At 36.0% G+C, this 72,089-nt stretch overlaps 1 protein-coding gene across 1 annotated transcript in view; it reads left to right on the top strand.

The window, feature by feature from the left end:
- Positions 1-71,135: 71,135 nt before the first annotated feature.
- The window catches only part of LOC143614175 (putative xyloglucan endotransglucosylase/hydrolase protein 30), a 2,348-nt gene continuing 1,394 nt past the window's right edge, over positions 71,136-72,089 (top strand). Inside the window, exons 1-3 of the mRNA XM_077087686.1 lie at positions 71,136-71,531; positions 71,646-71,746; positions 72,031-72,089. The exon at positions 72,031-72,089 is cut by the window's right edge and continues 150 nt beyond it. Coding sequence (XP_076943801.1) covers positions 71,321-71,531; positions 71,646-71,746; positions 72,031-72,089 — 371 coding nt within the window. The 5' untranslated portion in view covers positions 71,136-71,320. The remainder of the gene's footprint in view (positions 71,532-71,645; positions 71,747-72,030) is intronic.

The following is a 72,089-nucleotide window of genomic DNA, read 5'->3' as shown; positions in this document are numbered from 1 at the left end:
AAAGGACAAAAAGAGTTCAATGATGAAGTGATGGACCATCAAGCTTAGATGGAATGGAGGAAGGCCGGCGGAGAAAGCAATCTTCCACCAACATATTCTTACCACTTCGACTTCCTTAATTATGTTTTTTTGGACAAAACTTATTATTTTTATTTTATATGTTATTTTTGACCAATTAGATAATATTAAAAAGTTGCTAAATACATGTGACTGATGACCCTCGAGAAAGAAAGTGACGTCTATTCTTATCTCCTCAACACCTTTTTGAGTTTTGTCTTCGTTAAATTTAATAATAATACAAGACATTGGGAGCCTATGATTATTAGTGTTGTGGGTGTGGCTAATCATAGTGGCATTTACCTAGTGGGTGCAACCACCTTACTCTAAAATTTTAAATCACGTATACAACATACATACATTAGTATATGAAGTCAGATAAGATAGAATGAATTAGTTATTGGTTATCACAATTTTTTTTATTGTAATAATAAATATATAATTTAATTATGTTTCAAAAACTATTTACTTTTGTATTAATGTATGTAATTAATTTTATTTAACTAAAATTACAAAATGATTATGGGTTCTTGTCACATTATACATATTAATATATTATACACTAGTTTGAGGCTCGTGTATTACATGAATAATTGATAAAAATTTTATACTTTAACCATTAAGTGAAATATAGTTAACAAAATGATCATATATTTTATGCAGTTACAGTTTACATTAAAATTACATAACTAAGATTACACAAATATGTTACAAATAAGTAAAACAGTCCTTGTACACTACATTTGTGATTGTATTGGTTGGTATACATTGTTTATCACAAATCAAAATATTTAATGCATCCCTGCTTGTAACTCTTGATAAGGTAACATATAGGTATGCTTATAAATTTTGGTATAGCCACGTATAATTGTCCGTGTGATAAATAAGATCCTTCAAATACATACAACCCTAGATAAATGATAATATATCTATGAAACTAACAAAGAAAATATTCATACACATAAAATATCATACTTTTTAATCAATTAATATATATATATATATGTGTGTGTGTGTGTGTGTGTGTGTGTGTGTGTGTAATGTCATTTGAGATTATGTGCTTATTTTTATCCCAAAAACATGATTATCCAAAAAACCAAATTAACTGAACTTTGATGATATAGTCATCCTTATAATTTTTAGAATTTGAAATTGATTGATCATGATAAATATGGTGTTATTAATATTCTGTGTATGACAAAAATTTTACTTGATTTTATATCAATTAACAATTGTACAATCAAGCAACATATAAAACTATAAATTAAAATATAACAAATTAATTTTTTCATTTCATATTAATGGAAAATGACAAAGACATACTAACCTTAAAGCCATGCTCGAATAAAAGTGATTATTCTGAGTTAGCAGAATAATAGAAGATTTAAAGTTGCATAAAGTGAATGTAGTGATTCTTATTTATAATAGTTGAAAGTATTGGATAATGAATGTTTAAATTTTGAATATTAATCACATGTTATTAGTTGATATTATGGGAGTTGTCGGAATATTTAATTAATCGAAATATATAATTTAAAAACTTACAGAAAAAAAGCAAAGATTTCGGATTTGTTGGAAGCAAGGTAAATGACTTTTAACCGGATTAACTATTTTTTAAAAAATTAATGTGAAAATATATGTTCCAAAGCATTTTGGTCTGAATTATAAAAGAAAATATTGATTTTCTTATTGATAAAACCCTTTATACTACACAAAAAATCATATAAGTAAATGACATATACTTCATATAGTAAATTGGTATACATATAGATTATAATTATAATATTCAACTTCAATAATTTAATGCTAAACATCAAGATATATATAATATGTATTCTCTATGTTTGCAATATTTATACAAAACGTTAGGAGAAAATTAAGAAAATACACATTTTCTCGAGTTCAAATGCATATGAGAAGATTTAAAATCCAAATTTGAAACCAATCTTATATATAAATTATGCATTGTTGCTCGAATCCTAGTTTAAAAAATAATTTGTAGTTTACCATACAAATCCAAATTCTTCGACAATGATGCACCTTTATTTGCTTTAATTTGCAATTGCATGTGACTTTAAAATTACATTCTAACAAACCTGTAACGTCAAATTTAATATTCCTTATTTTCTTATTTCACCATTAATGTTAATAAATAAATCGATTAGGATTTACATATAATAAAAACAAACTTGAATTCATATATTGACATGGCTAAAAAGATAATGACCATATCTACCTATTCTAATAAAGTAAATAATTGTAGACACTTATCATGTTATGATTAATTCCCACAATGTTTTTTCCTACAAAACTAATATCTTAATTAACCCTAATATATGTAATAAATCATTAGCTATTCACTTTCCTTTTACACTATATTTATATTATATGTATACATTTTTATAAAAATAAATATTAACATATTATGTTACTGTATATTCCAAAATACTTGGTGAAATCCAAAATTCAACAACAAATTATGTTTGTCAAAGATTGTTATCATTAACGTATTGTATTATGTATATTGTAGAAGATTGTAAAGAAAGACAAAACTCGAATATGTTTTCACTTTACAAAGTAATTTTTTTAATCATTAGATTATAAGTATATGATTAAAAGTCGATTCATTTTTTAAATCAATTCATGTATCTATGATTATTATTATTAGTATTATTGTTAATTGTCATTTAAATTTATAAAATATAAATATATGATTTGATTTATCCATTTATTTTTCTATTAATTTAATAAACTATATATATATTAAAATATAATGATAGTATATACCAATCACTTTCATAATTAACAACGTTTATCATATTTAATTTTTTAGTTTCTTTTTATCAATGATTGTTTCGGGTTTTTGTGAAACTTAAATTTGATATTTATAGGTCAAAAGTTGGTAAATAGATTGTTTGCTACAAGTTAGCTACATTTAGGTCAAAATTTGTCACGGGTCAAAAAATGGGAAATCTGAGTATCTTTAAAAGTTTGAGAATGCAAATATGCTTATCGTCCAATTTGTTACGGGTTCAAAGTGTTGACTTGAAAAATTCAGACGGATGAAATTTAGAATTTTAAACATGATTCGGGTTTTAAATTTATTTTCAAGGGAATTGTTGAAAATAATTAAAAAGTTCGGGATTTGACAAATTGACTATTTTTCATTTGAATATTAAAATTTAAGAAAAAATTGTGAACACTTTCAACATGTCACCCTAGGCCTATCTATGTTTTTAACTTTCATCAAATTTGAAATATTTGTGTCAGCATTAACTTTTCTTTTAATTGTGATCAGAACGTTGTATGAGAAACATGTCATGCAAACTTATGCTCAAATTAAGCAAAATATTCACAAAATTGAATGGGTTAACATGTTGTTTTTATTGTCATTACAACAAAGTCGAGAAGCCCCCTATAACTTAGCAAAATCTTTTTCATGGTTTAGCTTAAAATAACATAATTCTTGAAATACATCTATCGTTACAATTTAATGTTCTCATTTTCTTCGATTGGTGGTAAATTGATGAATATATCAATAAAGGTATCCTAAATTGGTTCATAGCCAAAATTCTTTCAATTATACATATATGACACTAAGAATGCAATTTTCAATAGAAAGAGCGTTCTCGGGTACGTTTTTGCACATGTATTTTTTTTATTAAATTCATTTAGAAAAATCATTTTGTGATATAACTAAAATCAATTTATATACACATAATATATATATATATATATACAAGAATAGACATAATAAAGTTTTTTCACATACATTACATAATTATTTGTCTTACTTGTAATTTTATAATTTAGATTATCCCGTGTTTAACACAAGCTCTAAAACTAGTATTGAAATAAGTGAAAAAAATGTAAGGAGAGCTATGAGAATAACAAGTGACAAAAATAAATAGTCTTTTATTAGAATAGATAGAAGATATATGGTGTTAAAGTTATTGTATTATTCATTTATCTTACTTCCAATTTTATCCATTGTTTTTAAAGCCAAACTTTTGTTGGTGTTGCCACTTTTTCCTATCTTATATGACGACCTTTTTCTCTTCTTCTCTTTCTTGTCTCCGATAACACATTATACATTTTAATCTAGTGGATACTTTTATTTCCTCGTAGTCATAGCTCCTAGCCTCCTATCACAACACTCTTGTTGTGCCTCTTGTCACCACGCTATGGCCTTGACCCATCTTAGCCGTTTGATGCAACAAAGTTTATTTAATGTAAACATTATTCTTTAAAATTCCAAGTTATTTTTATACCAACACATTACTTGTTTTTTGTCCCCAAACTGAACATATAATTTTCTCATATTAAACAAGAAAGAGTATTAGATAAATATATTATATATATAGGTAACTCTAAGGCTGAGTGTAGTGGGGCGAAGTTTGGGGCAAAATGGGGCGAGAAGAAGGGGGAACACCCCCCCCCCCCGACGATACGTGGGCAAAAAGGGGCGGGGCCGGGGGGTTGTTGTCGCCATACTTGTTTTGAAAATAATAATATTTTATTATTTTGATCATTACAACGGTCAAAAATAAAAAAATTAATTAATTAAAACTATATATATATATATATATATATATATATATATATATATATATATATATATATATAGGATGAGTATCATTTAAGAACTATTATTTTTATGAGAACTTTGAGAACTCATCTTAACCATTAACATTTTGATCAATGGTTAAAAATAGTAATGACATTTGGGTAATTAAATAAAAGGCTATGGGTAATAACTAAATAAGTAAAAGGGCATATTAGAGATTAAAATTATTCTCTTTCTTAAGTGTTACTATAATCTCTTCAATCTCTCTCCTAAACCACGTTTAATCCATTTACGGTTTCTGACTTCTCTTCCCAGTTTAAATTAAACAATTAAACAATAGAATTTTGGTTCATGTTTTTTTTGTTTTTTCGTCAATTGATATTTGTTAGTTTTATTGAAAATCAGCACTACGTTCGTCAACGGTTAGTAGCGATTCACCTTTTTATATTTTATCTTCAACGAAGATAGTGCAGTTAATTAATTTTTTGAAAAACAATTGATATTGCAAAAAGTCATACGTACTGGGAAATCATAAAACCAAAGTTTTTGTTTTATCTTTTATATAATGACTTCATGATTTAATATCAATCCATATACAGTATGTAAATAGATAACCAGTTTCTTTAGAAACCAAATTGGAAAATGATATTTAAGATGAACATTTACATATATGAAATTAGATGATCAGCTTGAAATTTGAATGGTTAATATAAAGATTCATATGTACAAATAAATGGATATGTAAAAATGATGAACAATATGTAAGTTTACATATATGTAAATAGTATACTACGTAAATTTACATGCATGGATATTTGCATATCATCTTGAATTAGTTTAAACGTTAGTTAGTTTGAAAAAATAGATGTAACCATATATCAATTTGATCTTAACACGTGTGTAAATACGTAGAAAGAAAAAAAAATACAAAGATGAAAGACAAATGAGTAGTTTGTTAATTATTTAGAGAGAGAAATTTAAAGGATTCCAACTATACCCTTTTTATTTAATTTTTGATTTTTAAAATAAATAATTAATAAGTGGTCTAGATTAGTTCTTAAAGTTCTTATGAAAATTGGGGTTCTCAAAGGAAGCTAACCCTATAATATATATATATATATATATATATATAAACATACACATTCTTCTCCATTTTATACACAATTCATACCCAAATTCTTACAAAAATTTAGCAAAAAGAATCCTAGAAACAACCCGAACCAACCGAACCACCCATTCCCCTGCTTTCGGTCAATTACATGGTTCGCAAAACCAACCGAACGTGAACTTACAATGGAACCCGATAAACCAACCGAGCTATCCGTTTCAATCTCCTGACCCGAACGTAAACATGTACGTCAACTATCTCATGCCCCAAAACTTAATGCCGGCGTTCGGGTCTACACCACCGGAGTCGGAGCCGGTGACGGTGCCGGAGACACAAACGATTCAATACGGCGCCCAGTGAAGACGTCGGACAATTAAACGAGTTGGTCGGATGTTTGGAAACAAATGCCGAGGAAATAGGAAACGACCTTAGAGCATCCAACAAACACCAAGAAAAGCTGCCCAGACGTTGGAATTACGTCAAATACAAGAAGACTACGAATTTCTCAAATCGGAGGGGTTTCACGAGGAGGCCGTATTATTGTATCAACGAAGACGTGAAAAAATGCGCGAATATTACGGATATTAGTTTCTTTTTTCTAGTTATATATTTTTTATTTTATTTTTAGTCATGTATTTTTGTTAGTTGTGTATTTTTTTAAATTCTTTTTAATTTTAAGACATTTTTGTGTTATTATTTATTTTTCTTGTTTTTTATTTGTTTAGTTCAATTATAAAAAAAAAATATTAAAAAAAAGATACTGTGGACCCAGTTTGTAGTCCTCTACACCATTACACCCCCAAAACAAATTCTCACTCATTGCTGACTGTGTGTCACGTGTGGCAATTCGTCCCATTTATAACCCCTTCACTACAAATAGCCTAACATATTTTGTTATAGAGAGATGATCTATAATATACATTTATAATTAAATTTATTCAATTAATTAATAATATACAATATCGGTCAAATTTCTCGATATCACTGGCCCATCACTTTTTACTTAAGCATAACATCTACTCACCTAACATTTTTTAAGAATGAAATTAATATAAGTATTAGGATCAACATACATATTTAAAATATTTTAAAGTTATTACTTATTAGCGATTAGATTTAACTGTGAGCGTATGAGTTTTTTTTATTATTGGGTTGTCGTTACTAGTTTAAAATAACAAAAGAAAAGAAAAGAAAAATACTTAGACCACCTGTAGTGGCAACGTTGTAGACGAAAACGCGAGGGGTACACCGCCCCCCCTGCGTTTTGGAATTTTTGATTTTGGCTGCGTTGTATACAAAACGCGGTGAAATGGCACAAAATAAAAGATTGTTCTATCACCGGTGGATTTCATGGTGGCCGGAACTCCGACGGTGGATTTCAAGGTCTCCGTCGGCCATGGTGGCCGGAATAATGAACATGGATCCGACACCATGTTCAATCTCCTCAGCCGGAATTCTTCTTCGTCGGCCGTGTGTGTTTTGTGTATGTGAATCTCCGTCGGAGAATCTCCTCAGCCGGAATAAGAGACTCTGTGTGTTTGTGTGTGTGAAGATTGAGGTGTGTGGGTGTGGGACACTAGCTTGATGTGAAGGGTTTTATGCTTTTTTTAATTTCTATTTTTTTAATTAAACTATGTGTTTTATGGTGGTCGGAATAATTGGATCCGGTGGGTTTTATGGTGGCCGGAAAAAGTGTCTGGGCGCCACGTGGCACATAACGACTAGGGATGGAAAGTTATGACTACATCTTGTTTTTGTAAAAAACCATAACTTTGACTAGACGTCACGTGCCGCATAATATCTAAATGTGAAGAGTTATGACTACACATTGTCTTAAGAGTTTCTTCACAACCTTTAATGAACCTTTCAAATTCAACTATTATTTATTATGTAGTTGGAACAATTTCTAGAGATTTAATAATTTCGAAAAGCATGTTTCTTTTGCTTTTAAGAAACAAACTTTAAAAGCAACAATAATTTGACAAGGAATATTAATAAACTATATATAGTGATAATATGTTGGGAGGTCATGAAAATTTAACTTCTATTATAAGATCACTCGCAAATGCGAATAAGGTTTTGATTAGGCGAATTGGATTTTAATAATCCCTACTTAATAGACCGGTCCTAATTTTCACACAATTTGTTTTTATTGGACTTTTGTTAAAAAAACAAACGTTAAGTTTTTTTCAAAATTTCAAATTAATATTTTAGGGCTTTCGATCGAAATGAGGATACGAATCGATTAATGTAAAACATACCTCGAAACGCTGCTCCAAGAACTTGATTTTTGTTAATTAAAATCTTACACATCGGAATTGAAGCATCCTTTAGTCGTTTAAATCACCGTTTTTAGGTAAGTTTTACATCAATCGACTCGTATCCTCATTCTGAACGAAAGCCCTAAAACATCAAACTGAAATTTGAAAAAAACTTAACGTTGTTAAGTTTTTTATAATGAGGATCCAGTGAAAACAAATAGTTTGAAAGTTGGGACCGGTGTCAACGATTTTCAAAGTTGAGATTATTATCAGCCAACTGCATTAAGTTGAGATTATTAAAATCCAATTTGCTTTTTGATTATATTAATTGCTGGTAAATGTATGACCCAAAAATAATCAAAAACCGATAAAAATACTCGTAAGGTTAGGATTTTAGCGGTATATGGAGACGCATAAATCGATTAGTGGCGAGGGAGATGGAAGAATGAATACATTTTGGCGAATTAGCGTTAGGGTTTGAGCGGTATATGACGCGCACCTTCGAGCCAGATCACCTTAATGACGGCTAGGGTTTTAGTGGTATACGAACCTGCTCTGATACTATTGTTATGGGCAAAATTCTAAGGATCCTAGAATTCAGAACTAGCTAAAGGATCCTTGCAGCTCATCAGAATCCTGACAGACAGAATCATCATAAGGACCCTCGTAGTACATCAAATCTCAGACAGGTGGCAGTATCCTTGGTAATTAATGTTATTAACCATCATAATCCTTCCACCATTGACTTAGTCTTGCAGGAAACAACCACAAATTAATTCTCAGTTGAAGACTTGGTGAAACAATAATATAAGATGTTGGAGCTATTGTAACAACCATTTAATGATGAAGATATGCAAATATGTAACTGCTCTAGGATCCTCACCAGAGCATTTAATGTTCATTATTGCTTGTTATTACTAGTTATAACTCTTGTAACTATATATAGAAGCTGCCTTGATCGCGTAAGACGCGTACACACACCTCCACACACCTCGAACACACTTACTTGTACATATAGCAGCGATCATAGCACTTCCACACTTGTAATAACCGATTTTAATTAATATAATTGAGGTCAGGGATAGTTTTCCTCTTGAGGTTTTTTGCAGGAGTTCCTTAAAGGATCATGAGTTTTTTCCTCGCTAAATCGTTGTGTCTTGTGCAAAATTTACTTACTACAATGATTACATATTCAAGCATCATACCTCACATTCAAAGTTTTGTTACTTGATTATCCTTGTGTAATTTTTGACCAAAACAACTATAAAGATTTGATATCGGTTTTATTTCTTATTTCTAAATGATCAATAACATAGAAATTACAAGATTAAATAGAAACTAGAGAAAGAAAATATGGAATACTTGTTTTGGTAAAAAATCACCGAAGCAATAATTAAACAATTTCGTTAAGTGAGGTAGAGTGTTCTTCAACAATGAGGTGAGTAATATAGTAGACAATTGCGGTAAAAGTAAAGATGAACATAACGATCTAGCGAGGCAAAGCCTAGGATCCTGGTAATAATCTTCGGAAAAAACCTCGGGAGGGGAAAAAAATCCCCTACCTTAATTTATTAATAAGGTAAAATTGGTTACAAGTCGAGAACTGAATGAGAATGAAGACTATAATACAAGTGTCAGTGTTGTGAGTGCAAAAAGATGTGTCTCTAATCGTTCTCAACAGCCCCATTATATAGAAATGAAAAATAACTATATCTCCTACAATTCCAGGAACCCCTAGCCGCCATGAACGTTTGATAACGTGTTCTTCAATCCCAAGTGTGTTTCAACTTGGTCATCCGATCTTTCAGGTAGAATAAGTCACCTAGTTGTTTGATGTGTTTTGTGATCATGTCGTAAAATGATAGATTTAGTTTTCGCACAAGATCGTGTTTTAAATGTATAAAAGTGATTTATACTAAGACTAACCACACACAAAATAGGCAAGTGTACCTATCGTATATGTAGAATAGTATTGGTAAGAACCAAATATCGATCCACGGACACAAATATTTCTAATAATAAATCTTTGTTTTAATTTAATCGGAGAGATAATCATTTTAGGGTAATTTTTAAATTTTTTTAGAATAATATATATATATATATATATATATATAATATAGGTGAACAAGAAGATAAATTCTAAATGAGTAAATCAATTATATGAAGGTTACCATCTAAAATCAATAATCCACTCCATTCTTCCTTGATGATTATAAAGTATATATGTGATAAACTTGTTTTAATAATGTATGACAGAATAGTCCCTTATTTCTAAGTGAACTTACCCTATGACCTAAAAGAAAGTAGCATGCATAACTTCATGTCTACCACGAGAATGCCAATTTAAGTAAGCAAATAGTTTTAGTAAAGTATACAGATTAGGATTGACTTCGATTTATCAAATACCAATTCTATCAACTTCGGGTGGTTATAGTTTAGTCATACAACCTCCTCTTGGTTTATTTAAGTAGATTATAATTACACATTCCTTTAACATATGATTTCTTTAACTAGTATGATAACCTAAGCAATCGTGTTAACAATGTTATCTAAGAATTATCAAAATTAGAAAAATAGATCATAATTTATATCTCATCATTTCTGAGTACAATATAAGGATCCATGTTTTATCTTAGATAAGTTATTAAGATATTCTTTTTACCATTTCTAGTCTCCAAGAACATGAGTGAATCATGAATGATTGTTAATCATCAATCTTTATTTTCTAAGTAAAAGTGACAAAACATTTGTCATCAAAGGATAATTGCAAAATAACCATGTACTTTATTGGAACTAAATCACATATTTAATATAATCATCAAATAAAACAAAGCTTCTTCATAGAAATTAGATGGTAAATGGAGTTTTAGCTCATGATGAGCATAGTTATGAACATCAAAGGAGATGAAGATAACAAACACATGATTAAACTAGAACAATCGAACCAAATATGGATGAATCTTTTTTCTTTAATGGTGATGGATGATGATGATGATGGATGATGACCTCCAAGCCTTTAAACTCTCCACAAGATCTTCAATATGAGTGTAAAGTGGGTGTTTTAATAAGTGAAACCCGTATAGATTTCTCTCCAAGCACACCCTTTGAATGCAATATGCACCTCCATTTATAGGCTGTCTGGGTGATCATGCACGGCCCCGTGTACAGTGAGGCACGCCCCTATGTCCAGTCGCATTAAATGTTCTGTCATATCGCACATGCTAACTCACCATGGGTGTCTGTTATATTTTCTTTCGTCTTTTCTGAAAGGTGATCACGATCCCATGTTCCCTAAAGCATAGACCCGTGTCCAGCTGTCCAGTATTTTGTCTTTTTATGCAGATTTTGGTATTTTCTTGCACAGGAAAGCATGAGGGCGTGTTCCATGAAGCATGGAGGTGTGTTTTGCTGTTTTCTTGGGTTTTCTTTGCATTTTCATTCGTTTCTTCGTTTGAGGCTTGGATACATCTGAAAATATATTTGAACATAATAAGTAGTTATGTGAACTATATTATATGATAGAAGTTGCAGTTTTTAGAGATTGTTTGATGCTAAAAAGATGTATATTTTTATATACATCACTTTTGTAGACCGTTATATCTTTAAGTAGCCTGCAAGTATAAAAAATAAAACAAACATAGTTGGTTAGTTCAGGATCCTGCAGCTAGTTGGGAATCAAAGCTATTAGGATAACCGTCAAGATCACGCTAGGGATAAAATGACCCCTAACAATTGTCCCCAAAAATGTTACAGCCGTAAACCATAAATCCCCAGCTAGTACATTTTTTCAACTTGATAACTAGTTTGAATTTTGAAGGCTTAAGGGGACTTGATAAGACATGGTACAATTTCTAAGATAACCTAACCGTATTTCATTTAATCCCGATGTAACTCCTATAGTTACCCTCGGATCTCTTATAATTCTTATCTCGCTTCCTTCTGCATGTAACTTTTCCCCTTTCTTCTTTCTTAGAGTTTCTTTGCTACTCTTTCTCTTTTCCGACTATGGCCAAGAAAAGGTCCAGAACTTCCACCTCTAGTAGCGCAAAGGTTCACACTAACTTCAAATGTCAACAAATCCTGACAGACATGGACTTCGAAGTCTGTAACTTTTCTGACCTTGATATTTCGTATCTGTTTTGGTCAAAAATCTAAAAAAGGATAATGTAACCAAATTTGTTTGGTGAGTTTTAGTGCTAAGTTGATAAGTACAGTAATGAATCAGTTGCAAACAAAAATACAAAGATTTGTTACAAGGAAAAGCCCTTGATCTTTAGAGGATCACCGACACAAAAACCCCGGGTGATGACAATTGTCTATCACCACTTTGTTAATATAAAAAATGTGGATACAAGGTTTGGAGAATATGATCAGTATTACAATGAAAGCTATGTGTGTGTGTGTACTGTTTTAGCTTGCTCCCTGAATGATTATGAACGTCTAGTATGTATAGGGTGTGTGCCTTAACTGATCATAACTCAATGGAGTTATAAATAATAAAGATAATAACTAATTTTCCTAAAAATCCACCATTGTCTAAATATAAACGTAACAGCCACTTTGACCATGTGCTCCATCACTCAGGCTGCGAAATAGGGGGTAGACCAGGTCTCTTAGCCGTTACATCTGTCAAATATAATGTTATACACAAGAAACAATCGTTAGTAAATAATAAGTACTGAGGATCCTTGATCCTGACAGGATCTGACTAAGGATAACTGATCCAAGAACATATGCCAGGATAACGTATCCAGAGTGTCAAATTTCTGTGCCCTAACAATTGCCCCCAAAATGGCGGTTGTGATAAGATCGCAGCTGTCATTTTGCCTTTAAATTCAAACTTCATGCAAAAACAAATGAGATTTGACAAGCTAGATAGAATTATCATATATCTATAGATTTTCCTTGAGAAATTCCCTTTAAGCTATATATCCAAAACCTCTCATTCTCCCTACAAATCATGAACCGATAATAACACTTGTTTAACCTGGGTGGATGGTCCATCTTTTGAATGGTGAAGTCCGGGTTAAAACTTTTGGTAATCGCAAGTAAGCTTAATAAATAGTATCTTTTAACTATTGGCTGATTTTTTATATATTATGAAAGCATGTCTGTTATAGTTTTAGATTTATTGGTAGTTTTGAAATAAAATTTCAAGGATACATTATCTTTATAAAAACAGATTGAGAATATTGAATCCTTATATCCATAAAGATATAAATTAAAATCAAACAAGTATAAATTGATAAACTAAAATCATACCATAAGGTGTGATTAGACCTAAGTTACCATAGGTGTTGATGTCCATTTGATCCTTGTAGAAACAAATTATGGAACTTGAATCCATAAGTATTGATGTTTCTGTAATCCTCGTAATTGAACTTAGGATACCTGATGCAAATAACTTATGATATTAATTGGGATTAAACCCATAAAACTGGAGACAAGCCCAAATAACTGGGGACAAGCCCCAATAAACTGGGGACAAGCCCAAAAAACTGGGGACAAGCCCAAATAAACTGGGGACAAGCCCAACAAACTGGGGACAAGCCCAAATAAACTGGGGACAAGCCCAACAAACTGGGAACAAGCCCAAATAAACTGGGGACAAGCCCAAATAACCTGGGGACAAGCCAAATAACCTGGACAATCCCATATATACGGATGTTAAACTGGGGACTCGCCCAAACCGGGATTTAGCCCAAACGTAAGTGACGTGAAAACACCAAAACCTTAGCTAGCATGAAAATTCTAGAAACCTTTGTCTTGAGATAACATGAAAATGTTATAAAACGGTGGTATGGTACGTCTACCATAAATCGTAGGATCCTCCATATAGCCGAAGACAACAAAATTGTCAGCCACTAAACGTGTATAGGTCTCACTGCCCCGGACTATACGTTGGATAACGTGCGCTCCAGGCGAGAGTGTAGAAACTCTAATTTATAAGAAATGTGAAAACCTATAAACCTTGGAAGATATGACCATCGGGGGTCATACCTTAATCGTGGGCTAGGTCAAAGGAAACAATAGTGTACCTTAAGTGTGAGGGAGAGGTGGCCAACCTCTTAGTCATTGAACCCTTTATAGAAATCTGCATTGTTACTTAAAGCTTGGAGAAAACAAACGTTAAGAATATATTATCCTTAAATCAATAAGAATTTGAAAGGGAAAAGTGATCAGATAGATATTACCAGTTTTAGGATCCTTGATCCTTTAAGGATACTCGATCCTCTGAGGATACTTGATCCTGATAAGAAAAAGTACTTCTTGAGATGGATAGAATTCCATGCTCTTGGTAACCTGTTGCCTTCCATAGTGAGCAAATGATATGCCCCCTTTCCTGCCTCCGACTCGATCAGATAAGGACCTTCCCACTTAGGTGCCAGCTTTCCATCTGTTGGATTGGTTGTATTTTGGAAGGCTTTCCTCAAGACCAGATCTCCTTCTTGAAATCTTCTGATCCTTATACTCTTGTTGTGTGCCCCAGCTACCCCTTTGTTGATATGCTTCCATTCTGATTTTGGCTAGATTTATTGGCTTCAGGATCACAAATGCTTGTTCTGGCTGTAGGAACCACCATCTCTGTAGGGATTACAGCCTCTGGGCCAAACACCAATGAGAAAGGTGTTTGACATGTTGCATCCTTGGGTGTTGTCCTATCAGCCCAAAGAACATATGGTAGCTCTTCGGCCCACTTGCCTTTCTTGGATCCTAGTTTCTTCTTCATGTTGTTGATGATAATCTTGTTACTTGATTCAGCCTGGCCATTAGCTTGAGGATGAACTGGAGTAGAGGTAATCATCTTAATGCCCCAACTGTCACAAAAGTTAGTGGTTCTTTTTCTGATAAACTGGGAACCATTATCACAAATAATTTCTGAAGGGATACCAAATCTAGTAATAATATTTCTTTTAATGAAAGATATAACCTCTTTTTCGCGGACTTGTACAAAAGTTTCAGCTTTTATCCACTTCGAGAAGTAATTAGTCATTGCAAGCATCAATACTTTTCCTCCTGGCGCTTTTGGTAGCTTACCCACGATATCCATGCCCCACTTCATGAAAGGACATGGTGAGGATATAGGATACATAGGTTCTGCTGGTTGGTGTAGGATGTTTTCATGCCTTTGGAAAGCATCACATTTCTTTGAGTACTCCATTGCATCCTTCTTCATTGTTGGCCAGAAGTATCCAGTCCTAAGTATCCTGGAGAATAATGCTTTTCCCCTGGTGTGGTTTCCGCAATCGCCTTCATGGAAGTCTAGTAGTACCTCTTGTATATCAGGATCCTCAGTGCATCTCAAATAGGGACCTCCAAGAGATTTTCTATATACAATATTATGTAAAATAATGAATTGTGATACCTTCAACCTGAAAGCTTTAGGTTTTTCCCCTGTAGGGATTTCTCCATCTTGGAGGAATTTTTTGATTGGAATGATCCAAGATCCTGCTTTTGGAAAGGACGAAGGATCCTTAAGTTCTTCTGTGCAATCCACTGTTACCTCCACAGCTTCTTGTTCTCCAATTGCCGGAGATAATATATGAATGATAGGTATCTTTACATCGTCCGGGATCTTCAATGATGATGCTAAGTTTGCTAAGGCATATGCCCCGACATTTTCTTCTCTTGTTAGCTGCATGATACTAAACAACTCGAAGGATCTTGATAATTCCTTCACAATTTCAAAATATTTGACCATATTCTCACCTTTTACGGTATAAGAACCGTTAGAGTGGTTAGTTATAAGTAAAAAGTCTATATAAACTTGAAGATACCTGATCCTCATCTGTTTGGCTAAAAGTAAACTTGCGATAAGTGCTTCGTATTCTGCCTCATTGTTGGTGGCTTGGAATGCACATGCAATGGACTGGGGGTATTATGTCCCCATGTGGAGATTTAAGTTGGATACCCAATCCTATTCCTCTTACGTTGGATGCTCCATCAGTAAAGAGGATCCAAGGATCCTTGGTTTCTTCCAGTTGCTGAACTTCCAAATCAGCTTCCTCTTGCTTGTCACTACTGAAATAAGCCACAAAGTCTGCAAGCGCTTGTGATTTAGTGGCTGTTTTGGGCTCATACTGAACATCATATGCACTCAATTTCACAGCCCATTTTGCCATCATTCCTGTCAATTCTGGTTTTCTAAGCACATTCTTAACAGGATAATTAGTGTGTGTTTCAAAATAGTGTCTCAACTTAGTTGAGGCTATAATCAAAGCAAGAATTAATTTTTCAAGGTGATAATACCTGACCTCTGCATCTAACAGGCTTTTACTTACATAATATACTGGGTGTTGTTGTCCTTCATGATCCTTGGCCATAACAACACTGATTTCATCACCTAACACAGCTAAGTACAAGGACAGCGGCTCAACATCTATTGGCTTCATCAAAGCAGGCGCTGAGGATAGATAATACTTAAGAGCCTTTAGTGCATCTTCATGCCTTTGAGTCCATTCAAACTTTTTATTTTTTCTCAAGATGTCATAGAATTCTTTGCACTTCTCTGAGGATTTGGAAATGAATCTATTGAGAGCAGCTATTCTTCCCGTCAGTCTTTGGACATATTTAGCATTCACAGGAGACTTTAAATTAATGATGGCTTCTATATTCTCGGGGCTCGCTTCTATTCCCCTTATGGTCACCATGTATCCTAGAAACTTCCCAGCCTTAACACCAAAATGGCATTTTGACGGGTTCAACTTCATATTATACTGATCCAGGATATTGAATGCTTCTTCAAGATCTCTGAGGTGATCCTCAGCCCTCTTCGACTTCACTACCATATCATCTATGTAGACTTCCATGGTTTTGACTAACTGATCCTTGAACATCATGTTGACCAATCTTTGATATGTTGCCCCTGCATTTCTTAGTCCGAACGGCATAGCAATATAACAGTATATGCCGGTAGGAGTCATGAATGATGTATCCTCCTGATCAGATGGTTCAATATGAATTTGTTGAAATCCAGAGGGAGCATCCATAAAGGTAAGCATCTCATGTCCTGCCGTTGCATCCACCATGGAGTCTATATGTGGTAACGGGAAAGGATCCTTGGGGCATGCCTTGTTTAAATCGGTGAAACCGACACACACCCTCCACTTTCCATTCTTTTTAGAAACAACAACCACATTAGCCAACCATTGAGGATACTTAACCTCTCTGATCATACCGGCTTTAAGAAGTTTTTTTCAACTTCTTCTTGTATGATCACGTTCCTCTTAGGAGCAAATTTCCTTCGCTTCTGATGGACGTGTTTAATAGAATGATCAAGGCTCAATTTATGAGTAATTACCTCCTTCGAAATACCTGTCATGTCTGAATGTTGAAGGCATATGTGGATTTTCGTCGCTTTAGGAAGGATACTATATCTCGGAAAACTTTCACGTCTGGATCCTTAAGATCCAATGATACTTCTTTTATATCTAGCTCTCGAGCCTCCACATGTTCCTAGGATGTTACTGTGGTTGATATGCTATCGTCTGTTTAGCTGTCGGCTTCATGGATGAAGAATAGTAATTCTTGGCTTTCACTTGGTCACCATCTATCCTTACTACCCCCCAAAGAGTTGGTAGTTTGATGCACTGATGGTAAGTAGAGGCTACAACCTTTATCCCATGTAGCCAAGGCCTGCCAATAATATCATTGCAACAAGACAGATTGTCAATAACACAAAATTTTGGTAAGAGTTTAACCCTTCAATGTATATTGGGAGTTTGATGCCTCCATTGTTTTCTTGGTTTCTCCATTGAAACCAACTAGCACCGACGTTCTCAGGATGATTTCCGAGTGTGGGATATTCGTTTTCTGCAGTACATCATGTTGGATGATGTTGACTGAGCTTCCACCATCGACTAGGATCCTGCGTACATAATGGTTAGCAATAAATAAAGTTATAATCAAACTGTCGTGGTGAAGATCCTGGATGCTTGTCTTATCTTCTTCATCAAAGAAGATTCTTTTGTTAGCCATCAAAGTAGGGGATATGATTGGTCATTCCCCGTTCTCCAACTTGGTTTCTTTGGCGTGTCTTTTTTCCGAGGAGAAAGAAGTACCGCATATATCTGAGCCACAGGAGATGAAGTTGATTACTTGTGCGTCTGGTGGGGGCGGAGTTGTTTTTTGTGGGACCTGTTCACGATCCTGGATCATGGACTTATTTTTTCCCAAGAGCTCCTTGAAATGGCCCTTGTTTAGGAGGTATCCAATTTCCCTCCTTAAACCAATACAATCATCAGTCTGATGGCCAAAATCCTCATGGAATGCACACCATTTGGACTTGTCTTCGAAGGAGTTCATTTTCTCATTTTTCCGAGGCCATCTTGCTTTCTCTCCAAGATCCTTCATGGCACAAATTAAACCATGAGTATCCATAGAGAAGCAATATTCGGAAATGCTTGGGTAATCTTCATCATCATCTCCTTCTTCGACTGCTCGGACATTTGATTGCTGAATTTGGAGTAAGGATTCGAGTTGTATTTCCTGAATGAGGATCCTTGTTTCTTGTCAGGAGATTCTTGCTTCGTTTGGGCCCTTAAACGTTCTTGGATCCTCTTGTCATCCTCCAGCCGTATGAATCTTAGTGCCCTGTTCCTTACTTCATCTAAAGTCCCGCAAGGAGTCATCACAAGATCGTCATAAAAAGGGGATCCCCCATTTAGTCCCATCTTGAAAGCTTCCACAGCCGTAGCCATATCAAGATTAAGGATTTCTAGGGCCTCCCTGCCAAACCTCGTAACAAAATCCCTAAGGAATTCATCATAAGGTTGGACAACTCTATATAAGTCACTAGTTAACTTTTCAAATTTCCTATTACAAAAAGATTGGCTGTTGAACAAGTTAACTAAATGTGAAAAGAAGTAACAGAGAAGGGAGGAAGACTTAGCAGCCATTTTAATGCATATCCTGTTAGTGTGGATCCAAAACCCTTGCATAGACAAGCCTCCTTGAGTCTTTCAGGAATTGGATTGATCTCCATCCTCTCCCTGTATTGAGCCACATGCTCTTCGGGATCAGTTGTTCCATCATACACCTTCATGTTGGGGGTCTGAAATCATTTTGGGATTTCAGCATCACGAATAGGTGGAGAAAATCTGGACAACTTGTGGCTTCCTTATGGTATTTCAGGGATCGGTCGGACCACCCCTCGAACGTTGGATATCATATCCTTAAGCTTATGCAGTTCCTTAGCCATAGCTTGGTTGATACCTGCACCCTGCATAGAACCAAGATTAGCATCAAAGGATATAAGATTATAAGTGTTACCTCTTTGTTGTGTGAATGTTGGCATCCCAGAAGAATAACTGAGGTATGAAGCATCTGCTACAGGAGTTGGTCCACTAGAGGCAATGGTTTGCATGGGGATAATATCTCCTTCATGGACCTCTGAAGACCTCTGATGTTGAATTCCCAAGGATCCTTCATTCTGGAAGAAGGATCCTTGAGGTTGGAAGTTATCGGATCCTTGGTGACACAACCCAAAGGATCCTGTTTGAAGGATTGATGATCCTTTCTAGAAGGTCGAGGATCTTTGAGCCTGCTGACCCATCGACCCTGACTGAAGGATAGACGATCCTTGCTGAAAGATCGAGGATCCTTGAATCTATTGACCCATGGACCCTAAATTAAGGATGTATGATCCTTGTTGGAAAACTGAGGATCCCTGAGTTTGCTGACTCACGGATCCTAGTTGAAGGATAGATGATCGTTGAGTAAGTTGAGCCAAGGATCCAGGAGTGGTAAAATCCAGCATCCTAGGCATTAGTGGAGTTTGATCCTCCGCTGCCCTCTTAGTTCTTTTGAGGTCTTCTATCTCCCGAAGGATCCTCTGGTTAGTCTTGTTTTGCTGCTCCATGTTGCTTTAACCTGCGAAAACATAGCAGAAACATCATTGTTAGAATTAACCACCGAAGTGGCAGCAGTAGTTTTCGAGCTCTGGAAGACTGGTAGTTGCGTCTAGTTTCCAGCAGCATTAGCCCTTGGTGCTCCCGCAAGTGGAGGAGGCATTGGTAGTGAAGATCTTGGTGCAAGTGAATGAAGGCATGGTTGATGAAGCAGAAGATTGTTGAGAGGCCATTGATGGTGATATGGGTATGAAAGGTTGAATATTGATAGGGTATTTTTTGGATTATAGAACCAATTGCCCCACGGTGGGCGCCAAATTGTTTTGGTCAAAAATCTAACAAGGATAATGTAACCAAATTCGTTTGGTGAGGTTTAGTGCTAAGTTGATAAGTACAGTAATGAATCGGTTGCAAACACAAACACAAGGATTTATTACAAGAAAAAGCCCTTGATCTTTAGAGGATCGCCGACACAAAAACCCCGGGTGATGACAATTGTCTATCACCACTTTATTAATATCAAAAACGAGGATACAAGGTTTGGAGAATATGATCAGTATTACAACGAAAGCTGTGTGTGTGTGTGTACTGTTCTAGCTTGCTTTCTGAATGATTATGAACGTCTAGTATGTATAGGGTGTGTGCCTTAACTTACCATAACTCAATGGAGTTATAAATAATAAAGATAATAACTAATTTTTCTAAAAATATGCCATTATCTAAATATAAACGTAACACTCACTTTGACCACGTGCTCCATCACTCAGGCTACGAAATAGGGGGTATAACAAGTCTCTTAGCTGTTACGTCTGTCAAATATAATGTTATACACATGAAACAATCGTTAGTAAATAATAAGTACTGAGGATCATTGATCCTGACGGGATCTGACTAAGGATAACCGATCCAAGAACATATGCCAGGATAACGTATCCAGAGAGTCAAATTTCTGTGCCCTAACAGTATCTACAGTCTGAAAATGCTTTCCCTGCAGGAGATCGTTTCATCCCTTTGATAAGACTCTTTCCAACCGCATCTCCTTGGCTTACCCTTTCACCATAGGCTTGACTTACCCCTTTCCTGATTTCATTGCTCACATCTTCAAGGTTATCGGCCTAAGCTATATCCAAGCCAAGCCGATGCTATGGAGAATCCTTTACATGCTTAACAAAATCATCACCAATAATAACATTGAGCTGCAAGTATCTTATTTGGCCACCATTTAAAATCTTAGAACTCATGGCTCCAGTCGCTTTGTCCTCTAAGTGATGTCTAGCCAAGTTTCCTTGATTTTAAACACACAAATAAAAGACGGGCAATGGTATAGGAGGTTCTTATTCGTCTAAAGGGATTCTATTGTCGGAGGTGATGAACTTCCTTACCGACATGTTAAGAAGGGTAAGAAACATTTAGGATATTAAATAGTAATAAAGTAGCAAAACTGACACTATCTTTCTTTGTTTTGTGATTGCCATCGAAATTTACAGATCTTGCGACTCCAATTTCCGGTGCCTTGTAGTGGATTCCCAAGGTTCTAAGGATTCCCGAAGAAGAACACTTTTCAATTCGAGGTTTTTCTTTCTTCAGACTCCGAGCACTCAACTACTGTGAATATGTCAAGTGGGATGATTTTCTCACTTGCGTTGTATTTTAGAAATTCTTCTACTTCAGGATCTTGATATATGTTGCTACAAGCCAAGGGATGGGACTTGATGATCTCGAAAGCATAATCCTGAAGAAGGAATCCACCGTCGTTGAAATCTCCAAGCCACTTCCTCTAGCTTCCCGAACCAGGGCGTCTACTTCTCGAAAGAGAAAGGTCATCGAAGCAACTGAACCTAATATTGAGTCACTCAATTTCGAGAACGCCGAGTCGCTTCATCTACATGTAACAATCCTGCGACATTATAAATAAAAGTGACATTAGTTGTATTAATCATACCTCTTTGACATAGGATAGGGTCTCCAACATTTAACCAAAATCCACCATACCGCACTTCTGGAGACTGAGGGACAGATGGAGAAGATAGCCTGAATGTCCCACCTTGCTGATACCAGAATTGTTGATATAAAGAAGCATTCCCGGGAGCTCGATCAGGTGAAGTAGGACCACGAAAGGCTCAAAGCTTCGGTTGCCACTGAGATGGAGAATTTCAATAAGAATCTCCAACTGAATGCTGCTTTTCCTATCTATCCGCTGGGCGGAAATAAACCTGATTAAGCAAGTCCTTAATCCAGTGTTCGACAAAACTTCCTGGGATCTTGAAGGTTTAGAGGATAGAGAGGTGGAGCTAAGGGAAGAAATGGGTCAGGCTTCTGAGAAGGATCATTTCATAGCAAAGGAGGGAGTTGGAAGCGAAGTGGATCCCGGGGTAGGGGCGATGAAGGATGATAAAGACAAGGCCTGAGCCCCCATTGTATTATGGCTTTTTTTGGTCTATTCGATATGATTGTAAAACAATTTACTTTTCTGTCTTGTGGTGACGCTTGAAACAATTACTTTTTATGTCGTTTAAAACAATAGATAATCAAGGTGGAGGGATCCTGAGTTTCAGGACGAAGCCTTTGATTATTAGTTTAGGAAAACTTTTAGATATTACCGATAAAGGGATCCTGAGTTTCAAGATGATGTTAGGAATATCCTTTTGCTTAATATGATGATAATCTTTTGCCTTACTTATGTCTATTTCTTTTTATGCCAAAAATATATTGATGAAAAAGCTCTCTTGGATTTTAACTGGACCAAAACATAAGTTTGGAAATAATTTTTCACCACATACTAGGGAAAGTAAATAAGTAATAAGACCTAGTAGGATAAGGTTTAAATTCATAGGCACTAGAAATCTCCAAGGTTCCAATCAATTGTCATAATTTTTATCTTAGGTTGAACTTCAAAATCATTCAAGATATGTTAAGGTAATAACGGAGATGATTAGGTGGTCCTGAGGATCCTGGGGAAAATCTCTAAAATAGAAAATAGATTTGATCATAAAGATACCGGGGGAAAATCCCTAAAATAACTTTGAACTTGGGTTAATACATAAGGGCTAAATACTTGGGACAAGCCAATCGTGAGTGACATGAAAATACCAAAACCTTATGTAAATACTTGGGACAAGCTAATCGTGAGTAACATGAAAATGCCAAAACCTTATGTAAATACTTGGGACAAGCCACAGTGGTATAACATGTTCATGTTATTCCATTGATAATATACTTGAAGATCCACAATGTTACTAACATTAATGAAATTGTCAGCCACCATTAAGATGAACTGGTCCCGCCATCTTGAATTACATGGACAACGTGTGCTCCTGGCGAGGTGTTTAAACCCAATTCATAAAAAGGTTCAAACCTTTAAACCATTGAAGGGATTTATACCTTAAACTTAGAGGGGTGGTCAAACCCCTAGGAATGCATTCACTTCTTAGTTGGGATCCCGATTTTGCAAAACACTTGAACCTTTGTGAGGATGCGTGTTAGCCGCTCCTCCGATGCTTAAGTCAGTAATGGGATCCAAGAATAATAATAAGAATTTAAATAATTGAAATAGTAAAGTTGGAACACATACCATACCAAGTTTGAAATATAATTCTAACTTACACGAAGTAGAGTTTAAGGTGAACAACATTCTAGGATCTTGGAAGGATCCTTCCATCCATAACAAATATTTGATATGCTCTTTTTCCTGCTTCAGCCTCGAACCTGTACGGTCCTTCCCACTTGGGTACTAATTTATCCTTGGGACCCATTGTATTTTGTAATACCTTCTTTAGCACTAGATCTGCCACTTGAAATCTTCAGACCCTAACATTCTTGTTGTATGACTTGGTGATTTTGTATTGGTATGTCGCCATACAAATTCTTGCAAAATCTGTGAGTTCATCCACCACGTCAAGATCATCGGCAAGATCCTGGTTGTTGGTTTCAGGATTATGAAGGCATGAACTTGCAGTAGAGATTACTATTTCAGTCATAATCATTGCCTAGGTCCCTAACACTAGAGAGAAAGGAGTTTGCCCTGTTGCATTCTTTGATGTTGTTCGATCTGCCCATAATACAAATGGTAGTTCTTCAGCACACTTTCCTTTCTTTGTCTCCAACTTCTTCTTCAAGTTGTTGAGGATGATCTTGTTTAAAGATTCCGCTTGTCCATTGGCTTGAGGGTGTACTGGCATGGACGTGATCATTTTTATCCCCCATTCATCACAAAAGTCGGTAGTTCTTACGCCAATGAATTGAAACCCATTGTCGCAGATGATCTCAGTTGGGATTCTTAAAAGCGTTCAGATATTCCTCTTGATAAAGGATATCACCTCTTGCTCTCTAACTTGGGAACATACTTCTACTATGATCCATTTAGAAAAGTAATCTATTATTGCTAACATGATAAATTTTCCTCTTGGAGCTGTTGGTAATTTTCCCACGATATATGGCCACGGAGATACAATCGAATGGATGGGTTCAAGCGGTTGATGAAGAATGTTGCTATATCTTTGACAAGCATAACACTTTTGAGTATTTACCATTGAATCCTTCCTCATAGTTGGCCAATAGTACCCAGTCTTAAGGATTTTGGAGAACAATGATTGACCCCTAGTGTGATTCCCACAGTCAACTTCATGGATATCTTTCAGAACCTCTTGTATTTCGGGATCCTCAAGGAATCTGAAGTATGGACTTGAAAAAGATTTCTTATAGAGAATATCATTTAAGATAATGAACCTGGATACCTTCATAAGAAAATCTTTTGAATTCTCATCCTTAGGGATCTTGTTGCGTTGCAAGTATTTCTGATAGGTTGAATCCAGGATTCCCGATTAGCTTGGGGATCCTGATCATCAATATCTTCAGAATATGTTACCTCATTGACTTGGGGATCCAATTTAGAAGCTTCTTTCATTATTTCCTCTTTATTAAGTAAAGGCACCTTTGTAGCTGTGTTAGGGCTCGGAAATTTCATGCTGTGGATATATTATCCTGACATATGTTCTAGATTAGTTATCCTTAGCATGTGTTCCAGATCTTGTCCGGATCAAGGATCCTCAGTATTTATTGTTGATTACTAATGATTGTTCTCTTTATGATATTAATATTAACTCAGGTAAAACGACAAATGACTAAGTCCAACCTATTATTTCTCCATCAAAGTCATTAAAAACGTGGTCAAAGCATGTAACGACTACGTGGAAGAAATGGCTTGATTAGAGGCGAGAAAGTGGGAGTGTTAGTTATTGATATTTTATATATTTATAGAGGCTCTGGCAGTAGAATAGAGACACAACATACTCACATGTAAGTATGTAACACACGCCCTTAGCTTTCTTATTTGTAATCACTGCCTTAGCTCTCACCTTGTACTTCATAACTTTGTTTACTATTAATATCGGTGATAGACAATTGTCATCACCCGGGATTTTTATGCCGGGGATACCTTACTGATCAAGGGCTTTTTCTCATAACAAAATCATTTTGTTCATTTCCATTTTTATTTGTATAATCACCATTGTCATTCAAGCACTCTACCTCACGAAACTAATTTGGTTAGATTATCATTGAATAGGATTTTTGACCAAAACCAACTAGATTTAGGATATGTATGATCATAATTTTTATTTCTGTCGGGATCCTGAAGGCATATCTAAGATTTGCCAAGGCATTTGCCTCGACATTTTCCTCCCTAGGTACTTGTTCAATGATAAAAGAATCGAATTTCTCTGCCATATTTTTAACTAAATGAAGATATTTTGTTAGTTTTTCACTTCTAACAACATAGGAGCCATTGAAGTGGTTAGCAAGCAATAAGAAATCCACAAGTACATGAATATTCTTAATTTCTATATCCCTAGACAACTGAAGGCCAATAATTAAAGCTTCATACTCGATTTCATTATTGGTGGCTTGGAACACATCTGATTGCCTGGGGTATTATGCCCCCCTGTGGCGATTTCAGGATGATTCCTAAGCCTGTCCCCCTGACATTTGAGGCCCCATAAGTAAACAATATCGACTTACCCTTATACTAGTCTAGTTGTTGAACTTCTCAGTCAGCTTCCTGCTGAATATCACTACTTAAATCAACCACAAAATCGGATAAAGGTTGTTGGTGCATGTTTTGTGGCCGTCGCTTGGCGAATAGTTTAGAATGTTTATGTTGTATGCTGTACACCTAGGTAGTGGTTCACGCTGAAAGTGATCCATTTGAAAGAGCATTTTCAAATGGATACTCATTCGATCGAATGAGTTTCTGATTCGATCGAATGAGTCTGCCATTCGATCGAATAGGACTCATTCGATCGAATGAGTCCTGACCGAATGGCAGCGGGTATAAATACCAGCTTTCAGGCGTGAACAGGGAAGAGTTTAAGGATTTGCGTGCCCGGGGCCCAGGTGCTGTCCGGATGAGGGGGGAGGCCATGCTCGACCTCCCCCTGCCATAGATCGTGATTTCAGTGTTTAACAAGCATGTAATCTTTCGTTTTTATCAGTGAAATCGTTTGTTTAGTGTTTGTTTCTATCCGTCTCTGGTTATCAAACCTTCCGTCTCGAACCGGCTCGGATCGTCTCGGTCCCGACTGAACCAACAATTGGTATCAGAGCCACGGTTACCGCTAGAAGGGTCTAACAACCGTTCTAGCAATCCGAGCTCTTGATTTTATGCGTTCTGGACGTTAAAATGTTGGTGTGTTCTTCGTGTTCTTCGCGTTTTCTGGGCTGGCGTTGAAGGAGTCGAATCAGTCCATTCGATCGAACGAGTTCCCCATTCGATCGAATAGGCCTATTCGATTGACTGATTCGATCGAATCAGTCTTCCCGCTCAAAAGTGTCAAATTCAAACGCCAGTTTTCCCGCCCATTCGATTGTCTTCATTCGATCGAATCAGATTGTATTCGATCGAACTGGTTTTCCCGCTCAAAGTGTCAAATTCAAATAGCTGATCGAACCAGTTCTTCATTCGATCGAATTAGATTGTATTCGATCGAACTGGTTTTCCCGCTCAAAGTGTCAAATTCAAATAGCTGATCGAACCAGTTCTTCATCCGATCGAATCTGTTCTTCATCCGATCGAACATGTTCCAGACCAAAAAAAAAAAAAAAAAAGAGTCTGGAACGCCCGCTTACACGAAAATTTACCCAAGCCATTTTTATCAGTCGGGAAGTCTTCTGAAAAAGTTTGGCAAAAATAAAATTTTTTCGACAAAATTTCCGGGAAATTTTCGGTTAATTTTCGGGTCAGTGATGAAGATTTTTCTGGACATCCTATACAAGTTGATTACTATCCAGAAAAAGTTTGGTGACAGTGAAATTTTCACTGATATTTGCCGGCAAAGTCAGAGCGTTTAAATGTTTAATGGTTAAAGCGGCAAATTGGGGCAATGAACAAAGCACAATCACCTGAAGGAATTATCGTTTACAAGTTTAATGGATAACCCCTTGTTCATTGAGCTTCTACAGTGGTGATTGTTATAAGAACACAGAAGAACAGAGAAAAGTGATTACTGATGAGTTATTGTGGGGTAGTCAGGAGCATCTGACTATTTATGGGCCAACCAAGTTTAATTTATTTTCCGCATTCTGAAGATGTCATCAGTGGAGATTAAGGAGGATCAAGCAAAAGAGTCAAATGTTCCTCAATCATTTCCAAGTTCAACAATTCCTGCAGAAGCTGCTACTGTTGAAGAAGTCAACGAAGTTCTGTCAAAAGCAACTTCTGCATCCTGTTGAAGAATGGTGATTCGCAATCACGAAGTTAATGATGTGTCTTTGTCTCCGATGATGAATCTGCTTACAAACTAATCTGTTTAGGGGGAGTAGCTGTGGATCGGAAGCCTCATCAAAGATTGCCCAATACATTATTAAGTCAGCGGAAGACGATATGAGCTTACACGTCTATATATTGGGATACACGCCAACGTCTGAGGGGGAATTTCTATAGTTGTTTGTTTTTAAACAGATTGTTTTGTCTGAAGATGTCAGCAATGGAGAACACTTTGCATCATTAACCGAGAGTTCAGTCTAAGGGGGAATCTTGCTGCAATGATGGTATTCTTCAACGTGATTATCAAGATATAGCAGAAGATTTGACTGAAGATTGCAAGAGGTGTCTACAGCAATTCGCAAGCAACGTCCAAGGGGGAATATGTTGGTGCATGTTTTGTGGCCGTCGCTTGGCGAATAGTTTAGAATGTTTATGTTGTATGCTGTACACCTAGGTAGTGGTTCACGTTGAAAGTGATCCATTTGAAAGAGCATTTTCAAATGGATACTCATTCGATCGAATGAGTTTCTGATTCGATCGAATGAGTCTGCCATTCGATCGAATAGGACTCATTCGATCGAATGAGTCCTGACCGAATGGCAGCGGGTATAAATGCTTTCAGGCGTGAACAGGGAAGAGTTTAAGGATTTGCGTGCCCGGGGCCCAGGTGCTGTCCGGATGAGGGGGGAGGCCATGCTCGACCTCCCCCTGCCATAGATCGTGATTTCAGTGTTTAACAAGCATGTAATATTTCGTTTTTATCAATGAAATCGTTTGTTTAGTGTTTGTTTCTATCCGTCTCTGGTTATCAAACCTTCCGTCTCGAACCGGCTCGGATCGTCTCGGTCCCGACTGAACCAACAAAGGTTGAGATTTAATTGTTATCCTAGGCTTAAACTAAATCATAAGCACTCAATTTAACTGACCACTTAGCCATCCTACTAGACATTTTAGGTTTTCTCAAAACAGTTTTGACATGATGATTAGTTTTAACAAATATAGTATGCGTTTCAAAATAATGTCTTAACTTGGTAGATGCCATAACTAAAGCTAGAATTAACTTTTCTAAATGAGAGTACCTTATTTTAGTATCAAGTATACTTTTACTTACATAGTAGATAGGATTTTGTTGGCATTCGTGATCCTTGACTAGTACATCACTTACAATGTATTGGGATACCGCCAGATAGAGGAATAATGGCTCACCATCTTCAGGTTTCATTAGTAAAGGTGCTGATGAAAGATATACTTTCAAGTCTTCAAGAACCTTATCATGTTTCTGCCCACATTCAAACGTCTTGTTTGTTTTCAGGATATCGTAGAAATCCTTACACCTTTATGAGGATCTTAAAATAAATCTGTTTAAGGCTGTGATCCTACCAGTTAACCTTTGGACATCCTTCACATTGGCTGGTGCCTTCAGGTTCACGACGGCTTTGATCTACTTTGGACTTGCTTACACCCCCCTTTTGGTGACCATGTATCCCAAAAAATTACCTGCTCCCACTAAAAAGTGGCACTTGGAATGGTTCATTTCATCTTATACTTGTCAAGAATGTCAAAGGCTTATTGAAGATCCTGGAGGTGATCCAAGATTTTTTCGATTTTACCACCATATCATCGATATATATCTCCATGGTATCCCCAGTTGCTATTTGAACATCATGCTGACCAATCTCTGAAAGATGGCCTCCACATTTTTCTAACCAAAAACAATTGCAATGTAAAAATATATACATGTTGGAATCATGAATTCCGTGTCTTCTTGGTCTGAGGGTTCCATTTGGATATGCTGGAATTCCGTAGAGGCGTCCATAAATGTCAGCATCTCATGCTAGTAGTTTTATCCACCATGGAGTCTATATGTGGCAATGGGAAAGGATCGTTGGGGCAAGCTTTGTTGAGGTCAGTGTAGTCGACACAAACTCTCCACTTGCCATTCTTCTTCTACACCACCACCACGTTGGCCAACCGTCTTGCAAACTTGAATTCTCTGATCATTCCTGCATTCAACAACCTATCAACTTCCTCTTGTATAATGGTATTTCTTTCTGGGGAGAACTTCCTTCTTTTTTGTTGAATTGGCCTGAAACTTCTAGTCAATCCCAATTTATGAGTAATAATATTATTATAAATACATGCCATGTCCTCGTGTTTCCATGCAAAGGTGGAGATTCTGCTTTTGAGGAACTTGATCAACTGATTTTCAATTTATTCAGAAATACTAGTTCCTATCAACACTTTGGAATCAGGATCCAGATCATCTAATCGTCCTTCTTTGACCTTTGTTCAGCTGCTTCCAAGACATCAAGCGTTTTGTTCTTTAATTACTATACTTAAGTTGGTTTAGCCATTGGTTTCACCGATGATGCATAACAGTCTTTAGCCTCCTGCTGGTCACCTCGAATCTTGACAATCCCTCAAGGTGTCGGAATTTTGATGCATTAATGATAGCTTGGGTACAACCTTCATATCATGGATCCAAGATCTGCCTAAGATAACATTGAAAGAGGTTAACACATCAATAACACAAAATTTAAACAATTAAGGAACATTTTAGGGATGGGGTTGAAATTGAAATTAACGGTTAAACAATTTAAACTCGGGGCTCAAATATGATGGTTTTACTAGCAATTATACAATTACACTTTTAACAATGTAACTAATAAAAAAATAGATTATGAAACTGAAATTACCTGATAGCAACGACACTAGAATGGACCAGTCAGCTAGCGAACTCTCGTAAACACTCGTACACTCTCGTCTCAACCAATTACCAAAACTGACTACCAAACCTGGAAAATCTCGAGATGTGTAGAAGCAAGCTTCTTACAAGTGTAAGACATAGGTCTTTTAAGAGTTATGAAAATGATTTCTGTTAACTTTATCAAAACACTACCGAGCTGAATTAAGTCGTTTCATAATAAATTTTGTTAAACAAGTTAAAAATGTTAAAAGACCTAACTCACTTTCGTAGGAATCACGATTGCATTTAGCGTATCCAACAAGACCTTTAAACCTCCCGGTAGCCCAGGAGGACTAGTGTGGTCTCGTGAGGGTTTATAGTGAACAACACCCACAAAGTTCGATTACAACATAATATACAAATAAATAAAACACAACAGACATCAAAAGATACACATATAAGCCCAACCAGTTGCCCATACACTATTCCTAATATAATATTATTAAATACAGACCATGAGAATAAAAATAAAATAAAAGCAAAAAGGGAATCCAAAAATCTACAGTGCTGGTGGTATATCGTCTGCACCACCCTGCGGGTCCACAGGCTGCCCCACTATGATAGTCAATGAAGGTGGGAGTGGTACCTGTGAAGCAACAAACAATAATCGAAAATAATCATCATGGCGGGCCAGGTGGGCCCTCGTATCCTGCATATGGGCCTGAACCTCCTGCCTATGGGCTCGAGCATCCTCCCTCTTAGCCCGAGCCTCCTCCTGTATCTCTCGTTGCTGCTGAAGAATCATATCTAATGTGCTCTGCTGCTGCGAATTCGGTGGTTGCTGTGATGATGAACATGATGCATGCCTCAGTGAATGCTGCTGCTGAGGGCGCATCATACGCGAAATCAACACATGTTGCACGGTGTGACAGAATCCCCATCTATAGCGATGTGGCAGCAGCTGATCCTGGAGGCGGAGGTACCTGTGGTCCCTCTCTGACCGGGATGAGCATCGGCGGATCATACAACTCACAAATCCCGACACTCCAAGCGTCCTCCAGCCCAAATGTCATGGTAGCCGGTTCAGGTTTGAAGAACCCGGCAGGATATCTGTTGAAGACCCCCAAACTCTATGCAATCCTCGTGATATACGGCCCCAATGATAACCGGGCCGTCACCCCCTGTAAATTCCGACCTCTACCAAATGATATGAGAAGCATCATCGCAATGTTGGCCTCCCTGCCAGTGATGATGGAGATGAGGCACAACCGATCAAAGTTGCTACACTTATCGCGGCACGAGTGACGGCCAATGATAGTGTAAGCAACAATACGATGTACTACCGATGGACGGGTCCCGAATAGAAGACGCCACTACAGAGCTCGAGTGGGCCCTGTCCGCGAGCTGCCCCCAAAACTGAGCTAACTGAGCCTCAGTCAACCAAAACTCTCGGTCCTACTATGAGTGCATAGTATAACCCCAGAAGCTCTGCAAAAAAGCAGGAGTCCGAACATCCTCCAGCGTATAGAAGCCAGTAGCCACAACAAAATCCGGGACCGAAATCTCATACACGTGTCGTCCGAGTGCGAACGACACGGCATGCGGCTCATCAAAATTGGTGGCTGTAAATCGGATCGTCGAGTAGAACTCACGTGTGAGCTTAACATACGAAGTCGAGTCACACTCGAGCACTCATAGACACCGATCCGATATCATCCCCAGTAACCTGGCCTCCGCCCCCAAAACTACCAACAAAACCTAATCGAATGTCCTAAGTCCAAGGAGCTGCATACCTCGAATACGTGTGAACCTGATATACTCCTCAGACGTGATGCTGAATCTGAGCACCTGATGCGGTATCTGTCGCCCATCTCCCATGATAGCCTCAGGGTCGATGTCATGAGTAATCGGTAACTCCTGACCATCATACTGTATGACCCGAGTTGGGTGCTGCTGAATGGGGCGGGGCGGCTCGGGGTGACCGAAACGGGAACCACGGCGGCCCGCACCCTCAGGCCTCTTCCTCTTACGCTCGGCGGCGCAAGAAGAACCTGGTGCATCTGACAAATCTGCAAAATCAAACATTTAAGTTAGATATGTCAACAATGATTGTGGCAACGACCGTATAGCATTTCAGTCGTGGTCGTCCCACATAATAAAATAATATTAAAATAATAATAAAATAACAAAATAAAAATAAATAAAGACAAAAAATTCGGGGATACCCTGCACATATTTCAAAAAACCAGATTGTCCCGCTCGATGGAGATTGAGTACGGGCGGTACAATCAATCTTCAATTCATATCCAACTAACACGCGTCCCCACACTCGATTAACAAACTTCCAAACAGACTCGACTCGACTATTAACTAATAGAAGCTATTAACAAAATGACTCGAACAAACGAAACGAACTGACAGACTGGCTCGATTAACGTGCAAACAAACACCTAATCAGTCAGAAACAAAGAAATATGTGACAACTCGGGTTTGGAAAATAAAATATTAATAAAACAAGTTCAAAACAATCGTGTCATATCAAACCTTCACAATCATTAAAATAATACTAAAATAATGATTTGAGAATTTGAACTTCAAAACCCAACTTGTTAGATTGTTACGTGTAACGAAACCGACACACAAAACTAAGCAAACCTCCTAACAAACTCGACACCCATGTAATCGAACTATAGCAACCGAGCCAAACCAAACAATCTAATCTGGTAACCATATAATTTTCAAAATTTTAAACATCAAATAAAACCGAACCAAGCATACCCAACAACCCGCCAGTAACTAAAGCTAATCAGACCATGTCAATGTAACCCCAGTCACCCGAACCCACATATCGATAAAATTCAATCCGGATTAATAAAATAAAATTAATCACATACCTCGGAATCGGAATGAATGAACAAAATAATAATAACAGTGGTGACTATGAACGGAGATGAAGACAGTGAGTGATGGACGGCAAGAAGTAGTGTTGGTGACTGTGGTGGTGGATAACGGCGGGGGTATGGTGGTGATGTGTGTGACGGAGGTGGTGGATGAACGGTGATGATGGTATACTGTGGACAATGGTGGTAAGTGGACGGTGCAGGTGGTGGTCAGCGGTGGTGGATGTGACTTTGCGATGGTGGATGAACGGTGATAGGGTACGGTGGATGGTGATGGCAGTGACAGGAGTGGTGAGTGGACAGAGTTGTGATGGTCACTGTGATGATGCAGATGAACGTTGAAGAGAAGAAGAAGAAGAATGAATGAAGAAGATGAAGAAGCAAAGTTTTATTTTTATTTTTTTCATATTTTTATAACCCATCGCGATACACGATGGGTTAAATATATATCGATCGCGTATCGCCACCCAATTGGTTGGCAATTAGGGCAAGACCCCATCTCGATAGGCGATGGGGGTAAGGATGGCGTCATCGCATATCGCAATGACGTCACATTGTCTGGGATGCCAAATCCATCACGATACGCGATGGTGGTGATGATAAGCCCATCGCGTATCGCGATGGGTGTTGTTAACAGAAAGTTTTTTGCTTAAACGGGTCCGGACATTTTCCGACCCGACCAATTTTTGGCATCCCGACATCACCCTGAACATGTTTCCGAACTCAAAACATACTTTTCGTACCTGGAAAGACGTGTAATCGACCAAACTCTTACCGACATCACTTGGTGTTTGCTGCACAAAACTCAAGACGACACTTAATACGAGACTCGACAAAATGAAAACAAACTGGACAGACACTTACAAACCCCGGGTTGCCTCCTGTATGCGCTGAATTTCATGTCTACAGCTCGACAGTGCCTCATAAATCGGTGAGGTCACAATGAAACTCACCGATTCCATGTCCAATTCGTGTATATCCTTCATCTCCAAATATGGCTTCAATCTATAGCCATTTACCACTTGCCTCACATGATCATAAAAACCTCAATCTCGTACTGACCATGGTTTCCAACTCTAACAACCGAATACGGGCCCGTTCACTTACTTTTCAACTTATCCAGGAAGAGCTTCATCCTTGTGTTGTATAACCAAATCTTTTGTCCAACCTCAAAGTTCTTCAACCGGATATTTGCATCATGAACTTTCTTCATCTTTGCCTTGTAAGCGGATGCACAATCGTATGCCCCATCCCTCAACTCCTCAATCTCGCACAAAGCTAACTTTCTTTCCTTACATGCATCATCATAATCCATATTAACCTGTTTAGTAGCCCAAAATGCTCTTTGTGCAATTTCTACCTGTAAATGGCAATCCTTTCCATACACAAGTCTATAAGGAGTGTTTCCAATTGGCGTTTTAAATGCGGTTTGGTAGGCCCATCGAGCATCGGTCAACTTGGTTGACCAATCCTTTCGGTCCATCTGAACAATTTTTTGCAAAATCTGTTTAATTTGCCTATTGGAAACCTCAACTTGTCCACTCATTTGTGGATGGTAAGGAGATGCAATCCTATGATTAACACCATATCGTTTAAGCAATTTTTCAAATTCAAAGTTTTTGAAATGAGATCCCCCATCACTTAGGATGGTTCGGGGAACTCCAAATCTAGAAAATATGTTACTTTGCACAAAATTGCAAACACCCGAGTGATCATTCGTCCTAGTGGTTATCGCCTCAACCCATTTAGACATATAATCGACGGCCACTAGGATGTACAAATTACCTAGTGAATTCAGGAATGGGCCCATGAAATCGATCCCCTAAACATCAAAAATGTCAACTACTAGGATCGGTTTCAAGGGCATCTCATCCCTCTTAAAAATGCTCCCGAGTTGTTGACACTTTAAACATTGTGTCGCGAACTCGTGAGCATCCTTAAACAATGATGGCCAAAAGAAGCCACTCGTAAGGACTTTTTGTGCAGTTTTCTGGCCACTAAAGTGACCCCCTCATGCAGACGAATGCGCGTGTTCCAAAACCGATTTGACATCCTTCTCGGGTATGCATCGTCTGATCAATTGATCTGCACCGATCTTGAACAGGTCCGGGTCATCCTAAATGTACTGTTTGGCTTGTGAAATCAAATGTTTCTTCTTTATTTTTGGCCAATGCTCCGGTAAGTCACCTGAAACTTTAAAATTAACAATATGACCAAACCAAGGATTTTGTGAAACTGCCAAAATGTGCTCATCCGGGAAGGACTCGTTAATGGGCCTGTCCAAGTTTCCATCTTCCACCATAATTAGGGACAAATGATCTGCAACAACATTTTCACTTCCTTTCTTGTCCCGAATCTCTAGATCAAATTCCTACAGCAGCAAAACCCATCTTATGAACCTCGGTTTTGCATCCATTTTATCCATGAGGTACCTAACTGCAGAGTGGTAAGAATAAATGATTACTTTACTACCCCAAATATAAGACCTGGATTTATCTAGAGCATATACTACTGCTTGTTACTCCTTCTCGGTTGTTGTGTAATTCAATTGAGCATCAGAGAGAGTTTACTTGCATAGTATATGAAAACAGGTTTCTTGTAAACCCGTTGACCCAAAACAGCCCCGACCGCATAATCACTTGCAATACCATTATTTCAAAAGGCAAACTCCAATTGGGTGATTGCAAGATCGGGGCTTCAACTAATTTCAACTTCAAAATGTCAAAGGCTTTAGCACATTCATCATTAAAGTCAATCGGGGCATCCTTAAGCAATAAATTACATAAGGGTTTGGTGATATCACTAAAACCCTTAGTGAACCGTCTATAAAATTCGGCGTGCCCCAAAAATGATCTTATGCCTTTGACATTCGTGGGATGAGGTAGAGTGGAAACAACTTGAACCTTTGCTCGGTCCACCTCAATCCCACGACTCAACACAACATGGCGCAAAACAATCCTCCCTTGGACCATAACGTGGCTTTTCTCCCAACTAAGAACCAAGTTCGTTTCAACACATCTTTTCAAAACTCTTTCGAGTTGGTTTAAACATGACTCGAAAGATGTGCCGAAAATCGAAAAATCATCCACGAAAATTTCTAAAGACTCCCCCACCATATCGGAAAAGATGCTCATCATGCACCTTTGAAAGGTGGCGGGGGCGTTACATAGCCTGAATGGCATTCGCCTAAAGGCGAATGTGCCATACGGACACGTAAACGTAGTCTTCTCCTGATCTTCAGGATGAATAGCTATCTGGTTATAACCGGAATAACCGTCTAAAAAACAATAAAATTTATGACCAGATAGCTTTTCGAAAATTTGAACAATAAACGGAAGTGGAAAGTGATCTTTTGATGTTTCCGCATTCAGTTTTTGATAATCAATGCAAATGCGCCACCCGGTTACCGGCCGGGTGGCGACCTCGTTACCTGAGTCGTCCTTGAGGACTTGGATGCCCACTTTCTTCGGTACCGTCTGTGTCGGGATTACCCACGTGCTGTCTGAGATGGAAAAACTAATACCAGCATCCAACCACTTCAGCACTTCTTTCTTCACTACTTCCATCATGTTCGTTTTCAACCTCCGCTGAGCATCGTGTGCGGGTTTGACAGTCGAATATGTTAAAATCTTGTTCATCACAATTGAGGGACTGATTCCCTTCAAATCCACTATCGTCCACCCGATTGCTTCCTTGTTCGCAATCAACACCGCCATCAGAGCATTTTCTTGTTCAATAGATAAATTAGAAGCTATAATAATAGGAAAAGTATCATTCTTATCAAGGAAAACATATTTTAAATGCTTTGGGAGCTGCTTCAGCTCGACTTTCGGTGCGTCCAGCAAGGACGGTTTCAGCCCGGTATTAATATTCTTGGGAAGTGCTTCCACCTGTACTGACCATGGTGGACAGTCTCCTCGCACAGCTGCGATCTCCATCTATCTCTCATCCTCTTCCAGCAACTTGTATGTTTCCACCTGCAACCTGTCAAACAAAAAACACGTCTCCGCTGTCCCATCCGTGCTGACGACAAAGTCGTAAAACGGGATGCACTCGTTAATGACATCAGCCATAAAGCATTCGTCATCAACCTGAGAATTATTTCCATGTGTGAAAACATTAATCCTCAACTTACGATTACCGAATGCCATGTCAACGGTACCATTTCTACAATTAATGTTGGCATTTGCGGTGGCCAAAACGGTTTACCGAGGATAATCGTAGGCTATTTGGTCCTTTCACCTGAAACGTAAACGAGGACCAAAAAGTCAACTAGAAAGTAAAAATCTTCCACCGTGACGATAACGTCAGTCAGTATCCCCCGAGGGAGTTTGGTGTTTGGTCGGCTAAGACAACCGTGGTAGCAGCTGCCCGAAACGGACCGAAGTCATACTGATCGTATAGACTTCCCGGGTGAATACTGATGCTAGCTCAAAGATCTAGAAGCGCCCATGTCTTTTTAAAATCATCCACTTAAATGGGTATAATGGGCGTTCTCGGATCTTGTAGCTTGGGTGGAAGAGCACCCGAAATAATTGCACTCACATTATCAGTAAAATCGATCTGTATGGGAATCTTATGACTCCTTTTCTGTGTGCACAATTCCTTCAAGTACTTTTCATAGGCGGGAATCTATTTTATGGCATCTAAAATCGGGATATTAATTTTAACTTGTTTAAACATTTCCCACATTTCCACTTGTTGCGGGCCCCATCTTGATGCCATCTTCGCCTTCGATGGCGCCAACAAAACATCGGGATAGGGGACAATTTTCACCTTCTCCTTGTCCTTAGAGTTGTTGGTGTCATTTCTCTGAACCGGTTTGTTAATATTAGTTTCACTTTTTTGAGGTTTAGTTAAATTAACCGGTTCCGGCTCGTTATCACTGACGAGATTTTCATCAATCTCTTCCACCACCCCCTCAACCAATTGTGGTGGAATCCCAACCTTATTATCATACTTTTTACCACTTCTTAAAATACTTACCTGGTTAACGTGATTTTTCGAACTCGAGCTGTAGTGATTCGGGTTGACTGTGGTGTCGATCGGGAGTTGGCTCGCATTATTCTGTAACTTTGCCACGTCTGCAGCGAGTTGACCAATCTGTTTTAACATTTTCTCTAACGATTTATCTCGTAGCTCGAAATGTTGCTTCGTTTCAGCCTTATGATCAGTCATAACTTTCAACAATGCATCCAACTTTGAGTGCACCGACTCATCCGAATTTCCCGAGGACCATTTCTGCTGGTCCTGATTACCCGAAGAATTTCCACTGTGGTTACCGTCTCTGTTATAGATAATGATTATACGAACCCTGCTGCTGCTGATAACCGCCTTGGCGGTAATTACCCTGCGATTTGTTCTGGCTCTTCCCCTGAAAGTTCGGGTTCAACTGTGTAGACGCGTTCCCATATCGAAAGTTCGGGTGATTCGTTAGGCCCGGGTGATAAGTGTTTGAGTTGAACCCTTTGCCTTTGGAGTTCCCGTAAGCATAATTAACCTCTTCAGTATCATCCTCCTCGTCATCATAAAACTCGGGACAACTCTCCGACTTATGCCCGATTTCACCACAATCCTCACAAACCGGAAATTTTACTCCAACTTTCTCGACTTCCTTCTTCTTACCCTTTCTGTACCCAGCCAGTTCACGTTCTAATTCGGCAATTCATTCAGATTCACTCGTGACTGACTTAACTAATATGGAGGAAGTACCATGTCTTCGTCTATCAGCTGTTGCTTCTCCTTTCGAATCTTCACACATAAATTCGATAAAATCCCAATCATCCTCCTCAGGTTGATTCAGCAGCTGACCATTACACGAGGCTTTCAGATGCTTTCGGTCCTCGTTTGTCAACCGTCTACAAAGCATTTCACCAATTCCCATAATTCAGTTTGGTGGTGTGGGAATTTTCTGATAATCTCCTTAAACTTGGTAAACGCTTCGTGAAATAATTCGCCCGATGACTGTGAAAAGTGGCGAATTTCCATTCGGGCATCGCTCGTCTTCGACTTCGAATAGTACTCATTCAAAAACACATGTTGAATCTCGGCCCAGTTCCTAATATTGTGCATCAGTAGCGAGTTAAACTAGTGCTTTGCTTTGTCTTTTAACGAAAACTGGAATAACTGCAACCGAACCTCATCCTGATCATAAGTACCGTCACCAAATGACGCGCAAATATCCGAAAAATCGGACAATCGAGAATACGGGTACTCAGAAGCCATCCCGTGAAAATGCGGTACGATGTAAATATATGATGTTCAGGACTTAAAAGTCTGCTGTCCCGGCACTCGTACATGTGGGATCAATGGGGATGCTCCATCTGAAATAGCCGGTCTGAACCGACTGTTAACACCATGAACCGGGGCCACAAAATTCCTCCTTTGCCCCCCCGGGATTTACCAAATCGCCTCTTTTCATGTGAATACCACAAACTCTTTCGGGCCTTTCTGCCCGATTAACCCTGTTTCGACCCATACCGTTTCTACCCTCATTTCTGTTAACCGCTTTTGCCCGTCTCTGATTCACTGGCTCTTCTACCTCCTCATCCCAATTTTCATTCCCCTCATTTTCCATCTCAAAACCCTCGTTCTCGGGCTCAACTACCCGATTCCTTCTAACCACCGGTTAACCTCGTTCTTAACCTCAAAACCCTGGTTCACATCATTCTCTTCCCCTTCTTCTTCATCTTCTGTCGGAATGCTAGGATGAGCATCGTCCAAGATAATCCGAACTCTGCGGTTAGGGTTATTATTTGGAACCGATGGTTCGACTTGGTCCAGGTTTCGATTTTGGTTGCGGGTTCTAGAAGCACGAGCTGAGTTATTTTGGTTTTATTGGGTGTTGAAATTTAATGGTGGAGGTATATTATCTGGGTGAAACGTGTTATTTTCTGGGAGTGGGTCTTGATTCTAATTTTCATTCTGGTTCTGGTTCTGGTTTTGGTTTTGATTTTGGTTATGGTCTTGATCTTCCATTTTCGAGGTTCTGTTTTGAGCTCGGTTATGCCGAGCTAATCTCTCAATTTCGAGCTCGAAAACTAGTGGTGACTGTCTGCCCGAGTGGCGGGTGTGCAACCTGTTATCTGCACAAGCAACACAACCAACGTAAAATGGAAAATAAAATTTAAAATAAAAGCTGAAAACTAAAATAAAAATTAAAATAAACACAAAAATTCAATTAACATGAAAAACACTAAGCGCACTAACTCCCCGGCAGCGACGCCATTTTGATGACCATTGTTTGAGTCATGCAAAAACCTATTTAACATAAGTAGCTAGGATAAGTAAGGTATCGTATCCACTAGGAGTATGTGGTCAATACAAATCGTGTAACAAATTTAATATTACGAAGTAGCAAATTTTAGTGCTGATCACACAAGCAAATTGTTTAGTTTAGAATTAAGCAAACGAATAAGCAAACAAGTTTCAATCAATTAATAAACATAAATCACACCCGCGACTTCAAGTAACTTACAGTAATATCATGCAACCTAACAGATTAATCATTAACGATTAACTACAGACCGATCAGCTAGACAAAACCTTAGACATCAATAATCGCTTTACACACGACACTGGTTATCAAACAGTCCCTGCCAGTGTGACTTAGTTAAGGGAAATCATATGTTTTATCGTATTCAACCTAATCAATTATTATAGAAACTGGTAACTAATCGTTCAGATCAACGTAAACTTAAACCGATTGAACACACAAAAATACTAAACATCAATAATCATAGACTAACCATAAACAATTATACATAAACATTCTTAGTTACATGAGAAAACTGAATCGTTACAAACTTTACATTCCCGGGTGATTCTAAGAGTTTAGCCGCGTCTTGGCGTCATAAGATCTTCAATCTGGATGATATAGATCATACAAGGACTTTCCGATTGATTGAGAATGGTGGAATTTCCTTGGCACTGCTATGTAAATCTCCTCCTTTGATAAAAAAACGAAGTTCGGTTCATCACTGAAGAAGATAACATAAAAACCCTAACTTTCCCGTCTGCACCCCCCATCGCGATACGCGATGGGGTCTTCACTGGTACATCGCGTATCGCGATGGACCATTGGTCAACCTTCATTAAACTACTATCGCGATGGGTCTTCAAGCATGCCCATCGCGTATCGCAATGGGACTTGTCACTAGCAGAAATCTTGATTCTTCTCGTTATGCTTACTGGACGTCCCGGGTCTTCAATACGTGCATCAGCAGGTCCAAATTAAGTACTTTAACGTCTGTGACCTGAAAAACAATAATACACGTATGAAGTATCCAAGTTCCTACAATAAATGATTAAAACTAATAATAAGCAAACTAAACTATATACAATTTAACCAACCATCAACCATACTGACCCTGTCATTCCTAGAATACAGTTTGGTTCGATACAGTTTAGATGATGGAGAATCTGATTTCTTGTTCGGGTGATTGTAGTTGTTGGAGCCATCCGACCTTTAATAAATCATCCTATCTTATTCTAGCCTGATGAACCTTAGAGCCCTATATTTTGCTTCATCCATATTTTTGCAATGATTCACGACGAGATCTTCATATAAAAAGGTATCCTTCTTGAGACCCATACTGAAAGCTTTCACAACCGTTGCAACATTGATATTGGAGATCTCTAGAGCTTCCTTGCTTAATTTGTTGACATAATTCCTAAGGGATTCATCATTACCTTGTGTTACTCTATAGACGTCACGAGTTATCCTTTTAAAACTTCTACTACAAGAAAATTGGCTACTAAACAAGTTAACTGTATGAGCAAAAGTTTAAATAGAGAAATGAGGGACACTTAGGAGCCATTTTAATGTAGCTCCGGTGAGGGTTGAGCCAAAGCCTTTGCACAAGCAGGCTTCCTGGAAATTTTGAGGTGTGGGGTTGATCTCCATCCTCTCATGATATTGGGCGACATGAGCTTTAGGATCCTTGGTTCCATCATACAGCTTCATGCTTGGAGTCTGGAATTGCCTTGGGATCTCGACATCACATATGGGAGGTGCGAATCTCGAGATCCTTTGATTGCTGGGTTTATTTTCGGAATTGGCTGGACTATCCATGGTACGCTGGAGATTAACTTCTTCAGAATCTGCAACTCCTTCTGAACCATTGAACTAATACCGTAATCCTGCATATCATAAGTGTTAGTCATAGAAATAACATCATTATTAGTATTACCAGTATCGGGAGTCTTAGCTGGGGATCCCGGAATAACACCAAATTCTCGAGTAGGAACGATCCTCTTGGCCAGGACGGGATCACTAGTTCTGGTTCATGGGAGGGAAATCGTTCCCTTGGAATCCTGATGCGTCAAAGTTCATGTTCCTAGGCAACAATGGGATGAAGGATTCCTCCACCGGCTTCTTCCCTTGTGCCCGGATACCTTGGAGCTCCCTTAAGACAGAGTTGTTGGATCACTTCCGAGTATCCATATGCTCCTTCATTTGCACTAAAACATTAAAAGCATCGTCGTTTGACATAAGGACATGTCTTGTGTTGGGAGACCCAGATCTTTGGAGTGGCATACCTGCAAAAGGCTTTGTTGTGGGAGGAAGCATGCTGCTTATCCTCCGGCTCATGGGATGCTAACGCCGACGTTGGTCGTCTTCCGTTGGACAAAATGTGGTGGAGGAAGTGGTTGATGAAACAACTCAAATTTTTCGATAATAAACAAATACCATATTTACCGACCCGTTTCATTTTCGGGAAATTTAAATCAATATAAAATATTATTTATGTTTCTATTATTATATTATTATTATAATTATTGTTATAGTATTATTATTTATTATATAATATAACTTTGAAAATGTGTAAAAATTACCCAAACATAAATTTTAACCTCGTAGTGTGCCCACTTCTAAAGTTGAGGGACTTATATGCAATTTGCATAATATCATATATATTATAATATTCTTAACCCTAAAAGCTGGTCCAACCGGGTATCTATGTCTGGATCCGTTTATTCACTTCATACCCGTTTACTATAACTTGATCAATAAGCTAATATAATCGAAATTGATTCGCGATTCGTTGATCTCATACTATAAACAGCCTAACCGACTTAGTTGATTAGGAAATTATATTGTTATTGATACGTTACATGTTAGGACGAATCGACTTAGCCCGTTTATGAGTAACCTAGCTAACCATCATAATAACTCAATTAAATCTGTATGCATCATCCTCTCTTCGTCGTTAAAAATACCCCCTTATTGAATTATATTACCCTTGTCTCCAAATCAGAGTTCTTATTCTTTTTCTGGCCGTCTACATATCGACCTATTACACCATCATTAGAGCACCTGCACAGGTAATAAGTTATATGGTCTTACTCGTCGTTGTCTGCTCTCCAATAACCCTATCTTAAATCAAAAGAGCATTGAGTCATTTGATCGATTTGATTTATAAGGTTTATATAGAAAACCTGGTTTCATGTTTGTCTGTTTAAAAGCTTTTGTTCCGATGTTATAAACAATTAAGCTGTTGGAGCAGATGGTTGTGTACTTTTTGGTTAAAGCATTCAGCCGCTGGGGACGTGAGTTTGACCCCACCAGCTCTTTTATTTTTGGTTTTGTTAATTCTTTGATAATTAATCTTATTTAATCATTTAATTAATATAATAAATATTATAAAATCTGTAAATAAATTTACATATTTTTTTTAAAAACCAATACATTAACTAGTCTTTTTCGAACCTTTGTTAAAACCATATATATATATATATAATATTATTAAAAATTTATAAAGGTGTTAATATTTAAAAAAGTGTTTTACATTAAAATACATAATATAATCTCATTAATTAGTATATTACGATAAGTTCAAGTATTTTTTTTATAAAAGATCATATTTCATATAAATATTATTACTATTTATTATTTATTATTTACAACATTAATTTAATAAGAAATCTTATTTAATAATAAATGTATATATTAAAGGTATTTTAATTTAAAATAGTTAATTTCTAAAACAATCTCTTTATACAAACTATGACATCTTTATAACATCATATTTATTACGATAAAACTTTGATAATAATATTTATAATAAATCTATGTAATATTTAACTTTCGTTAGTTACACTCGATATCAAATCCCGGACCTCTATTTAGTTTTAGTTTTGTTATTCCATCCATATTTATTTCCGCAATTATTGTATTTAGGATTCTCGACGGTAAATCCCGAAGAGCTTTCTTACCTATTCATTATCTCTTGCTTAATCGCTAAGGTGAGTGATCATTCCCCTTTTTTACTTATTTTAAATCTTTTGGGGACATATGCATATTTACAGTATTTATATATTATCTAGTATTCAAAATTGAAACTGTTTAATACTTTTGTGTATATCAGTTTATGCCTAACTTACTATTTGCTTACTTGCTTTATTTGAACACATTTTGGAGAAGTTCCTCATTTATAGTATGATCATACAACTATCTTCGACAATCGATGTCCATTTTTATGGCAACAGTTTAATCCTTGCTTGGTAACAAATGTCCATTTATATGGAATTGGTTGAGCCCTTTCTTTTTGGTTTGATTGATTGTGTATGTGCTAAGGCTTAACTGCTTATCTCACAGGAACAGTTTGCATTTTTATTTATTTATTATATATTGTTACTGTTGTGTCTTTAACTGGTGTTTTACTCACTCAACATGTGTTGTTGACAAACTTTTCTATTTATACGCATATACAGGTTATCCTTTGAATTAGTTAACAAGATTTTGTGAAGATTTAGTGAAGAATTATGTTAGAAAAGATACAATCAAGAATTAAATTCGTATTTATTGTTTGTTTAATGAGTTGTATTTTGTATTTGATTATCCGAATATTTAATTAAATTTAATTGATAATATCACTTTTATTATTGCATGATAGTACCTTGAGAGCTGTGAGCAATCAGCTCACACCCTGGCATTTCTGCCTTAGGTTGGGGTGTGACAGTTGAGCGGCTCCGGAAACTGCGAACGGCATGGATGAATATGTAACTTTTGATTGAGAGGCCGTTTTTGAGTATAGGTATGCAAGGTAACGGTTTAGGATAAAAGTGAATATGGATTGAGAATGAAAAACACCACTTTCCCCAAGGTGGCGCCAAACTATTTTGGTCAAAAATCACTGAAACAATAATTGAACAATTTCGTTAAGTGATATAGAGTGTTCTTCAACAATGAGGTGAGTAATATAGTAGACAATTGCGGAAAAAGTAAATATGAACACAACGATGTAGCGAGGAAAAGCCTAGGATTTTGGTAATGATCTTTAGAAAAACCTCGGGAGGGGAAAACAATCCCCTACCTTAATTTATTAATAAGGTAAAACTGGTTACAAGTCGGGAACTGAATGAGAACGAAGGCTAGAGTACAAGTGTCAGTGCTGTGAGTGAAAAAATATCTGTCTCTAATCATTCTCAACAACCACATTATATAGAAATGAAAAATAACTATATCTCCTACAATTCCGAGAACCTAGCCATCATGACTAGAGGTGCACAAATCGGTTTTTTTAAAAAAACCGGTTCGGTTAATAACCGGACCGGTTTTTCTTGGCCTGGAAAAAAACCGGTTTTTAAATAACCGGACCGGTTTATTAACCGGTTTTTTTGGTGCAAAACTCGGACCGGTCTAACCGGTTAGGACCGGTTTAGAAACCGGTTAGAACCGGTTAATAACCGGTTTTTTTAATTAACCGGTTTTTTTTTTTTAAAATAACCGGTTAATAACCGGTTTTTTTCATAATAACCGGTTTTAAAATTAACCGGTTTTTTCCATAACCGGTTCAGTAACCGGTTTTTTCTCTAGAACTTGTAACCGATATACGAACCGGCGGTTACTAAACCGGTCAAACCGGTTTTTAAATAACCGGTTTTTGTAAAAACCGGTTTTCGGTTTAAACCGTTGAACCGGTTCACCAACCGGTTTTTTTGCCCATCTCTAATCATGACCCTTTGAAGACGTGCTCTCCAATTCCACGTGTGCTTCAACTTGTTCATCTGATCTTTCACGTAGAATAAGTCATCTAGCCGTTGTAGACCGTCATATATTTAAGTAGCTTGCAAGTATAACAAATAAAACAAACATAGTCGGTTAGTTCAGGATCCTACAGCTAACTGGGAATCCAAGCTATCAGGATAACCGTCAAGATCACGCTAGGGATAAAATGACCCCTAACAACAATCATGATAACTAAGGAATTTGAAATCAAAAAATCTTTTACTTCTTTAAAAGCATTTGACAATTAGTTTTAGTTTTTAAAACCATGAGACATGTGAACTACTTAATGAATTGCCATTGAGAACAACTGATCGCCAAATCGCTTGGTGATTGATGCAACCTTGTACTACCAATTATGACAAGCGTTTAACACGCTTATATTGGACCAAAGTGGTTGCCATTTGGTTTGGCAATTACCCGTGTCAGATTCACAAGGATTTGCCCCCTCTTCTAATGATTTGGATGGTGGAGTACCCGCTCCTAAAAAAAATTAAAATAGGATCTAATTATTGATCGCTAAATCTAATCCAATACGTGTCACAATGTTTGTAAACATTCATCTATGATACAAGATTTTTTTTTAAAAAAAAATTGGCACCCCAATGAGAAAAAGTGACTCATAGTTCACATGGTATGCCAACAACAGATCATGACTGAATGACTGATTGTAAACGCTCCTAGTTTGAAAAAAAACATGAGTACTATCTTAGGCCCAACCAAATGATCACTTCTTGGTCGCTTCCTTTTTCCATATCAACATATTTGTTTGTTTCACACATATAACTAAATAAATGTTAAATTAATGAGAATATACGATTACTCTATAGCATTGTATTAGATTAAAGAACCATATTTGTTCATTAATTTATGATTTTTTTAAAAAGTGCGTCACTAATTAGTAAGATCATTTCTAACAATTATACTTCTATTTTGAGTGTGTTTAAATGATCAATCAAGATGTTAACGCTTCTAAAATGCCTGTTGTATATCGATAGACCGGTTTAGATAAAAGTGTTTGTTGGTTGATCAGCAACCAATTTAAACATGTCTAGTACTAAAGTCTTGATTTTTTTGGTATGTTATGTCATATAAAAAATCACACTATATTTAACAAGATTAATATAAAAATATAAACTAAATATGTTTGTTCGAGTAATGTAAAATGTTTATTAAAGCAATATGAGTTAATTGAATACTAATGATGTTTACTTAGCTTCTATGACACGCAATTTGAAATCAAGAGAAAAGAATGGTTGTGCCATCTCTTTTAAGATTCTATCAACCACAAGTTATTAAATATGTCGTTCAACACTTCAACTTATCTTTTATTAGTTTATTTCTATATTATTTGTTAAAACAAAAAGTGAGTGATTATACTGTCTACATGTATGCTTATTTTTAAATTTTCAAATATTGTATTGATATTTTGTTTCTAAATTATCATTATAATTGTGACACGTAGTTGATAACTTGCATTTGAAGTCATGGAAGAAAAAAAGTTTGTTAAATATGCTCTAACTTAAAACATACAATTTTGACTCGTATGAAGTTATGTAACCCGTAAAATGTGGATGGAAGTGAAGTAACGAGCTGTTGGGCTATGACCCCGTAGACAAATAGCTGCGAGGCTAAAATTCCCTCATTTGTAACCCTAACCTGAGTTCTTGACTAAGTAGTTCTCCCTTTAATTTAGTGATTTTGATTTTGTTTTCTTTAAACAAGTGCAAGAATCACAGGTCTCATCCACTCACGTGTTTAATTTACTCATTTTTAATTATAAAGACTTGTTAATCTTTAGGGTCAAATTATTTTACAAAGAAAAATAAAAATGAGAATGGTAAAAAAGATTTCTAGTCACATACAAAACCTTTAAAAAAATTAATAAAAAAATCATAACTCAAGATTTAATAAAATAACGAAAAAAAGTAAAAACACAAAAATGTTTCCACCATTTTTCTCGTTCTAAAAAAAACATAATGGTGAGTGAAAAAAGTCGTTGTGTCTTTTTGTTTATCATTGTGTTTTGGGTTGTTTTCGTCATTGATTATGTTTTTTTCCTTCGACATTGTGTCATTTTTTCTTTATATTGTGTTATATTACTTAATATTGTGCTTTATTATGTTCGGCATTGTGTTATATTTTGCGATCTATTGTGTCTTTTGTTCATTTTCGTCATTGTGTTTTTGATCTCGGCATTGCGACTTTTCGTCATTTTTTTATTTTTTTTTCTATTTTTCTAACGGGAATGATGGCGGAAACATTTAAGTTCTTAAATTTTTTTGTTTTTTATTTTTATTTTGAGTTATGATTTTTTTATTATTATTTTTGAATTTGTTTTTAAAGGATTTTTTGCGTGGTCACAAATCATTTTCACACTTCTCATTTTGGTCTTCCTTTGTATTTTAACTTTACCCTAATCCTTAACTATATTTATGTCTTCCTTCTTATAGTTGGTTTGTCTTGTACAAGGTGGAACGTGTTTATTCCTAGAAAAATTAACATTTTTTGCTTGGGCGGTGTTGTTTGATCTAATCCCTACTGGAACCAACTTGTCCAAATAGGGAGCGGATGTGCTTTCTGTTTTATGTTCGGTTTGTGATAATGAGACTGAGTCTACATACAACTTGTTCGCCCATTGCGACTTAGCTGCTAGAACATGGGCAGTTATCGCATCTTGGCATGATATAGCGTCCCCTTCATCTACAACTTGTTGGGGAATTTCTGCAAACGAGTATCTTTAGATATCTGAGAGTCGTGTAAACACTAGATCAAAATTATTTGTGGCTCTTAAATATTTTGACCAGATGAAACCCAGATTGATTTGAGGAAGACTTGAGTATGATAGTTGTGAGAGTATGATGAACCAGAGATTGTATCGTATGATCAAACAAAATATATTAGAGTTTGAGACAGGAACAATGTTAACTGTTTTCCAATTATTATAACAGTTATCTGATAACTGAAAATACGCTCATGTTGGTTTATTAAATTTGTAACGAAAATTAATAAAAATTAATTTTCTTATATGATTTTAATGAAGCAACATATGCCAGGGGCTGCCACCCCCTTGGACCTGCTACCAAGGGTGCTGCCCCCGGACCCCCGTCTAGCGGGCGTTGTCTCCTTGGAATCCCTATGACTTAGGGGCTTCGCCCCTAAGTACTAGTAGGATTATAAATTATAATACAATCAAATAAGTGTACACCTACACCCGACTTATTTAGATTCATATTACAATTAACTTGATCAACAAGTTAATCCCTAATTACACTAAAATCACTAACACAACTCAAGTTGGATTCTTGCTTTGGATTAGGGATGAGATCAGTGTTGTACCCATATCCGTACCGAAAATTAGCAAAACTAGGTACCGAGTACCATACCAAAATTTATGACACGAGTACGGGTACTTTCGGTACAGTACTCGTTTTGGTACCACATTGTTTTTTCTAAACAAATCTCCACCGAACTTGGTATCGGTACCGATGCGAGCAATAAATAAACTGAATCGTTAAACTGATACCAAATGGCTAAATTGCTATGGGTACCCGTATGATACCGACACTCAATAAACTATAATTTCCAAACCTTAACTGTGTGAAGCCTTGAACCGGTTCACTATAGGTACCAAAGGATACCTCTTGAAGATACGCAAGGGTTGAGTGTTGGACATCTCAATAAAAATCTCTGCATAATCCAAATGGGTACCGAATACCGAAATACACATATACCTGTAAGTACTGAGTATGGAAATTTTTAAATCTTAGTACTGATACCTGTACCGAATAGACAGATACAAGTACACAAGTATGGGCACATAAACTCAACGGGTATATGGGAAAAAATCTCACCCCTACTTTGGATTGAATCAAATGAAAAAAAAAAATGTTTAGTGGAAGCAATTGTGATGTTACTTGGCTGGTCCTATGGCACTTCAGGAATTAGCGGGTGTTTCAAACTAACAATTAAATAATCAAAGGAAAGTGTTAATTTTGAATTCCATTGTTTCTATTTCTTATACTTGATTTGTTAACAAAATAAATAAATAAAGAAAAATGCAACGTTTCTTTGGTAGATTGGTTAAGGAAACCCACTCACGTAGTCACGTCAATACGTCATTGCAAGTGTTTTTTGTCCTCCCGTCAAGCTTTGCTAGTTGTGATAATATGTTGTTGTTTTAAGAAAACTGTCAATTTTATGTTCAAGATTTGATAATACCTATCAAAGTTATATTTTTCTTGAAAAAGGATTTGATGTTGTAATTTCCATCAAAGTTTTCTAATTAAAGAACATTCTCTTTTCGTAATTTGTGGTTTTGTTTTCTTCAAAATACTGGATAGATTTTTGTTAGTTTATATCTTCTACATAATGAAAAAGATTACAACTTGTTTTTGACCATGTCAGTTAACAGAAGATAATGTAGATACTTTTATTTTCGAATGCATGTCACAATCATGTGTTGTTTACTAGTTTATCCTTTAAAGTTTAAAGTATTTTTAAGGAAAACGATTTACAATCTTGTGCTTAAGCAAAATACGGTTTAGGAGTATTATTAAATAATATTTAGAAAATATATTTTTTTTAAAGTACAGTTTTGGTAAATTGAGTTTGTTACAATACTTATGGTTTATACCAGTGTTTTAAAAACCGGTTCAAACTGGCCGGTTGAACTGGTTAAACCGGATTTCGCTCAGTAGGCCGGTATTTTGAGTCCGATATTTTTGACCGGTTTGCTTGAACACCGTACCAACGGTTTTTGTCTAAAATACCGGTTTTTACCGGCAAACCGGTTTTAAGCCCAAGAATATTTTTATATTTACGGCTCATATTTTTTCAAAATTACTTTTAACCCAACAATTAACATTTAAACGTGTAAATTTTATAATTATTTTTTTTAAAATTGAGTGCTTTTGTGTTATTTTTTTTAATATGGATTAACTTTAGGATTATTTCTTGTTATAGGAATCATATAATTTTTGGTTATTTTTAGATTGAAGTTACATTTATAGAAAATTATAAGGTAAATTATTCAACCGGTTGAACCTCTCGGTATAACCCAGTTTAACCGGTTATACCATATTTTAGCCTAATCCGGTACAAGTAAAATACCAGTTTTTAAAACATTGGTTTATACAATGCAAGTTCAGAAGAACCCATATGGATGACAATACATTTAGGTTGACGGGATGAAATTAATTTTCTGAAAGAGTTAAGAGTCAACCATGTGGTCACCATCATTTTGCATAAATCAATCTCATGGTGGCTTTTTCGTAGTTGTCACCCCCGTGATCAGCATTATTTTACAATTGGACCCAGTTGTTAGTGTTAACGTTAAAATACCTTTAAAACTCTTATACCCTTGCAATTTGCAACCTAGTGGTTGTGTAATATATCAAAAATCAACCTTCAGTGTTTCTAAGATTTCCCCTCCAAAATCTAACGTAACCAAATTTTAACCTTTTTTGTTTGACTTTGTTTGACCCAATTTATTTTCATCAAAGTTAAAAGTAACTGGTTAACTGATAAACTAAACGTCAACTTTCAACTTGACTAAATTAACCAGATTGACAGTCAATTGACACTAAATTAACCAGATTGACGAAATTAACCATATTAACTATCATTGACCAATTGTTACTAAATTAACCAGATTGACTAAATTAAACTGATTAACCAGATTGATTATGATTGACTTCCTACAAGTGGACGACGATGATTAAGAGACTCAGGCTGACAATGATTCACACTAACTTATGAGCTAAACTAAGCACATTGCATACAAGATGGACTAACTACATATTAAGATGATTAACAAGTGATTAACTCTTTGACTTCAACACATGTACCATAAGGCTATCATTTGTTTTCAAAACCCAAAACCCAACTGAATAGCTATTAACCGAAACCAAAAGTACCCATACTCATGAAACCTGAACCTGAATCTAACAAATCCGAGTACAACCTAAACTAACACGGGTCAAGTGCTGAGTACTTTTTTATGGGTTTGGGTAAACATGAATAACCAATTTTGACTAAATTCATATATTCAATTATTATATCTCTTGTCCTAGCCTATTTAATAAAGTTGCCTATCCAAGTGATGGGTAGTAATACGCGAAAAATGTAAAAAAGAAAAAAAAATAAGAAAAATAAATAGTTTTTAGATATCGCGTGGGTTATGAAGAAAATTTTAATATTACATCATGCTAGTTTTGTTATATAATATGTTTTAGGAAAACAATATATAAATATTGTTCAATTTACCTTATATATATTAAAGGAAATACGTGTTATGACCGCATATCTTAACAAGAAAAGCATGACTCACCTTTGATTAGTTAACTTGGCTTGTTAAAGAATTGTGTATTTTGGATTATGTGGTTTGTTATTTGCATATGTTAGTTAAAATTTAAAGATGATATATTTTCTTGAATTTTAGAATATATATTTTAGTTCCCGAATAACTGGAACCCGAGTAGCCCAGGGGAAGATAGGGTTGGGTATGATTACTTTGAAATAAATTTCTCAAACCCAAGAAACCTATCAAAAACCCGAAAGTACACCCCGAATAACACCCTTAATGTAAACACATTGTAACTAGTCAAACTGTTTACAATTATGACATACAATCAGTTTAAACTGTTTAACTAAAGTATACATAATAGCTGATACCTACTAATTGTGTGTGTGACATTTAGTGGGACTACAACATACATAGACATATAGACATTCAGTTTGATCATAGCGTCATTCCACTAACACACAAATCATTCAAATTCATACCCATTACCCATTGACCGCATTGACATTGTCCATAAATAGCCATTAACCATTAACCACATTATGCACACACATACATATAGACACACAAACATATTTATACACATGCATACATACATACAATACAAAAGCTCTAATTACTTTGACCACATTCTACACAAAGATATATATACAGATGCATACACATTATGTGTGCGCATACACACACATGTATATGTATATGTATATGTAAATAGATACATATATATACAGATGCATACACACATTATGCACACACATACACATATTTATATACACACATATATATGCACACACACATAAATACATATTCTACACATTGATCAAATTGACAATATTAAACTTAAATAATGATCATAACATCATTGATATAAAATCCATAATTACTTGATTATTACTTAATATAATGTAAAAGCCCTAATTAGATGCTAATATAATACAATATACATAATTACTAGTTAGGTCATTAGTAGTTAACATTAGGTGGCTTAAGCTGACATCGACCCAAAACGCATAACATAACCGGGTAAGCTACGATCATTACTAATTTCAAAAAATCAACAGAGGGTCGACAAAAACTAAACAGAATTGAACAATCAATTATGAGTTGTTGGGAAAGATGATACCTGTGAGAGCCACGCTATCGAATAATCAGTCGAAATTCCAGTCCATTTTCATGTACACAATGGTGAACAAGACACTTACGATGCAAGTGAACAAGCAGTGGCGGACCCAGGATTTTTTGTCGACGGGGTCCCAACTTTTTCGGTTTACAAAATTTTCAGGTCGGTCGTTATTCGGGTCGGGTCGAGACGAGTAACATAATAAAACACGGAAATATGGTGTCATTGGAAACGAGTAAGTAGAAAGAATCTAGATTAGAAACTAGATAGAACATATATTTTTAATTCATTTTTATTCATACTCGAAAAACATAAACATAAGCTCTATATATATATATATATATATATATATATGGTCTTACATAAATAATCAAGACATGAAAAACTAACTCTTACACAAATAAATTATTAATTATAATATACATACATAAGATAATTAATAAAAGAATATGTAAAACCCATGTTGTTATTATATATGTTGGATGGTGATAATGACTATATGAGAGAAACTAAAAAAAACACAAATACCCCAACTAAATAACTAATATTGACTATGATATAAAAAAACAACAAAAACTGAGTATGGAGAGGCTTGAACCTGCAACCTCTCAAAGAAAAACAAGGGAATTTCCACTAGACCAGTTTAGCCTTAATAGTATGGGTTCCAAGTATTAATTTTTATGGGGTCCTTACAAAATTTAGTATACCGTCTCTAAGTATTTTTTAAAAAACATTGGTGTCCCGGGACCCCGATGGGACCTATGTAGGTCCGCCCCTGTGAACAAGGACGACGGCTTGGGTTGTATATTTTAAAGATGTGTGGGGGATTCTTTCTTGCAGGGGATGCTAATCGAGGGAAAAGACGGGCTTGCCGTTCATTTTAATGGATAAAATTAACCGGGAGTTAACGGTGGGTCCATTTGCAAAATAAAGCTGAACATGTGGTGATATCTATGAACAAGCCACCACGGGGTTGATTTCTGCGAAATGGTGTTGATCACAGGGTTGATTTATGCACTTAACTCTTTCTGAAACGTAACTTATATGTTTATTTGTGTTAAGATAAGTCTAACTCATATACAGTTAAAATCATATACCTTGAATACGACTCATACGATACACACAACTTGAAACCAACATTGTTTCATCTTGCTCTAACGCGTGTAGTTCAGTTGCAAGAGGATCCATGAATTTTGTTTAGGAGGTGTAAAACGGTGTTCAAACAAATTAAGCCAGGTAAAAAAACCCGGGTCGAAATGGGTCAGTAAAATTTCTTTCTTCATTCTCTCTAAACAATAGCCATATAAGCAAAATTCTTCCATATTATCATATCTCTCTCTCTCTCTCTCTCTCTCTCTCTCTCTGTTTCAGTGTCTCTTTAAACCATAATTCAATCTTTTAGCAGCCATAATACGAAGGCTCATGGGGATTTTGAGGGGTCATAGGTATTCTAGTTGATCTTACCACCAAAACAACTCCACACCGAATTAATAAAGCGTTGGTTGGCAACAATGAGAGTATAAAGCTCAAGAACATTACAAATTGAAGCCTAACTAACAACATAAGATGTAGAGTACATGAACATATGCAAAGTGAAGGCTATCAAGTGAGGCTTGAACTATAAAGTTGAAGCCTTAATGAGTTAATGGATGTTAATAATGAATCCCTAACGGAATACAATAATGGTTGGTGTCAATGCTTTCGTTTAATGGCTAATCAAGCCCCTAAGGAAGTCAAATCCAAAAGAATCCCTTAATTGAAACCAAAATGAAAACACAAATATGACATGTGCGACACTCATCATGACAAGGGTGTTGATTCATGTTATGGTTTCCTTATTTATGGAAACAGGCAAAGTAGAAAACCCACAAATGTGTGTGCTACTTTCTTTACCCGAGTAGCGGGAGGAGAGGTCATTTTGGAAGGGGGATGACTACATAAAAAGGTAGACATAAGATGTTGACAAAGGGAGACATGAAGTGTTTTCATGTGGCGTGTGTATTTAAATATGGTAATTAATTTGTTTGTTTGTTCGTTCATCCGGTGAAATAGGTTTTTCTTTCTTCTTAGTATTTATTGATAAAGTGTTAACTATAATAGGTATGGCTATATTTATAAACAAGTGTGAAAGTAGAGACGAGCTTTACAAATAGTTTGGACAATGAATGAAATTCGTCACCACAATTAATTTCTAGTACCACTAAGACGATGATGACTGGTGCCACTACCACCACCACTACTTATACTACTAGTGTACTTGTCAAAAGTAATAATAGTACTAAACAATAATTTTTAAGTGATTGTTTCTCCAAACCAGCATGGGGTTTTCTTGGAGCTTAGATTGGGTGGTTGGACAACCAAAGTAATAGATATATAGAGCTCATTCGTAAAGGTAGTGAATAAATTGGTTAGAAAGGCCTCAAATTATAGCCTAGGAAAACTGTTAGGATTAAACGCACACACGAACCGAACACAAACATGAAAGAAATAAATGAACACGAGGATTTAACGTGGTTTGGTCTAAACTAAACTACGTCCACGGGTGGCAACTAGATATTCTTTATTGAGTGACAACGATTACGAGTACATAACAATCATATGTATAGAGATTAATCTAGGGTTTGCATCTTATTCAACAAGAAATCCAAACCGGGCCGGGCTTTGGTTTAGCCACCCTACACCCGTCTACCCCTTTGGACTTCAAATAATAAACCGAGCCTACACAAAAGGCCTACGAACCCAACAATCTCCCACTCGGAGGCCTTGAGTACTCTCGTGTGCACTCCTCATCGTAGTTATGTAATCTATACATTAAACTTCTTCTAGTTGCTCCCGCCTTCTCATCAATTAACCTGAAGGCCCGTTGAAGCTCCTTGGAGCTCCAACACGTCAGTCACGGCTAAAACTGCCCTTGACTCATTCTTTGTCCCTACCGGCTCCCACTGTAACGAACTACCGGATACTGAGATATCGCAAAAACAAACACTCTCCATATTAAGCAAGTAATCCATTGGAGAGACTTTTACTACTGGAATGCTGGTTTTCTTAATCCACTGTCGACCTGGAACTGTAACTGAAACACAACATGTGCTCCACTGTCACGTTGCCCTCTAACTAATTTAACCTTCCTAGCTCGTTCATCATGAATCTTCACTTTGGCTCTGGGTTTGTTACTTTCAAAACGAACCTTCTTCAGCACACGAGATTCTGTGAACCGGACTTTATCTTTCACCATAACTGGATCCACTCTTTCGATGAGATATAGACCATATGCAACGAACTCATTTTCTTGCCACGAGCAACCACGAGATTCCCTTTGACCACTTTCCACTGCCCTTTCCCAAACCTGGTCGTCCAACTGCCCAACTGAAATCAAACGTTTCTTCAAACTTGGAATAACCCTCACGTCTTTCAAAGTCCAAGAGGTATCGGCTGAAGTTATCAAATCAACATCTCTCATACCCGTAACCTCTAGAATATCACCGTTTGCTAGTCGAACCTTTCCCAAATCCTCAAACTTTATATTCATCATCGTTTTACTACAGTGAGTGGCATGAAACGATGCACCAGAATCCATCACCCAATCAATAACGTTACTCTTTACACTAGAAACCAAAGCATCCTCACTAGTGACCCCGTCATCTGTGTCATCTTCTGTAGCGTTCATCTCTTTCATACCATTCGGAATCCTGAAGTTTCCCTTCTCTTTACAACTCCAGCATTAAATATCTTTACGAGTCCTAGACCGACTCCTCTTCCTGCTCCCACTGCCTTGTTTTTTACTCTACCTTTGCCTTCTATGACTAACATATTGTCTGGTGATTCGTCTGAACTTCTGCGTCTTGAATCTTCTCCCAAAATCATATCACGGATCCCATCAAAGGTAATTTTTGTAGATGAACTACAAACTGTAGTCACTATTTGCGACCAACTTTCGAGTAAAGAGGATAATAACAATAGACCTTGAACTTCATCATCAAACTTAATGTGGACTAACACTAAGCGGGACATGATCGAATTAAGATTATTAATATCCGTTGTAACTGACCCACCCTCTTTCATTCTTGTTGTCACTAGCTCTCGGATAAGATAGACCTTATTCGCTGTCGAAGGCTTCTCATACATGTTGGATAGTACCTCCATCATACCTCGCACTGTGGTTTCTTTCATGATGTTAAACGCAATCTTCCGACAACAAAAAACTAATACAAACCCTAGCTTTCTTGTCTAACTTCTTACACTCTGCTTCTGACAATTTTTCTAGTTTTTCATTCTTATGCACTACATTTAAGTCTTTCTGACAAAGTAGTGCCTCAATCTGCATCTTCCACCAACCAAACTTCTGTCCATCAAACTTCTGTATCGAAATCTTTCCGTCTTCTACCATGACAATGACTAAAACGAATTTCTCCAGAGACATACACAACAATGGCACCGGCCTAAACTTAACGGATGTTTTACTGAACTTTGTTAAACAATCAACCTATATAAACGTAGCGGAATAACGAACTGAAAATCAGATACTGAAAATTTAAACTAAAATGATAAAACCTAACAAACGCGGTTGGCACTGGTTCTCCAATTCTTTAACACTTCTTCTAATTGACAACAGCTCTTCGAAAATAGGATCTTGATTTTGGCCCAAAAATATCAAATGGGTTGCTCCTTAATTATTGACCAACAAATGTTCCAGGCCCAAAAATTGAAAAAGGTGTACACGGTCTTGGTCAAACAAAAAATAATGGTCAAATCCTTCTGCTTTAATACCACGGCTATAGTTTTTCTCCAACGAAAAAAAAAACAAGACGACCAATCAAGGCTTCTGCCTCAAAAATTGATATATTGTTCCTAATATATTCTTCTTACGACGTTACACGGTGGTGATGCCGGTGCTCAAACTTCTTTCGTACGTAACCCAAACACTCCAATATTTGATGACGATCAACCGCGACAGCCGGCTGCTTTCGCGGCGAGAATCAGACGTCAACAACGGCGTAGAAAACCCAATCTGCAGCCGGAGATCACACGGTGGAACCCTTGCTTTGATCTCTGGTGTGGCAGCGACGATAGAGACTGGTTCAAACATGTTCTCGTGTGATCCAAACCTAAGCTCTTCTTGTTATGATTAAACACGCACACGAACCGAACACAAACACGAAAATAATAAACGAACACGAGGATTTAACATGGTTTGGTCTGAACTGATCTACGCCCACGGGTGACAACTAGATACTCTTTATTGAGTGACAACGATTACTAGTACATAAAAATCATATATAGAGATTAGTCTAGGGTTTGCATCTTATTCAACAGGAAATCCAAACTGGGCCACCCTACACCCGTCTATCATTTGAACTTCAAATAATAAACCAGGCATAAACAAAAGGCCTACGAACCCAAAAAAAACCACCTTCTATGGTCAAATTAGTTAATATTTTGGGTTTAGATGGAGCTTGCCCCGATGGGAGGGTTCACCCACTTAGGCATGCATGTGGAGTCTTTCATAGAGATAGCATATACCTATATACGGAAGATTATTTGAGACTAATGTCTATGAGATAGGGTTGTATGATTACTTAATGATTTGAATTTGTGTTGACTCCTTAAATGAGTTTAAGTCCTTATCCTTGTCTAATGCTAATAAACTCCTATACAAGGCCTAAGAATTAATGGCATTTCATTTTACCATGAAAACGTAACATATATATTTTATTTATGCAATCTATCTATTCTAATAAAAGCCTACTATTTTTGCCACTTGCTAATACCATAGCTCTCCTCACCTTTTTTTCAACCAATTTTTATATATGGTACTTATCTTTTAAGTCATTTTAATATATGACATTAAAATTATAGGTTTATTCCAACTAAATCCATTACTACATATAATAAGTATTCTTCATAATGATTGACAAGAGACGATTAGTGAATTTTGAATTTTAAAGTGTTAATTAAAGTGTTTATTATGGTTTATATTCAAAATAATAAACAATAAACATTTGATTCATAATATGTGGAATGAGAACAATCGACTTGGACTAAATCCTGATAACGCCAGCGGCTAAGGCTTAGCCTTTAATACCTAAAAATACATATGATTTTAAAACTAAAAATTTTCTGGTTGACCCAAAACCTAGAATTCGGACCCAAGAACCAGCCCGAATTACTTCGGTTCAGGTTCGGGTTAGTATTTTCTTGAGTTTGAGTTTCTTGGGTCGGGTGCGGGTTTTCTTGGGTTGGGTTTCATGTTATGGGTAAAAGTGGCAGCCCTACTTTCAACTATTATAAATAAGAATCACTATATTCACTTTATGCAACTTTAAATCTTCTAATATTCTTCTAACTCAGAATAATCACTATTATTTGAACATGGTTATGTTAGTATGTATTTTTCTTTTTACTGGAAATTAAATTCATATCAAATAAACAATCTATCTATTATAATAAAATACTACATATTTTGTCACTTGTCAATCTTATAGCCCTCACCTTTTTTTTTACTTATTTCAATATATGGTCCTATCTTTTAAGTCATTTCTATATATGAATTCTAGTTTGTTTTTATTATATGCAAATCTTAATCAATCCATTAATTAACATTAATGGTGAAATATAAAAATATTAAAATTGACGTTGCGTGTTTTTTAGAATAAAATTTTAAAGTCACAGGTAATTGCAAATTAAACCAAATAAAAAGTGCATCATTGTCGAAGAATTTGGATTTGTATGGTAAACTATAAATTGTTTTTTAAACTGAGATTCGAGCAACAGTGTATAATTTTTATATAAGATTGGCTTCAAATTTAGATTTAAAATTTCTCATATGCATTTGAACTAAAAAAAATGTGTATTTTTTTTAATATTCTTCAAACGTTTTGTATAAATATTGCAAACATGGAGAATACTTATTATATATATCTTGGTGTTTAGCATTAAATTATTGAAGTTGAATATTATAATTATAACCTATATGTATACCGATTTACTATATGAAGTATATGTCATTTATGTATATAATTTTTGTGCTTAGTATAAAGAGTTTTAGCAATAAGAAAATCAATATTTAGTTTTCAATATTTTTTTTATAACTCAGACCAAAATGCTTCAGAAACATACATTTTCACATTAATATAAAAAAATAGTTAATCCGGTTAAAAGTCATTTACCATGCTTTCAACAAATCCGAAATCTTTGCTTTTTTTTTCTATAAGTTGTTAAAATATATATATCGATTAATTAAATATTCTAACAACTCCCATAATATTAACTAATCAAAATGTAAACATTCCTTATCAAATACTTTCAACTATCATAAATAAGAATCACTACCTTCACTTTATGCAACTTTAAATCTTCTAATATTCTGTTAACTCAGAATAATCACTTTTATCTGAACATGGCTTTAATGTTAGATGTCTTTGTCATTTTCCATTAATATGAAATGAAAACAATCATTTTGTTATATTTTAATTTCCGTTTTATATGTTACTGATTATACAATTGTTAATTGTAAAATATAAAATCAAGTAAAAATTTGTCATGCAAAGAACATTAATGACACCAAATTTATCATGATCAATCAGTTTCAAATTCTAAAAATTATAAGGATGACTATATCATCAAAGTTCAGGTAATATGGTTTTTTGGATAATGATGTTTTTGGGACAAACATAAGCAGATGATCTCAAATGACATTATATTAATTGATTAAAAGGCATGAAATTTTATGCGTATGAATAACTTTTTTGTTAGTTTAATGGATAAATTATCATTTATCTAGGGTTGATATGTACTTGAAAATTTTATTTGTCACGCGGACAAGTATACATAGCTATATCAAGAATTATAATCATACCTATATGTTACCTTATCAAGAGTTACAAGCAGGAATAGACTAAAGATTTTGATTTGTGATAAACAATGTATAACAACCAATACGTTCACAAATGTAGTGTACAAGGAAGATTTTACTTATTTGTAACATATTTGTGTAATCTTAGTTATGTAGTTCTATAATTTTAATGCAGATTGTAACTATATAACAAAAATATGATCATTTTGTTAACCATATTTCACTTAATGGTTAAAGTATAAAATTTTTATCAATTACCCGTTTAATATACAGGCCTCAGACTAGTGTATAATAAATATTGCTATGTTTGCGCTGGAAAATTTAAACAAATTAAGAATATTCTTTATTTTGTTAGCATCGGAATAAAGGGCAATCTTGTCATTGAACACATGTTGGTCCATACAATAAAAAAGGTAACGAAGCACATCAATATAACCACATATAATATTCTAGTGTATTGCCATTTTAATTTATTTATGATTACATTTCCAACAAAAGTAAACATTATATTGATTATTATTTATTTAAAATACTAATTACCAGTAACATTGTTAGTTATTGCCTTATTTTTTGTGTTTTTAGTTAGTATTACTTTAATATTTTGTTGTATACTTTACATATATACACTAACTAGTATTTTCACCGGCGTGTTGCGTCAGGACATGTTGGTAAAACTCAGGGGTGGTAAAACTCAAGCAGTGGTGGATCTAGACTAGAAACCCAGCCAGAGCGCTTCAAATTTTTTTCCCCATATTTAATACAATGTTAACGAAACAAATATAAAGAACACGACAACAAATAAATTTAAACTAACCGGGTTAACGAACCAACAATGGCGGATCTAGGTTGGGCTGTAAATATCTCTTCTTCAGTTTTTGATAGCTTGAAACCGAGCCATTACATCTTCTTCATTTACTTTATCAAACGTTTCTCTTTCGACCGCACAAACTAAAGCATTGTTCAAATACTCATTACCCATTTGATTGCGCAAACCCGTCTTGATAAGCTTCATTTTAGAGAAACATCTTTCAACGGTTGCAGTTGCAACCGGTAAAACCAATGCTAGCTTCAATATCCGATAAACCAAAGGAAAAGTTATGTGTTTTCCGGTTTCCACCATTACACGAGCAAGATCACCCATTCCACCAAATTTTGCAAATTTATCATCTTCCTTTAAAGTGTAATAAAAGGTCATAAGATCACCCGGTATACACCCTCTTTCTTCGTTAGTAAAATCATTCGGATACATCTCTGAAAAAGCCACTATCTTAGATATGTCAAACTTGGAAAACGAATCACAAGGATTTAAACCCGACATATATTCTAACAAAGTAGTTGAGACCTCACTAAATCTATTTCCAAGTTCTTGAATTTGCATATCCAAGACCGTATTAAAAACTTCAACCTCAAAATGATGTCGATTAGGAATGAAATACTTCCGGTTTCTTTGATTACCATAACTTTCCTCCATATCTAACATCTTAATTTTGTTGTGAAAGGTGGGTTAATGGGTTGGTTAGGTTGGTTTTATGGGTTTTTTGTTTGAGCTTTATCTTTTGATTGGTTTTAAAACATATATTAGTTGGGCTTAAAATCCTAGTCGGAACGTTATTTTTTTCCAGCCGTAACGAAACACAAAAATCTGCCAAAAAATTTTGTTTTTACACTACCCGTAAAAATTTGAGCCGTAGCCTCGGCATAAGGTATGTCCGCCCCTGAACTCAAGCGTTGTCGGTCCTAAATGATGATATGGTAAGTCAACGCAAATTCAGTTCATTTCACTTACGTGCGTTATTGTACCGGAACTAAAAAAATAATAAAACAAAATAAATAATTGAGGTGGACCAATGGGGTGATGTCGGCCGGTATAACACTCGAGTGTTGGTAATAGGGATGAGCATTTTGTCCCAAATACCCGTACTTATACACGTACCATACATGTACATGTACCCGTACCGATTTAGCCTATTCGGTACGGGTATTGGTACTCATTTTTGTTGAATTTTGGTACGGGTACAATCAGGTACAGGTACGGGTACGGTACGGGTACATTTGGTATTTTGTACCTGTTTAGATTATATAAGGGTTAAATTGAGAATTTTCATATTTAATATATAAAATAAATTCTCCAACCATGTTATTATTGAACAAGTACCAAACGTTTCTTCAAAATTAAATAATATAACATCCAAGACTCAAACCAACAAACAAATCACTTAAAATCGGCGACCAAGTTAGGGTTCTTCAATACTATCTTATCATTAAATCGATAGCCAATTTGGTACCTGCACTAATTTGGCACCCGTCACGTACATGTGCAAGTACTGATACCCGGACTAATTTAGGTTGTTTGTTACTTGTATCGGTACCGCTTCAAGATCGTCGAAAATTTGGAAATAAAAAAGCAAAAGTGGTACAAAAATGTGTATTGTACCAAAATACCCGTACCAATACCCGTACCCGTACTCGTACCAGACCGAAAAATTTGGTACGAGTATTGGTACGTGTTTTTATTGATTTTTGGTACGAGTACAAACAGGTACAAGTACGGGTACGGATACGGGTACCGTCCCACGCTCATCCTTAGTTGGTAAAACCCGATCGTTGTCAATCCCATGAGTTGAGGCGGTGAGTCTACGCAAGTTCGGTTAGTTTCCGACACGTTCGCTACGGTACAAGAATTAAAACATAAAAAAACAAAATCGACATTCGGTTGGTTTTTGTTATGTTCGTAAGTTCGTTATAACGGTAGTGGATCAGTGAAACCCAAGCGCTGTAAAATAGGAGCTTTGCCGGTGCTGGTCGTGCAACGGTGTGTCGACGCGAATTTGGTCATTTTCGGTTAGATTTGTTACGGTAACAAAACTAAAACCCAAGTGTTGTAGGCACCATGTTTCGCGTGCGATGAGTCATCAAAACCATAACATTTTCAGTCTTTGGCGTTGCGACAGCGAGTCAACGCAAATTCGGTTGATTTCGTTTACATTCTATACAGTAATGGGTTAACAAATAAGGTCGGTTAAACCCGAGCACCACCGCCACCTGCCGACACCAGTCACCTGATACATAATCGAAACTAGGGAAACCTTTTTTTGTCTAAAACAAAATATAAGGTTTGATTTAAGAATAAAAATACGTTTATTAGAAGTTGACACACAACACAAAATTTAAATAACTAGTATTTAGACCCGCGCCGCGTTGCGGCGGGGGCATTAAGTAAGGAAAAGAAGATACTTTATGTTACGAAAACACAAATGACCCACGCTTGGTGGCGGTATGTAATTTTGAAACAAATTTGATAATTTAGTAGCACACTAATTCACAATAACAACACTAATAACTACTAACAATTTGAGATACAGATTCGCTAATTCAGTAACACTAATAATAAACTACCAACTTATTTGTAATTAAATGTCCGTTATACTGCCCCTTAGTTCAAAAATCCAACAAACTTGCCAACCTATCGTAATCAAAGTTTGAAGCCAACATCTGGTGGCACCTCCTAAAACCTGCTAAACATATAATACAATAGCTAAACTTAAGTCAAAACTGAGAAATAAAAACAGTACAGAAACCATAAAAAACTACATCTAAGTAAAGAATAGATGAATTTTAATAGTTAAATCACCTCAATAAATAAAGTAACGAAAACTTTAAAGTACATAAACCCCAATGAATCAATACTCAACATGGCCGGCATGGATTGTAAGCTAAATTTTAAACCCCCTAACATGTATAGTATCTGTGTATTTGTTTTGAACAAAATAAATAGGCAAAACATAACTTACCAGCATCTCAGTTGGCTTCGATTCGATAATCATCATGTTCCACACCATATAAAGCCGTAATATGTAAAAAAAAACCACACAAATACAATCGCTAATTCACTATCATTACATCTATTTCATAAACTCCGTAAAAACCTTGCAGCAAACCTTCCTCATTTATTATTAGAAATACATGTTTTACAGTAAGTCAGCCTAAACCCACCCATCAACTCTTTATATTCTAATATTAAGCATGAAAGAATTGAACTTCATAATAAGATTAACATTGTCTTCTTCTAGTCCACTCTTTCCTCCCGAGCGTTCAAGGTTTAACAATGTCACCGACTTTGATGATGTTAATAACTCCTAACTCACTAATTACAACAAAATGGCGATTTTAATTCTCCTATTTTCTCCCTATTAATTACCAAAAAAAGGGGAGAAGCATTTTAATAACTTCGAAGAGGATGCGATTTTGTCATTTAATATTTTGTTGTTCCTGGAGATGAAATCCCATCTTTACAAAAATTTCAAAAAATATCTACTTTTTTCATAGTTCTGTAAACAAACCGAACGAACACGAATATGGGCATGTTTGTGTTCGTTCATTTAACTTTTAACGAAGACGAACACTTAATCAAACAAATAATTGTGTTCATGTTCGTTTATTGAAAAATGAACATGCTCATGTATGTTTATGTTCGTTTGTTTAAAATCTAAATGAACAGTTCACGAACATAAACGAACGTAAATGAACATAACTGAATAAAGATAAACAAACATAAATGAACACACTTATATGAACACAAACGAACAAATATAAACCATCAAGTAGATGACTAATCCAGATTATATATGATTATTCTCTATAAATATTTAAATCAACATAAACGAAAATAATAAATGGATGTAAACAAACATAAATGAACACGACTTTTTGGTTCATGTTTATTCGTTTATTAAATAAAAGAACATAAATGAACTTCCTGCAGAACTATTCACTGCACGTTTGGTTTGTTTACAGGCTACTTTTCCAACTCTAGATTGAAATTCGAATTCATACTGAAGCAGATTCATCATTACTCGACAGTAAGTAAGCCGACAATAATAGTGAGTTGAGTGAACTAAAAGTTTACCTGGTAGCTAGAAGTAATGCTCAGCATGTAACTTTGTGCCACTAGACCTGTTGGAAAATAAAGGATGAAAAAGATTATTAGCTATTTAAATATATTTAATATGAAGTTTTAATGACAATTTTCATACATACAGATCATATTATATTTATGGCTGCAATTGTAGTTGCTTGTTTTCAAGCACCACGGTATCCTCATCACCCCAAAATCCTAAAGGTGTATGGTCAAAGCATCCCGTCAAACACCTTATGTGCAGCGTACCTAGGCTCATAAAACCATCACAGCCTTTCTTAAACCCAAACGAAGACTTTATGTGCACGGCATCTAACGTCACAAAATAGACATAAGGCACCACACCGGCCGCACATTGTTAGCAAAATATTCAATGTGCTATATAATTCGTTGACAACATATTGTAATTTTATGAAAACACAAATAATGTAAGTTCACTGCCTACATGAGGCTCAGGTCCGCACAATGGCTGCAACATATGTTGCCACGCCAAAAAGCAGAGCATCATCACAGCCATAAAGCAAGTGGTAACCGGAAGAAACAATAGAGCCAAGCACAAAACACAACAATCAACCTCAAAACAATACCAAATCAAACATCGCAAACAGTAAGACATCAGGCATTAAACATTGCATATTTAGGGGTAATCACATCAATTCAGAATATCAGATAGAAAATAGCCACGTCAGTTCTAGCGCTTCTCCAGCAAATGAATAAGTACACAACACAATGCATGTATCTTCTCCAGCATTATATACAACAATAAAGCACACCTTTTATCAAGAATAGTTGTAAATTAATATATATATATATATATAAATAAATTAACTCTCAACCTGTAATAGAACCTATCAAGTGCATGTATCTTCTCCACGTGCTTCCCATGCAATCCACTAATTGTATTACAAAAACAAAACTGCATATTAAGTCTCCGGGGCCGGATGGCAACGCCAATGGAATTAGTGTAAAAAAGGTAAACCCCGATATATAGTAACCATCAGCCTGCTTCTTCTCCACGTGCCACGCATGCAATTCCACTTATTGTAGTATAAATCAACCGAACCGGCCACCATCAATTAACACTTACAACAATGGCGAAGAATGCACTATTTGCACTCACCTTCACAGCCCTCATAGCATTTTCGGTGGTCTCTGCCATCAGAACCATAGAGGACAACCATGGGAATTTATGTGACGGCGTTTCCAACTACTATGGGTGTTACATGGACGGCCTCAAAAACGGACATGTTTGGCCATGGGGTGATGGTATTGATCTGTTTCGTGGGTTATTTTAGTTTGAGTATTTGAATTTGACTTTGTTTTGTATTAGGGTCCGTTGAATAAACTCCTTAATTAGCTAGGGGTAAGTACGGTTTAAGTTTGCTATTTTGTGTTCAGTCTTGTTTCCAGATTTTTTTCTTGTTAATGAAAAACGTCGCATAGTTTGTGCAATTTGTGTGACATTTACAAAATAAATTTAAAGCAAGAGTTCTAAATTCTTTGTGTAGCTAACAAGGAAATTACAATCATGTACATTCCATGATAGTCAATTAGTTACGATACAAACTATCATTCAAATGTAAGTGTAACACTAGGCCTAGCTCAACGAGATATTTTTGTAGTTACCTTTCGCTCGTAACTTACTCGTCCCACAACGAAATCTAAAACTAATAATATTCAATTCAATACGTACGTCAATAATTTGTTTTAATCAAGTCGTTACTGTTTTCTGACAGCTACCAAGTAATAAATTTCAACAGGACAACACTAAATTTTCTCTCACAACTCATTTTGGTTAAAACACTAGAAAGTAGAAACAATAGCATTATATACCTCTCATTGGAAAACCCTTGATGAAACTGAAAATTTAATGTGTCTGTGTGCTGATATAATACAAGACTATTCTCATCATTTTCTTATCTTCGAATTTAAAATTACATTAAAAAAGCAGAAAAAATTACAAATTTTGTCATTTTGAATATATGAAATTATAGAATGGGTCCTTTTTTAAAATGAGTTTAACTCTTTATCCTTTATTTGCATGTTTCATTTGATTTTTGTCCTTTACACTAACAACCTTCCAATGATCCAGTTAAGTCTTGGCATGTGCCAAACATGTAAGGGCAAAAAGGTAATTTCCAACCATTGTTATTATTTTATTATAATTATTATTAATAAAAAGTGAAATCAATTTTAGAGATTTTGGTCCCATCTCATCATCTTCAATAGACAATATACAATCCCAATACCACCACCATCACTCCAATAATACAATCTTCAACCGTAACTCCACACCACCATCACTCCGACCACCATTGCCACCACCAGCAACCGCCGCTTACACCACCACCACCACCACCACCACCACCACATCAACCACGGTCTTTTATCTTTCATTAAGAGTTAAAACCCCCTTCTTCTTTCACCATTTAACCCTAAGCCACCACCAAACCATCACCACTACACGCCACTAACAGCCACCAATATAGCCATTGGTAACATATATGCAAACATCAAGATAATTGGCATGAATCGACCGAGTAAACGGTCGCCGTGGCTAAGATCTGGTAAGGTACAAATTCGTTCTGGAGACGTCATTCAGGTGGTGGAGCCAATTGGCGACACCGATTTCTCCAGATCTAACACCGATTTGCGTAGCGAAATTACGAAGGTGGAGGCTACTAGCTTATAGAAACTCGATTAAGGAACGGCGATGGCGGTGGTGGTGATGATGGGCTTTGTGGGGCCGGTGGTGGTTTCCCGTAGAAGGAACGGCGGCGGATGGCGGAGAAGACGACGTGATCTAGGGTTTTCTTGTTTTTTGACCAGAGAGTTGACCAGTTCAATTGTGAAAGAATTGTTGGGGTTTTGATTCTCTAAAGAACAGGAAGACATTTGCGGTTTGATTTTGGAAGTGGGTTTGAGTTTGATTTGATTATTGTTGAGTTTGCATTTGGGTTTCAAGATTTGTGATTTTGTTGGGGAGACGTGTTAAATTATTTCTAAGAGTGTGAAGTTCAATAGGTGAAAAGGAGGATGAAAGAGAACGGGCAAGGGAAAAGACAATTATACCCATCATGTTTTATGCATATGGGTCTGTTTAACGAGATAACTTAACGTGAGTTAGCTTAAAGTACAAAAACCATGGCAAACATCCAAATAAAGGACAAATAGTGAAACTATTTTTGAAAAATGATCTATTCTATAATCTATGTAATTCAAAAGGACAAAATTTGTAATTTTTTCAAAAATACATTATATTTTCTCTATCATTCTCAATTGAATATTATTTTTTATACTTTTACCATTACGTGTTCCTTTTCATTTATTCACAACCATTTTTAAAATATATTAAAGAGTTTATATAGTGTTACATGAACTTTTCAAATATACAGAAAAATCATTTATTTTCATTTATAACAATTTAAACCACTTCCTATGTTATAAAATCTCCACTCACTTAGTTTGACGGACTGATATGTGAATGCTCATGTATATTTTGTCAACGATAGGTATATGGGAATATATTATTTTAGAGTCACATATAAGTATTTTGGTGGCCTATAAATCATGTGAGATGTAAACCACAAAAGATATATTTTTATATGGTGGCCGGTGAAATATGCGCAATGTTTGGTTGGGGAGAGAAACACCGAGACTAGCTAGGGGGTATTTTAGTAATTTAAAACGTAGAATTCCAAGGTCAAAAATGTGACGCGACGGAATAAAATGTTAAAATCCCTTTGCGTAGAACGCTAATATACCTTACAAAGGTGTGTTTGGAAAGCTGTGAACCCTATGATCGAATGAATACTTATGTTTACTTTTACCTTAAATTCATAAATTACGTTTTACGTTTAAACATAAATACTAATATACTTTTAACCACAACTTGCTCAACGTAATATTCTTTTATATGATTTAATTGGCCAATCGACTATTAGGCCAAGGGCTGCGTACGTGACATGAGACGGGGAGATGGTGTGAGATGGGTGATGTGGTAGTGAAAGAGTGAGTGAGGTGAGAGAAAAGATTTTGATGGAGGTAGAGGGGTGGTGGTGTCGATTTGAAGAAGCAACAAGAAGATGTGGAAAATGATAGAAGAGGGTATCCTACCCCTAGCCTTAGCAAGGTCCAACAAATGTATCGAAAACGGGTCTTAAAGCTACACGAACGATTGGTGCAACGTCATAGGTAAAAAAATGAATTCTCCTTTTTGAAATTCAATTTCAGATTAATTGACAAAAATGCATAAGTTCATTCGCCAACAAATGTTTGTATCAATACACACCACTAGAAAACAAGTAATAACCAACGATGTTTTACTAACATGCTTGATCCATTTTGTAGTTACTAATGGATAAACAAAGAATACAACTAAAACAAACAAAAATAAAAAAAAATATTCATCTGTAATCCTTTGTTAATTACCGACAGATCAACGACTTACACTATAACTAAAAGAACCATCACCGAGATACCACCGACACAAGTTAATTCAAATTTGGTTAGAACAAAGTATCAACATCAGAATTAACTTTTATAAGTTATAACTTTAGACACTTCTGAAAAGTTACACTATTAAAAAAAAGTCTATAATTAAAATCTGCTAAGCGTAACTAGAAACAAAGGAAATTGTTAACCAAACACACTAAAGATTCTTGATTATTTCGGAGAGGCTATATAAGTTTAATTATTAACTATGCTAATACTTAGGTGTGTCCTAACTCCTAATCTAATAATATTAATTGAGTTTTATACCCGTTATACCTAATCTGATTTGTTATAAATTATTTCTAATGTATTATTATATAACCTTGATTTGTCATACAATATTTAGAACCAATAAATTATGTTCCAAAAGCATCTTTGTCACTTCCGTATAAATAGACACAGAACAAAGACAAACACATAACACTACTTGAACTTGAAAATGAACTACCAGTTCATCAATTCTCTCTTTAAAACCACCGTCTATATATCCCTTCTCCTACAACTTCAGCTCCTTTCCGGTGGCGCTGCGGCATCCCCACCGCGTATAATATCCTTCCAGAAAGGCTTCACTCAGCTCTTTGGTGGCAACACCAATCTCCTCCGCTCTGATGATGATAACACCGTCCATCTCCACCTTAATCAATACACAGGCATCCATACTCTCTCTCTCTAATTCTTTATATTTATATATATACATTATATATATTTGTAAACTAGAAAAGATGTTTTGGTGGTTGACAATGATTTTTAAAAAACAATTTCAGGAGCTGGATTTAGATCTTCAAACATGTACAAGCATGGATTATATAGTGCTCGAATCAAGCTACCGTCTGAGTACACCGCCGGAGTCGTCGTAGCATTTTATGTATGTAACTCACCCTTTATATATATTCATCGATAATAATTTATACTGACAATTTGAATAGTGACACGTTTTCCTTTCATTTTTGTTGTTAAAGTTTCATATTAACATAGAAGTATACTCCGTTTGTCCCAACTTTCATTTATGTTAAAATTAGAGATAATTGTTTTTGTAATGAAATGAAAGTTATGAGTGGAATTGGTTATATTATTAGTATTCAGTATGAAGTTATCTGTTAATGGCTAATAGTTTGAATTATTAAAATGATTTATTTGGTATACATGCAGACTTCAAATGGTGATGTGTTCGAGAAGACGCATGATGAGTTGGACTTTGAGTTCTTAGG

This window comes from Bidens hawaiensis, unplaced genomic scaffold, assembly GCF_021521415.1.
Source record: "Bidens hawaiensis isolate Kalapana, Puna unplaced genomic scaffold, B.hawaiensis_p1.1 tig00039101_1, whole genome shotgun sequence".
Lineage (NCBI taxonomy): Eukaryota > Viridiplantae > Streptophyta > Magnoliopsida > Asterales > Asteraceae > Bidens > Bidens hawaiensis.
The sequence above is the reverse complement of the archived record's forward strand: the minus strand, read 5'-3'. Positions and strand labels throughout refer to the sequence as shown.